We start from the raw sequence: 72,089 nt of genomic DNA, 5'->3' as shown, positions 1-72,089 counted from the left end.
AATTAATTATAAAGAATCTTTCCAATTGGAAAATGTTTTTGCGTTGTTTTTAAAAAAACATTAAAAAGTAAGATTTTAAGCATTAGACACTAGATTTCAATTAAGGGAGAACACATAAACATAACTAAAAACTTACATAATGGCACAAAATATTGTGACACTGGAAATAGTGAAGGATACTTTTGAAAATAGAATCAGAATTTAATATCATCTATGTCATGAGTGATCTTTCCCTTTATGATTAGACTGTGTCTTTAAAAATGTTATGGAAGAGCAGCAGGTTTTACTTCCCGAGACAGAGGTTGAGTTGAAAGTTGAAAATACAAATGACAGGCTACAAGAATTACATGGAAACAAGACATTCTGCTTGATAAAAAAAACCCTGACTGATTTTTAATAATTAAAAGAGACATACAAACAATAAATCAAGAAAAATGACCTGAATATTTCTCCTATATTACACTTACAAAAGAAACTTGATAAAGCTGTGAAGAATCTTCTGAGAAGGGGAAAAGAGGAAAATAAAATAAACCAAGTTCTACAACAGTATTTGAAGAGACTAAAGCTTAAAATTGTTAGAAGCAAATTTTTCCCAACATATTGATCCAAACCTCACATTATGATAAATTCAATATGTTGTTGAAAGAAATGTCCTTCTGGGTTCGGTTCCAAGTGGGGAAAAAGATACTGGAGACATGAAAGATGCTTGGAAAGATGGTTTAATGGTGGGCAGGACCACATGGCTTGAGCCCTGAACAGAAAAGGTGATCATATGCTTCAATGTTGGTGGAGAAGAAGAGAAGAAAGGCTGAGATGCTGAAAGTCCCTGGTTTTATGCCCTCTCTGGCCTTTGATCTTCAGCTTGTCTTCTTATTGGTTTTCAGACTCCCATGGGGCCATGCAACTCTCTAGGGTGTGTTTTGAATCCAGGTTTGGTTGAGTTCTCAGATACCATGTGGGGAGTGGGTAAAGGCTATTCATGCCTTAATCCCATCACCCTGGAGCTGAAGGGGAGAACTCTTTATTACATAAAGAGACTGGCTTGGGCATCTTAATGGCCCATTGACAAAGGGGTGGGCAGGAAGCTGCAGGAAGCTACTCTGTCTTTAAAACACATTTCTCCCTTTTCACATCCAGGGAAATGTAATATTCTGCCTTTTCAATGTTTCCAAGGATATTTCATTTTTTGGGGGAGAGGGCTGAGTGATAACTTCCTACAATGTGATGGCAGTTTCCCCCAAAATAGCCTAGTTAAAAATAGATAGAACCAAGGATGTATAATAGTTAACTTGGGAAGAATTTATTATTTATTTAGCATATGGCAAATATATGGACTTATAGTAGTTCAAATGTTAATGTCCAGTCCACCCAGCCATTCAAGGACAGGGTGGTCTATGTTCCAAAAAATTAGACATTGGGCTGATGTAAGCTCTTGATGGACATTCAGACACAATGTGATGGATATTTTGTTGAGGAATACCACAGTCACACTGAGTGGTAGAGACAAGATCCGACTTAAACAATGACCCCTGGCAGACATCATGTTGGGTACAGATCCTGTTCACAATTGACTAATGCTGGCAAGGAAAGTCGAACCTTGGCACCCTTTGTATGGGATCATCTATGTAACTGCCTGTATCTGGGCATTCAGCAGCCCATTTGGCTTTTCACTGTGTGTTGATGTGAAAGTTGTTAGACAGCTGTTGAGTGAATGCCAGAGAGGGCTTCCTGGATTTAAGCCTGCCAATTGATAGAAGAGGAAGATCAATGTGCACAGGAAGAGGTGGGTTTCTCATAATTTTGTTGTATTCTTTCACTAAGGCTTCCTGCTTTCAAGACAAAAAATGGCCCTTTTTGTTTACCCGTTGCCATGTATTTAGAGAGCCAGGAGTTCTACAAAGATGTCTGACTGCCAATTGTTGCTAGTCATTTGGGTCACACTTCTGTGCTATCCAGGGTGCACCACGAGGAGGTGAACTAGCATCACACCCCTTTGATCATCCTTGGGAGCAATAAACAACAATAAACAACTAGATTTCTTATCACAATTTAGCCTAATCCTCAGGTGTTAAGCAAATTAGAAAGGCAGCCTAGCACTGCAAATATGAAAGATCCCCAAGAGGACAACCTTGCTACATTGAAAATACTTAAAATAGAAAACTAATTCCTTTATTTTACAGATGACAATCAATGAATAATGAAACGGTAGTGGCAGCGGCAGGTGGCTCCGCCCATCCACCAGGATGCTTCTGCGTATGCACAAAAGCATTGTGCACAAGCGAACGAGTAGTAAACCAGTTAGCAACCCATCACTGGCAAGTAAGTATTTTATCACAGCCTAGGACAAAACCATAATGGCTTTCATTAAATTTAATACACATATTACTTCAAGTGTATTTATTAAATTTCCTCATTTGAAAGTAAGTATTTTATCACAGCCTAGGACAAAACCATAATGGCTTTCATTAAATTTAATATACATATTACTTCAAGTGTATTTATTAAATTTCCTCATTTGAAACATTGCAAAATTCTAAATCAACACCTGAAATGACTTGATAAATAGTATAGATGTCAGGTACAAGAAGTATGCTATTTACTTTATTACCCTAAAGAGTAGCATACGTCTTCATACTAAACATTTTAAATTTAACTACTAGTTCAATATGTTACATAATTCCATATGTTTGTTGCAATTTTGTCCTTATTAAGATTAAAATACACAGCTACTTCTACCTTTTCCTTTTCCTCTTCCATCTTCCATTTTAACAGATTATTTAAAAACATGGGCAAGTAAAAAGAAAATGAAAAACAAAAACAACAAAAAGTAATTTACAAGTAGCAACAGCAAAAGCACTTAGACTTATATACCACTTCACAGTACTTCACAGCCTTGTCTAAGCAATTTACAGTGTCAGCATATTACCCACAATAATCTGGGTCCTCATTTTACAGACCTCAGAAGGCTGGACAGCTGAGTCAACCATGAGTCGGTGAGAGTCGAACTGCTGACATTCAACAGAATTAGCCTGCAATACTGCAAGGCTAACCACTGCACCACACTGAAGTAGTTTCATCATATTTTTCATAGCAACAGCGCTTGTCCATTTGCAAATATTTACATATTTATCATTTTTGTTTTCCATAGGACTAGAAGTCAATAGTTAAATAAAATGCCTACAGATTAAAATAGCTATCTCATGTTCCATGAGAACAAAATGAAGGTCTAAACCTCTTTGGGGCAGGGGTGGGTTTCAAAAATGTTTACTACCTATTCTGTGGATGTGGCCTGTTTTGTGGGCATAAATTGGCGGTCATGTGACTTGGTTGGCATGGCCAACTTGTAAAATGTGGTAAAACTCACTTAACAATGCTCTTGCTTAGCAACCAAAATGTTGGCTCAGAAGCTGGCATTTGAAGTATGCAAGTCTTAAAGCTGTCAAGTTACAAGACCCTTGCATCCCAACCTTTTATTAAAAAAAACCCAGGGGTGTTCAAACTTGACAGCTTTAAGACTTATGGACTTCAACTCCCAGAATTCCTCCTCCAGTCATGTTGGCTCAGGAACTCTGGCATTTGAAGTGTGCAAGACTTAAAACGATCAAGTTACAAGACCCTTGCACTCCTAATCCTTTACAACCCCCCCTCCCAAAAAAACCTAAAACTTTGTTTTTTAAAGCATTTTGCACTCGGGGAAAGTTGGAACGGCACACCAGCCACACACCACCTCTACTGACTTTGAAGTCTTTCTCTCGCTCTGCCAAAACCCCTTGCCGCTATTCACCTGCGGTCACCCCTTCAACCTCCACCCATGGAGAATGCACAGTTGTCCTCCTGGAGAGGCAGCTGAGTGGCACTTCCCCCCTCCCCCCAAATAGCGTATAGGCTGAGGAAAGTGAGAGGGGAGAGTGGAGCTGCTTTTCCTCCCCGCTTCTCAGCCAAAAACAAAGTGGCTGCGAGGAAGGAGTCTCTGGTGGCTGCAAAAGCAACAGAAGCAGTGATGGTGGCGGTTGAAATACAGTCCCAGGCTGTCAGTTCTGTCTCTCCCTTCCCTGAGCATGTCCTGTTGCTGCTGCCACCACTTTTAGTAAATCCGGCTTGGTGGTGATGGCAAGAAGTGGCTGCTAGCGATGCTCTCAATGATGGGAAGAGTCCTGCCGCTGAGCTGGACTCACCAAAAGTGGCGCCAGAAGCAATGGGACATGCTCGGGGAAGGGAGAGATGGAACTGACTGCCTGGGACTTTGTTTCAGCCACTGCCACTACTGCTTCTGCTGCTGATGCAGCCACCAGAGACTCCTTCCTCGCAGCCACTTTGTTTCTGGCTGAGAAGTGAAGCCTCTGAGGGGCTTTCCCAGGATGGTGCCTGAGGCCGCCTCGCTGTGGCTCTCAGAGGAAGGAGGCAGGGATGCTGGCCGGCATTTGCCCACTCACCACTTTCCTGGCCAGCTACCCAGCTAAGCAGGGCAGGTGGGGCTGACGCCGGCAGGCCACAGGGGTAGTGATGGTGAGTGGTAAGGGAAGCAAGCGCCCCCATGCTTCGTGTCAAAGAGAATGAAACCCGGGGGCTTCTTCTAACAGCCAAAGCCTCTGCTCCTCTTCCTTCCTTGATTGTTGGAAGAAGCCCCTGCACTTTGTTCTCTTTGACAGCCACCTGGCTTACAGTGGGGTGGTGGGGAGAAATCAGAGATGAGGCCAGGGGACTGTATCAGTATGGGAGCGTGCCAGGCCTCCATCGCCAACAGTATGGAAAGATACAGCCAATTTCTCCTACGGGTAAGCCCGTACTGGTCCGTATCAGGCGGAGCCCACCTCTGCTTTGGGGTACTAAGAAATTGTGAAATTAGAAGAAAAAGAAAAATGCCAGTATTAGTGGTTATGAAAAAAGAGAATATATGGTTGAAAAGAACAAAAATACCCCAGAAGAGTGGTGGGATTTATTAACTTCTCTTAAAGAATATCAGTACATTCCTTAATTGTGAGAACATACTGAACAATTACTGCTCTGAATGAGAACTTCTACAAGAGACTTTGCTAATGGAAGCAATGGAAAATGGCATTTTCATCTTAGCACTCTGTTGCTGCATCTTTATTATATTGATGGAATTTAAGGCATCAAATGCTTGAAGTCAGTCTTAACAACTTCCTGAATATGCAGTTTTCTGGGCAAGATTTTCATAAGTAAAAAATCATTGTCTTCTTTCTTGGATGACAAAGAGTGACCAACCTAAAGTCTCCCAGCTGTCTTTGTACTCCATGGAGCACTAGAATTCATTGTCCTGTCTCAAGCCATGCAACCAAAACATACAGAGAGGTGGTTACACATTTTACTGAGAAATTTGGGAAGAAAATAAGCAAACAGCAAAGGAAATGAGTGAAAATACATGCACATTTGAGAAACCAAGTCCCCCAAAATCCAGCAAGCTTGCCTTGACTGAGTTACACATACAAAACAGCAGGTGGAAGAGTTGTCAGGTGCACCAGATCCAGAGGTTTCAAGTTGAGAGTCAAGGCACAAAGGCCAGTAGATAAATGGTTATTGCCAAAGGAGAGATTGAGCTTACTATTCTTAAATAAAAACAACCTGGTATTGCTGATTTGGAATGATGGGGTTCATTTCTTTTGAAAGGTCTTTGCTCTGCTCTTTCTCGGGGTGCAATTACTTGCAATGGAAGGAGTGGTAACTCATCTTCTGAGGCCAGCAGCAGCTGTGTGTTCTGGTTACCAGCTGGTGATCAGGCAGTGTTTTAGCAACTCTGGAATGGGCTAAACATTGTCAGATTCCTTGTCAAACTGGTCATTACACTCATGCCCTTCAGGGTCTAACCTAATGTCTTTAACCACTACACCAAATTAGTTCTCCATGTTCCTTAAGGAGATGCAAAGTAAACTATTTCAAAGCAACCTGGAATACTTCAACAAGTGTTTGAAGGTAAGAAAATGAAATTAAACAAAGAAAAGTTTCTTCACATAAGATAAACAAAAAATGAAATACAGAGAAGAGGTAACATTATTTCTAAAAATGATCTTGGTAAAAATAGGTAATTATTCATATTATTTTCTTCAAAGTAATTGTTGATATAGGAATAAATGAAAAATATACAAATCAGCTCAAAAATTATAGTGATTGGACCATATTTTTAAAAGACCATTTCAAGTAAAATGGACTATTATAAAACTATAAGATGTTTTACACAAACAGCAACTATTTTGAAAAAAAAAACAATATCAGTTGCCATGGTAATTTTCAAACTATACGACTATTTAATGTAGTTTTATACAAAATGATCCACAGAAATTTTTTGAAATTGTCACTGTTTTATATACAAAAGTGCTTATTTATCTGCCACTCATATACTTATCCTTTTCTAACAAGTATCCATGTCCATACATTTACTTCTCCTGGATATTTTGAAATTGCTAACAAGAGAAAGAGATGGCATTTTTTTTTTTGAGAAGCTGGTGCTATAACAGCATCTGACAACTGTTAGAAAATATGAACAAGCTTACATCAAATATCAGGGACGGACCTAGGACAACCCTACATTATGATTCAATGGGACAAAAAAATAATCTTAAAGGAAATGAACCGCATACCATTCTAGTTAGTGGAGAACTTGGACATCTGTTAGGTATGTTCCCTTGATTCAGCACCTTATATGTTTATACAGACATTGTAGAGCTCCAGATATTAGGTGACTTCTATGTGCCATTATTACACTGAATGCCTGTGTGAGGGCAAGGCAATGATTTCATCACAATGACCTATGACCATCCATATTATGTACTGGTCAGCAAGCATCACATTGATACTGTTACTATAGAAATCAAAACTGACCAGGACAAAAACATGTATTTTTATAATGGGAAGGTGGTTGTCAAACTTCATCTTAGACTTCGGAAAAGTGAAGGATGGTTGTAATCAAGGAGCATGCGAAACTTCAAGACTATGTGGCTTACTACAGGGCACAAGCTGGGGGAGGCCTTCCAGGCTTCCGAGGAGCCCCCATTATGTACGGGATCGGTTTAGGGGCGCTTTTTCGAAAAGCAATGCTTTTTTTGAGGCAAGGGTTAGAAATCATTAAGCCACATGTGAAATCTGCTGCCAAAAACATTGCCAGAAATGTTGGGTGGGCATCTTGTATCCTGTGTTGTTGAGAGTGAGCAGGATGGATCAGGGATGGTCATAGCCAAGAAGAATTATGCATTCGGCCCACCTATTCCATTTAAAAAAGAGAAGACTTGTGAAAAAGCCCCATCATACCAAGAGGAGACATGCATAGAAGAGGAAATCCTGTGACAAGGAAGACATATTCTAATACAATATGTCATTTATTCATTCTGCTTCAGAGGAATGTGTTAAATCTGAACTGGATCTTTTTCAACTGGGGCCTACACAGACCAGTATTGAAAACAGTAGTGAAGACTCTTGAAACAGAGTATTTAAAAAGGAACCTTTAATTAAGAAGGATGGAAACCGCTAAATGCAAAGCAACTTCTGAATCCCCTTAGGCAATGCAAGTAGAATTAAAGCAGTAGTGACACCTCTCATTTGTTAGAATGCAAATTCTAACCAATAGACAAGTGTGAAGATGTTTCCTTTATCAACTGCCCTGAGAGTCGAATAAACATACATTCCTGTTGTGACTCAGCAGAAGCTTGCTGTGAGTTGCGTCAGGATGCAGGAATAATGAGCAACTGTTGCTCATTGGGGTCGTCTTCTGCAGATAAAAGACGGATGGTGCCATGCCTTAGTGGTAGAAGTCAACGTCATTCATCGGTCATGGTTCGTTGATCGTGAGAGGCACTTGGATAAGTGATTTGCTTTCTGTAAACCTGATTCAAAGAAGCACTTGGATAAGTGATTTGCTTTCTGTAAACCTGGTTTGCTGTAAGAGCTTTTTGTTTTTGCTTTTGCTGTGTAACTTTTTGCCAGAGACTTTATCTACATTTATTTTTGGGTTTCCAGCCAGCTTGAGCCAGGACTGATAAAGATATTTCCTTTGAAGTTCTGTCTGACTGTCATTAGTGAACGAGCGAAGAGGGTGGTCAGAACACATTCCCATGGCTATCTTCCATTAGGCATTAAAGTGAAATATCCCACATGGCCATCATAAACATCCTCCCAAGAGGTGATGGGAACTCCGGCCTTTTGGCACCAGGAAACCAGTTGTAAAATATCAGTTGTCACAGGCATTGCCAATAAATTGACTCCAAGGCCCCCCTCCTCCAGATTGAATGGCAGTATCACTTTTAGGGATCTGACATGCTGCCATTCTTTAGAAAAAGGAGAGATCCACCTGTGAAAAGATAGAAACAGAAATTCCATCATAGTATTTTAACAAGGTTTGTCAGGGTATTGGGAGTGAAATTTTTTCAATAGGGTAGGGGCCTTAACATGGTGTTTAGCTACCCATTCAATTTGGGATGAAGATAAAGGCTTCCAAGCAACTAAGTATTGGGTTTTCCCTCTGTGGGTCCTAGAGTCCAGGATTCCCTTAACATCAAAGTGTTGTTTGCCTTCTATCATGATAGGAATAGGTGGTGTAGGTGCAGGTGGTCTGAGTTGTGAGATTACTTCTCGTTTGAATAAACTAATGTGGAAATACTGGGTGGACGTGCCTGAGTGTCTTTCGAAGGAGTAATTCTACTGTTACTGGGTTGATAACTCTAGTGATAGGGAAAGGTCCAATAAAATTTGGCCCTAATTTCTTTGATGGCTGCAATGACTTCAGGAATTTTGTAGATAAGTAAACTCTATCTCCAACATGGAAAGGTTTGGGTTCCACTCTTTTCTTGTCAGCTTGAATTTTAAAAGCTGCTTTAGCTTCCTGTAAGGCTAATCTAACTACTGGTCATGCGTTTTGTAACGTGTCTATCCATTCTTTAAGTGAGGGGATTGTGGGTTCTTCTGTGGGTAGTTCAGGCATGGGGCTGAAATCCTGGTCTGTTGCTACTCTAAAAGGGGTGAAACCAGTGCTTGAGTGCACAACATTATTGAAGGCCACTTCCACAAAAGGTAAAAGATCAGTCCAGTTATCCTGTTGAAAATTAATAAAACATATTAGATATTGTTCTAGTACCCAGTTCAATTTTTCAGTTTGTCCATTAGTCTGGGCATGGTGACTTGAGCTCAACTCTTGAGTGGTGCCAAGTAAAGGTAAAAATGCCCTCCAAAATTTTGAGGTGAATTGGACCCCCTCTATCAGAGATGATTCTCTGTGGGGCACCATGAAGGCGATAAATGTGTATCAGGAATAACTTGGCTAGATTTTTGGCAGTTGGGATCATTTGGCAAAGTGTAAAATGTGCCTGTTTTGAAAACAGGTCTGTTACGACCCAAATGACAGTATTCCCTGCACTTTCTGGTAGTTCAACAATAAAGTCCATAGCAATCGCTTTCCAGCGTGCTGAAGGTTCAACTACCTTCTGTAACAGTCCTGGGATTTTCCTTTGCCGTCTTTCAGGTGCCGCACAAATAGGGCAGCTAACTACATAGCTCTCTATGTCCTTTTTTAGTGATGGCCACCAAAATTGCATTTTAATGAGGTGAAAAGTTTTCACAAAACCAAAGTGTTCAGCTAATTTGGAGTCGCAGCACCTTGCCATGTCTTTGGCTAGCTGGAACATACAACTTCCCTCCCACCCAAGCTAAGTTATCTTTCATCAAGCAGCTGGATTTGTGGCTCAAAAATCATTAATTGGTGACTAAAACGTTTAAAAGTTTGGGTGGTATCATTGTCCATCAAAGTGTCTTGTTTTGCCTGGGATCTGGTGGTTACTTTAGCAGCTAGTTGATTGTTTTGTATCATGGGTTTGATTACATCTGGCTTCATACTATTGTATTGCAGTTTTCTGAATAGTGCATCTGCCAGAAAAATCCCCCCCCCCCCAGAGATATCTGAGCATAAATTCATAAATTCAAACTGTTTAAAGTACTGAGCCCATCGTACTTGTTTTGGGGGGAGTTGCCTTAGGGCTTCTAAATTTTTATGATGTGTCCAGACTTCAACAGGGATCTTACTCCTTTCTAGGAAATGTCCCCAGGTTAAAAAAGAGCCCACTGAACTGCATAAACCTCTTTCTCCCAAATGGTCCACCTTTGCTCAGATTCATTCAATTTTTGGATGTGTAAGTGCATGGTTGTAATTGGTCGTGCTCATTTTTCTGAATTCAGACCGCTCCTATCGCCACATCGCCAGCATCAGCTTGTATGACAAATGGTTTCTCTGTGCCCGGGTTCTTTAGAATTGGCTCTGCTGAAAACAGCCATTTAAGTTTTTCAAATGCAGCTTGGCATTCCATTGTCCAGTTCAGAGGCTGCTTCGGTTTAGGGTTACCTTCCCCCTTCGTTTTTAAAAGCTTGGTGATGGGGAGAGCAATCTGGGCAAAAATGGGGATAAACTGGTGGTAAAAGTTGGTGAATCCCAGGAATCTTTTTAACTGTTTACGTGTTCTGGATGGTTCCCAGTCAAGTACTGCCTGCAGTTTTAAATGATCCATTTCTATGGCCTGGTGTGAAATGCAGTACCCTAATTAATCATTTTTTTCAATTAATTACTTTAAGAGTTCAGCATAAAGTTTGGCAGAGCAAAGTTTGTTAAGAACCATACAGACTAGTTTTACATGTTCTGCCTTGGTCTCAGAATATAGCAAAATATCATCTAAGTATACCAAACAGCCCTTATATAAATGCTCCTGTAACACTTCGTTTATTAATTGCATAAATACTGCATGGGCCCCTTGTAGCCCAAATGGAAGCACTTTGAATTGATAGCATCCAAGAGGGGTGTTAAATGCCATTTTCCATTCATCTCCCTCTTTAATTCTGGTACGGTAGTAAGCCTCCCTTAAATCCAGCTTTGAAAAAAAATTCCTAAGTGTGCTAGCATGTCTTTCATGAGGGGCAGAGGGGATATATTCTCCACAATGACCGAATTCAGGTACCTAAAGTCCACACATAGATGTTTAGAGCCATATTTTTTCTCTCTAAACAACACTGAGGTACATATTAAAAACAAATATAACAAACTTCTAGAATATCCAAAGTTAGGAAAACTATTTACAACATTAGCACAACAAAAAAAGAGGAATTGCAATATATATCAAAGAATGGATAAATGCAAAAAGTATATATGCAGATGAAGAAGGAAGGATTTTAATGATAGAAATAGAAACAGAACAAAGAAAAATTATTCTCACAGCAATATACGCCCCAAATAAAAACCAAAAAGAATTTTACAAGAAGATCCACCAAAAAATAACAGAAATATAATATGAGGATATAATCACAGTGATAGAATTAAAGGAAGCATTGAAGAGACAAAAAAATAATAAAACACTGGGCTCAGACGGTATACCTGTAGAATTTTATAAAGCCATGCAAGAGCAGACAGAAACAGTGATTTTAGACTTATTTAATGAAGCACTTATAGAAGCAAAGTTACCAAAATCATGGAGGGAAGCATATATAACATTGATACCAAAGACAATTCGGACCACCAGCAAATAAAAAATTACAGACCAATTTCTTTACTAAATGCAGATTATAAAATCTTTACATCAACAATGGCAGAGCAAATTAAAAAAATATTAAATGAAATTATCTACACAGATCAAAACGGCTTCTTATCAATTAAAAAACAATATGAGGATAATTATAAATAGACTAGAATATTATGAAGAGAATCTGGGAAAACAAGTTTCACTGGTCTTCTTAGATGCCCAGAGGGCATTTGATAACTTGAATTGGCATTTCATAATCACACAGTTTAAAATGATGAGATTTGGAGAAAAATTTATAAAAATGATAGAATCAATTTATTCGGCCCAGACAGCAAAAATAATAATAAATAGTGACACTACAGAAGAAGTTGAGATATGGAAAGGAGTGAGACAGGATTGTCCATTATCACTCTTATTATTTATACTATCACTGGAAGTTCTACTAACAGAAATTAGAAACAATCAAGAAATAAAGAGATTAACAATTTAAAAAGAGGAATGTATATCACAAGCATTTGCGGACGATATTGTATTCATATTAGAGGATCCATTAAAATCAGGAATTAAATTTATCTAAAAAATAGAGGAATTTGGTGAGGTAGCGGGTCTTAAAATTAATAAGAACAAAACAAAGATCACTACAAAGAATTTTACTAAAAAACAAGAGCAAGAATTAGAGGAAAACATGGGAATGCAAATATAAAAAAAGTAAAGTATCTAGGAATTTGGCTGTCAGGAAAATGCTCAACAATTAAATAAGATAATTATGTTAAAACAATTCAGAAAATTAAGAAAGATCTGGAAAATTGGAGGAAACTACAAATATCCTTAATGAGAAGAATTGTCATCATTAAAATCAATATACTACCAAAAAAATTATTTTTATTTCAAGTGGTGGCGATTAGCCTAGGGAATTTTTTTTTCATAGATTTAAATAAATTAATTGCACAGTTTATTTGGTGAGGGAAAAAACCATGAATTAAATTAAAATTGTTACAAGACAGTAGAGAAAGAGGAGGATTTGGACTTCCCAATTGGGAGCTTTATTACCAAGCAGCAGCTCTCACCTGGATAAAGGACTGGATCAATTTAAAAAACAGAAGATTATTAGCAATAGAAGGTTATAATTTGGAATTGGGTTGGTACGCCTTTATCTGGGATGGGAAAGACAAGATTCATAGCTATTTCCAAAAACATTTAATTAGAAAAGCTCTACTGCAAACATGGTTAAAAGTCAAAACAAAACATTATAATAAAATCCCAACCTGGCTATCCACCATGGAAACTCTGATACACCCGAACGTATTGGACATAAACAAGATAATAAGATACAAAGACATATTAGACAACCAAGAAAGGCTAAAAACAAGGAAAGACTGAAAGACGAGGGAATAGATATTGGTTGGTGGCCCTATTTACAAATACAGGTAAGGTATAACAAAGACAGGGAACAAGACGGAGTCTATAAGGAGCCGCAAGAGCTGGATAAAATTTTACAGGGAAACAAAGAAAAATTGATTAAAAAATATATCACTATCAAAATTTAAAATGGAAGAAGAAACTGTGAAAGAAACGATGATAAGATGGGCGATAAAGTTTGTGTATAGTATAGAATTGGCAGAATGGGAAAAAAATTGGGAAATAAACTACAAATTAACGATGGCAACGGTTTATAGAGAGAACATGTACAAGATGTTTTACAGATGGCACTTTCCATCATCAAGAATTGCAAAAATGTTCCCGGAGTGTTCACCTATCTGCTGGAAATGCAACAAACAACATGGAACATACTACCATATGTGGTGGATGTGCACAGCTGCGAAAAAGTATTGGGAAAAAAATAAAAGATTGGCTAGAGGAGATTACTACACATCAAATTGCACTAAAACTCGAATTATTTTTGTTAGGGATTATAAAAGGAAATTATGAAAAAATATTAGATACTTAATTTTACACATCGTTACAGCAGCAAGAATTATATTTGCACAAAACTGGAAAAATAATTATATACCAGCAGAAGAAAATATAATTAAAAAAATATTGGAATGTGCAGAGATGGATAGGCTCACGAAAGAACTAAAAGAGAAAAATGAATCTGAATACTACCCCATATGGGATTAATTGCACAATTGGCTAGAGGAAAGGAGGGGGAAAGCAGGAAAGCAAAAAAGAAAGGAAGAAAGATCAACAAAACAATAGACAACTACAAAACCGGAAAAGGATTAAAAGACTGAAATATGAGATAGACTATAGCAAATAAATATTACACAAAATGATGAAAATGTAGTGAAAACTGTTACACATGGAATATATAGAATATTACATATAGAATGAAAAATGTATGAAATAATATAAATGCAAAAATATATAAAGTCATAGTTAAAAAAATTAATATATTATATACTTTACAAAATGGCATAAATGTAGTAAAAACTGCTATACATAGAACATATAGAATATTATATATAAAATGAAAAAAAATGTATGAAATAATGTAAATGTACAAATATATGAAGTCAGTTAAAAAAGATTTATTGGTATAGATAAAACAGACACAACAGATAGGTAAAAATGTAGTGTGTTGCAAAGATGTGAAGTTTGTACAAACAAAATAAAATTTATTAAAAATTTAAAAAAAATTGCTCCAGGTGCTGAACTAAAAATATAAAAATAAAAATGAATTGATAGCATTCAAGAGGGGTGTTAAATGCCTTTTTTCATTCATCTCCCTCCTTAATTCTGATAAGGTAATAAGCCTCCCTTAAATTCAGTTTTGAAAAAAAAATTCCCTTCAGCGAGGTGTGCTAGCATGTCTTTCAGGAGGGTGTATAGGAAACATATTCTCCACAATAATCGAATTCAAGAAGCTGAGTCCAATGTAGAGATATTTTAGACTGTGATTGTCAAAAAGTTATACCATGTATGGGCTCTGGGAAGTCAGGGGGGAGGGAAGGGAGGTGGGGATCTAGGGGGAGGGGGGAGGGGGGAAATATAATATGTGTTAAATTTTAAAGCATGATTGCACTTGCATACTGTGGTTTTTTAATGTTAGTGTCAAAACAGAACAAACCGAATATATTGGAAGGTAATAGATACCGAAGGGAGGAGTTGAGTGAAAGAAGAAGGAGAGTAGAGAGGGTGAGAGAGAGGAAGAGGAGAAGGAAGGGAGGGAATGGATTAAGAGAGGGAGTGATAGGGTTAGGGTTAGATAGAGGGGGAGGGGAAGTAGGTGTAGAGGGGTATGAGAGAAGGAAGAATGAAAGTTGGAGGGGGATGAAAGAGGGTGTATGGTGGGCTAAGGCGGTATATTGGGTTTGTATTGTAGGGGGCATTTTCTATAAAAGTGAGGGCTGTGTTTATTACCCAATGTTATATGCCTCGGTTGCACAGTAAACATGTGATTGTATAGAATGAAATGGAAATAAAAAAGACTTGTAGAAAAAAATAATAATAATCAAATTCAAATTCCTAAAATCAACACAGAGACGTTTAGAGCAATCTTTTCTTTCTCTAAATAACACTGAGGCTGCAATTTTTGGCTGGGCTGGTTCAATGAAACCCCTTGCTAGGTTTTTCTCAACAAATGTCCTCAGTTCTTCCAGCTCCCTCGGGGACATGCTATACATCTTGAGTTTAGGGAGTTTGGCCTTGGGTAGAATTTATATCGCACAGTCAGTGGAGCAATGGGGTGGGGGGAGCTTGTCAGAGACTTTTTCACTAAAAACCTCAGCCAAGTTCTTGTATTCTTTGGGTATGCCCTGGGTTGGCATAATGTAAGTGGGCATTGCTGTTTCTTTGTGCTCTGTCCCCTCAGTTTCTTTGTGTGGATTCTCAGCAAAAGTCCCGTGCATCTGCACTCTTATGGTGCCTTTACTTCCAATTAATTTGGGGTTTCCATTTTTTCAGCCATGCAAGGCCCAAAACTAGTGGTTATTTCGGGCCAGGCACCACTATAAAGGTTAAGTATTTCTTCGTGGCTTCCGATGCCTATCTGTAGAGGTTAGTTACCCAGGTAATCTACTGAGGTTTTGTGGAACTCATACTTCGATAACTTTGAATATAGCTTGGCAGCTAGAAGTTTTTCCAGGACTTGCCGTACCAGCTTCATATGTTCTTCCAGGGTTTTAGAGAAGATAAAGATGTCATTTCTTTCATCAAAAGAAATGTGGCAGGCCAAAGATCCTAAAAGGAATCGGCTGCAGGCCTGATATTGCTCACTTCCAATGCCAAATACCCCATTGATAGAGTGGGGATGAAGATTTATAGCATTCCTGCAGGTAGCCTTGGGTGTAATCAGGAAAATCTATTTCTTGAGCAGCTATCTAAACAATTAGTGATTGGTTGGTGGACAATGCATTTTTAGTGGGGATTATAAAAGAAACCTGTTCAATTTTCAACACTGCAATGTCAATTTTTGTGCCCTGCTGGTGAGCAGATCCCTGCAAAGCCTCTTCAGCCTGATTATGAGCATGGTCTTTTTGTGAGAGAGTACATGCAAGCAACAGGCAAAGGCATGAAAAACAGGCTGATGTTAATCAGCCGGGAAGAGTTTAACCGAGGGTATACCATATTCCCCCGAAAATACGACCTGTCCCAAAACTAATGCCTTGCCACATTTTTCGCGAGGGCAAAAATATAAGCCCACCCCCAAAAAGAAACCCCCAGGACAACCCCCCCTCCAGCCAGGCAGAGCACCGCTCACTGACCTAGTAGTATCCCAAAGGTGCCAGGCCATGGGAGCCGGGAGGGAGGGAATGCGCTCACATTGCTTTCTGCCTTTGGGATACCACTAGGTTGGGGAGTGGCGTTCTGCCTGGCCAGAGGGGGGAGTTGCCGGGCAGCTGCTCCCTTGCAAGCAGGCTCCCGAAGAGCCAGGCACAGCCTTAGGGGCGAAGCAACCACTCTTCCAGCCACTGGAAGACTCTCTGTCCAGAAGACTTTCTGTCCAGAAGACTCTCTGTCTGGCAGCCAGCCCACCATAGAGAGCACTTCTAGAGCAGCCGATGCTGGAAGACTCGGCAGCCAAGTTTTGGCGTTTGGAAGTTATTCTCGGAGTGTGGCAGCAGTGGAGGCAGTCAGGCAGCGGCAGGCGGTGGTGGGTGGTGACAGTGCCCTGCGCAAGGGCTTGGTGAGTCTGGGGGCAGAACAGGTGCTCGTGGAAACCTCCTCTCCAGCCGGGCAGAGCTCCATGCACTGACCTAGAGGGTATCCCGAATGTGCCAAGCCACAGGAGCTGGGGGTGAGCAGAGTGCCACGTGGCGTGGTGCCTTAGTAATACCCCCTAGGTCAGTGAATATGCTCTGCCTGGTTGGAGAGAGGATTTGCCAGGCGGCTGCTCCAGAGCGTGGTTACCTCATGGCTGCTTCGCCTGAGGCTGTGCTCGGATCTTCGAGAGTCCACTAGCAAGGGAGCAGCTGCCCAAAACAATAAGCCCTCCCTGATAATAAGCCTAAGGCAAAAGAAAATAAGACCCTGTCGTATTTTCAGAGAAACATGGTACTTTGTATTGTTTTGACTTGAGTCCTGATCAGGGGTGCTTTGAGCACTATTCTTTGATCAGGAACGGTAACCTCAGAGCCGAAATTAGATTTACACAACACCTCCCCAACACTGTCAACATGATTCTCTATGCAATCTTTGAAAACCTTATTGAAATAAGTCACACAAGGAATGTGTTTTTTGATTATATGTGAGTATGGACACACAGCAGCTCTTCCACTTGTTCTCTGCAAATACTGTCTTTCTAGGGGTCTACCCTTGTGACATGCAACCCCAGAGACAAATCTCCAAAAGACCTTTTGGCTTAATTGTAAATACCCACCCTCACATTGGTGAATTCTGGCTAGCTCTCTATTTCCCATCTCCCAGATATGGTGAATATTTTTATTCTTATGGAAGACCTCTGGATAGCCCTGACTTTCCTGGCTCCATAGTGATGTTTTTAGAGCAGCAAGCTGAGAAGTATACATTTCACCAATGGCAACTGCAACACCCCAGTGCTGTGATCTGCGGACTACACTGTGTGTTTTTTCTACTGACCCATACTAAAGGAGCGGACTATGAAAATATTTTAAAGATGTACTCCAATGCCGATATTAAAAATGATCAAATGGTAAAGCTGTTTGTAAAAACTATAAAGGTGGAAAGGGGGCTTGGAACCTGTAACCATCACCAGTGCATCTTTCAACTTTTCTATTTGTTCTTTAACGGCTGTAGACCCTAACACAGAGGTTTGAACATTCACCTCAACCATAGCATTCATAAAGTCATCCCATCCTTTAGGTTTCCACTTTGCAGTAGTTGTTGTGTGGCTCCTTTCACCAAGTCTAAAATATTAGTACCAGGAATAGGGACACCTTTGTATAAAAAGGTACCATGATCATCCCAGTTTGAGACGTCCTGATGCTGTTTCATTTTGTTCAGCAAAAGTTCCGCATTTTTCCTGTAATGGGTGCTCACACCACTTAGGATCTCATCCATCACTGTGTCCTGTGGAGATGGCTGTGGTAGCTGTTCTGGTAATGTTGGAAGTGGCCAAGGTTCTCCTGGTAGATAAATGAGATTCAGTCTGTCCTTTTCAGACTCATTTTGCCTGGTCAGTCTTAGATACCTCTGTAGTGCAGAATTATAGAGTTTAATCTTGTCATCCTCACACAAATCATGTCTCTGAAGAATGGTATACATCTCATCATCCAACTGGTTAGTGGCTGTAGCTCCCACAGTAGGTGTCCTGCCCTGTAGCTGCTCCATCTGATGATGTGACACCAGATACATTTTCTCAACATGGTCCATGGTTTATCCAGCTAACAGGCTAGTCAACAGCAGAATAGCTGTCCCTAGTAAGGGACCTATAAAACCACCTGACTGAACTATGATCTGCTTCTTCTTTTTGAGTGAAACCTTTCTATCACTCAACTTTTTAATGACACCTTTCTTTCTCTTTAGAGACAGGAATTGTGAAGGTTTCAGAGGAAGATTTCCTTTTAGAGCTATTTGCCCACACCAGGTCATTATTAGCATTGCATAAGATGGCTTTTCTCTGTCTTGGTCCAGCCTTTACTAAGATTTTAAAAAGCCCCCAATTTCTACGTACCCTCTCTGACATCTTAAATGAACTAGTGCTAAGGTAACTGGACTACAGTTTTTTACACTTCTTTTTCATTGTGTAAATAGTAGGCCAATCAGGTGGGAAGAGGCCTGTTCTCAACCTATAGGATTTGAGAGTGGTAGCTGCCAAATCTACCAAAAGGTACCCATGTGGTTTGCCAGTGGCACCTTGGAATACTTCTAAAAAATACTTTGTTAGTGGGGTACATCTGCCTGGCCAGTGTGACAATTTGCATCTAATCATGGAAGCTTCTGAATAAAACCAAATATTTGGAATTCAGAGCTATTGTTCTCATTTTCTTACTTTGAAATAAACAGGTTTTCTAGTATGAGAATAATGCTCAGGTTTCTTTGATGAACGTATTGTGTAAAAGCCTTCTCTATTTGGTCACTGTCACCGGCTGATGCCATGAGATCATCTATCATGGCTAGAGTGATTTGATTTGGCGAAAACAAATCATCATCTTCAAAAAAAGATGGAAGACCCTCCATAAATTTAATATAAGGGAATTTATTAAGCAGTTCTTTGTACAGAGGTTGCCAACAACTATAAAACCATAAAATACTTTGAGACATTTGAGACAACGCAACATCACCATGTTCTAACATTTGTTTGATAAAAAAAGATTTGCCAGAATTGGACAGCCCGCTTATAATACAGGAGAAAGGGTGTACAAATTGTGCAATATTTTCCACCATCCTTAATAGCCATAAGGCAGTGTACAGTAATCCTCACTCTTTAATAATCTTTTATTATACACTACTTTTAGAGTTTTTTGGAGGACCCGTATTTCTAGGGTCCACTGTTTCTTAACTCTAACAATCCCCAACTCTTCTACCCTTATCTATTTTTTTCTTTCTGCATCAGACAGACAATAATCATCTACCAAATATTTCAAGCTGTCAAATGTAACCTTATTGCTATTACCACCATTTAACACGATTCTCTTCACCTTTACCATCACTTCACTGTTGGACAAAGCATAAGGATACGTTTTGTTGCTGAATTATTACATTGCCTCCTAGCCAAGAACACAAAATGGTCCTGGGGCAAAGCCGAGACTGCAGTAAAACAACTTCTGTCAGCAGATTCTTTCCTTGTACAATACAGCCAGACCCTGCCATTAGTGTTGACATGTGACACCTCTCCTTTTGGTGTCAGCGCTGTCCTCAGCCACCGCATGCCCAATGGAACCGAAGCCCCATTGCTTTTTATTCCAGGACATTGTCCGCCGCAGAGCGGAACTACAGCCAATTGGACTGCGAGGCTTTGGCTGCAGTGGCTGGAGAGAAAAGGTTCCATGAATACCTCTATGGTGGGGATTTTGAACTGGTTACAGACCATAAGCCTTTGTTGGGGTAACTGACTGGGGATTGCCCTACTCCGGTATCATTATCCCCCCAAATGACCAGGTGGACTATTTTCCTGGCTGCCTATTCCTACCGCCTAATTCACTGACCCGGCTCCACTTTAGGGCACGCAGATGCCTTGAGCCCCTGCCCCTTGCCTGAAGTTCTCGCCGACCCCACCCCCAAAACGATGGTTCTCCTCATTTACTGCCTGGAAAATGGACCCATCTCCTCTAGTGATGTTGCATGCCACTCTGCAAAGGACCCACAAATAAAGCAAATTTTGAACTGGGTGTGGAGGAAGTGGCCCAAGGGGCCTGTCGGGGTTGATTTCAAAATGTATTTTGCCAAATGTGATGAATTGTCAGTTATTAACGGGTGTTTGTTGTGGGGGGAACCAAGTAATTATTCCCAACAAACTGCGCATCGCAGTACTAGAAGCATTACATGTAGGGCATCCTGGAATAGTCAGGATGAAGTCTCTGGCAAGGAGTTATGTATGGTGGCCTAATATGGACAGGGAGATCAAGGAATGGGTAGCTGCATGTACACCCTGTTGGGAATCCAGACCAGCCCCCCCAGAAGCGCCCGCTAAAGAGTGGGAGCGACCATGGTCCAGGGTGCACATTGCTTTTGCTGGACCAGTACATGGCCAAACATTCTTCATAGTTGTGGACGCTTACTCAAAATGGTTAGAAGTAGTCCTAATGACTTCAACTAGAGCGGAAGCAGTAATCAAAATACTACAGAGCCTTTACTCCATGCACGGGTTTCCTGACGTCTTGGTCTCTGACAACAGCCCCCAATTCACGGCCATGCCATTTGAGACCTTATTAGCATCTCTCAGAATCAGAACTACGTCACCAGCTGGGTTCATCTATCCTAGAGGGGAGGGGTGTTAGATACCCCCCCCCCACTGATAGAGGTTTCCACCAAGGTCCTCTGTTCTGGTAGGAACAGAGGTCGAATCCCATTGGTCAAGAGGTCTGACAGATCCCTTTAAAAGGGGATACTGTCCGGCCCATTTTCAGCCAGATGTTTACTTGACTTGCAATAAAGAGCTGTTGTTACTGGAGCCTTTGTGTGCCTTCCTTTACCCAATCTAACAAGATGTGTGTTCATATAACCTGAAAATAACTCATTTGATGTTCTTTCAAAATGTCAGATCTCATAGATTTCAACAATTCTGTAACCTTTTTCTAAGGCTACATTCAATTCAATAGTACACCATGTCCCAGTCAGAGCTCTTTCCTCATCACTGTGTTTACAGGGGGTAGTTTGCAGTTTTTTTATACAGGTTGCAAACAAACTAAACATTAATTTGCCCCCTGATTTGTGGGCTAGAACTGGGAAATAGAGATTCCTTGGCAGGTACATTTTGACTTTGACTAACCCAAAATATTGCTTTATGTCACCAAAGTTTTTATATATGATTCGTGGATGGCCAATTGGGTACTCCTTGGTCTTATTCACAAAAGGGTACAAACTGGTGAAATCGTGGTGTAAGATTTATTCACTAGGTTTTGGTTTGTAGTACAGGCATGTAGCATTTATTCTACCACCAAAAAAAGCATCTCGAGGATTCAAAGGAGTTGGGAGCTTATTCTCAACTAGAAACTGCTTCAAAGAGGTGTCATCCTCCACCATGGCCCTCCATTTGTGTTCCCAGATGCAGCACACAGCATAACCCTGTGCCCTGAGGTACTCTTCTTTAATCCTTTTAATATGATTGTGCAGGCTACCATATGTTGAATCAAGTAATTTCCTGAAGCCTTTTTCAGAGTAGCAGACAGGACAGCCAAGAAAAAAAACAACAACCGTGAAATTCAAAAGCTGTGGGAGTTCCATTTATGATAGCAAAGGCATCCAAAAAATATTTGCCTACTTGCTTTACACACACACACACACACACACACACACACACACACACACACACACACCTTCAGAGCATGCTGAATATTGAGATTCTCAGTGTTCTCTATATGCACACTGAATCGCTGGAGCTGAATACCTTATCTTTGTCTGCCTAGAAATAAATACCTTTTAGAAAAAAAGGGGGGGGGGTGTTAAATGCAGACCCTGGCTGCCTTTTAGGTGCTCCTTTTTTCCCAGCTTTTGAGGCATTGATTTTAAAACTCAACAAAAATTAAAACCATCATTAGGCTAGAATGATTAGAAATAAAAAAAAACATGTTTTTTATTTCACAGCCAGCTTGAATGTCCATAGAATTAGTCTAGTGTTAAGCTATTCATGTACCCAGAGGCTTGACATCTTTCTTGATGGGGGTTAGGTTCAACATGTCTTATCTGAAAAATAGGACTATGACCTTGCACCACACCTTATCTGTTAGGGTTATTCATGCTTATTTGATGGGCTTAGGCCAATACAACATATCCAGTTAGGGTTATGACCTTGTGAGTCCTCCACCATGTGGGGTGGATTATGCACATCACATCCGGGGAGGAGGGCTATGCACATTATATCTGGAGGGTGGGGGCTGTGCATGTCACTTCCACTTAGGGACATGATCTGGTGACATAATCAACATGTGGGTTTGTTTACTTTGATGATGTCACTGATAAAAAGTACTGATACTTTTCATTTTAAAAGATGGCACTCTCAGCTCAATTGGGATAAGCATGGGGCCATTTTGGAACTTACCCAGCGATGAGATTCCTCCCCATCCGATCCGTCAGACGAGCTGGGGCTCACGCCTCCCTCCTCCTCTGGCTGGAAGCGTTGGGAAACATTCTCAGCAGCGAAAGCAGCTTTCCTTCTCTTGCTTGGAGTTTTCACTGATTTCCCCTCCCTCCAGGGGTGGGGGCGGGCTGAGCCAACTTGACGCGGCAATTCACAGCATGATGGCCCTCCTTTCCACAGCAGAAACAAGTGAAAGGCTTGGCTTTGCCTGCAAAACCTCCCCTGCCCTTACTCCTGGGGCGGGGGAGGGGTTTTGGGACTGCTGGGGGAGATTTCTCCACATCTCCCTCTTTCATGCACTGAAGCCTGGCTAAATCCAATTCCACGTCTGCAGCGTTTTCATACCAAACTGTTAAACGACAGGGAAGGCGTCTGTTTATGCATTGTTGGTATACTTTTTCATTCAATCCCTCAGCAAACTGATCCAGCAAAGCCTCTTCCGACCACCCCCTCATATAAGCTAATAATTCTTGAAATTCCTGCACATAATCCAGCACAGTTTTGTTTTCCTGCTTAAGGGCCATAAATTTCAGGCAGCCGCGACGTTCGGTCAAAGGATCATCGAACCTCCTTCTCATGGCTGCCATAAATTCATCAAAATTCCTCAGGAGAGGGGAATTGCATTTATGTAGGCCGACCATCCATTTGGCTGCTTTCTTCTCTAAGGCCATTAACACCATTCTCACTTTAATTTCATCTGTCTCTAAATCAGGTCCATAGATTTCCATATAATTCCAGACCTGAATTATAAACAACCCAAGACTTTTGGGGTCTCCATCATATTTTATGCTTAAGGGAGGGACCTTTGCCATCCGGCGTCGCCTGGGGGGGGGCTGCCCTTTGAATGACTCTAGCCGCAGGGGGGGAGGCTGGTTCTGGGTGTTCTTGTGCGCAATCGCCCTCGGCCCCTTCACTCTCCCTTAAGCTATGCACTGAGTACATTTGTTCCAACTCCTCTGTTGGCTCTCTTTCCACTGCTCTCTCTCAGCTTCGACGTTCAGTCCATGCCTCTTTGAGGAGTCTCATGGCGTGGGAAATCTTGTAATCTTCTTCTCCAGTGCCACTCCAATCAGCTGCTGGTTTTTTCTTTAGTCTCCTTCTCGTAACTCCAGCATCTAATTCCTCAGGGTCCTCTTTCTGTCCCACACCCCAAGTCCATCTGGGACAGACGGCAGGTTCTTCTACTCTCAGTTTGGCCAGTCTTTCCGTTAAAGATGGTCCCGCCGCTGCCCCCTCTTCTTCCTCCTGGTCGCTTACATGCAAAGAAATTTCTTTTCTTCTTGTGAGGGCACCCCCCTTGGTAGTTTTTAGCTCTGGGATGGATGCGAATGAGACTCAGCTTATTGTCAGCATCGACTTCATTTAGTAATCAGGAAAGAAACCACTCAACTCCATTTGAATTGAAATCAAGTGTACTTTTACTAAATATAAATGAACAGTTGCAAAGCTAAGCTGAGTCTGATTAATTAGGCGTGAAAGCGAATAATATCATGTATAATTCAATCCCCTCCCCTTGGCACCCCTGTTCATAGTCCAATTATAATGCACCCAACTGTCAGGTGGGAGATAACTTCAAAAGTCATCATCAGGATGGAATGCTGGACAGTTGGCCTTGGCGGGAAACTCCCTCCTTCCATATGCACAGTAAGGTGGTCAGATAAGCATCTAGAAACTTCCTCCAGAACATCATGATTCCCAGATACCATGCCCCCCTCCCCGTTTCAATGACAGCCAAAGCAGCAGCAAAGCAGAGGCTGACAGGTAAATACTATATCTACTTATGAGTGCTTGGGCTGTGACTCCTAAGTTGGAAGAACGACTCCAGCAGATTCAAGGAATAATATCAGAGCTTTCTGTCAAGAAGAGCGCAGTTAGAAATAACTAAAATAATTGTACAGAAACTTTAGATATTCAGGCATCTGGTAGAGGGTCTAGGAAGTTTAGGCACTGACCTTTGGTTGCGCCCCCTTTTCCCCCTAACCACCCATCTCAGCCTATTTACAGCCAGTTTTCTTCCTCTGCTGGCACTCCCTTGGCCATTCTCCATGGACAATGGGCCCCGACCCTCTTCCCCTTACTTTCATCCCTGCCCATTCGTCCAGACAACATTTTACATGGGCATTTTGCTGCATGGGACAAATAGCCACTAGTAAATTGGGTGGCAGGCAAAAGCAATGGTGCTGCAGGGGCAGCACGGTTGGTGATGGGAGGGATGATTGCAGGGGCTGTGGGCTGGGCAGTATGTGATGCAAGATTTTTTTTAAGTTCCACATTTGCTCTGCAAACTTTTTTTTTAAAGGCTGCACTTTCCAACTAATTGGGTGGCTCCTGAGTTGTGGTTTTGATAGATCATACAGGGGGAATGGGACCTGAGTTATAAAAAGAAGGTGTGAGAGGGGGATGGACAGGCAAGAGTGTGTTGGGGGTGATCAGGAAGGGGGAGAGGGCCACTTCTAGGGGGTTTACAGATACAGTTTGGCTAGCAACTCAGCCAGCTCCAATGAAACAAAAGAGGGGAGGGAAGGTTCTTGAAAAAAAACACAATGGGAATTTCCTGGCCAGTTGGCAATTGGTGGCTCAGCACTACCCCACTCCATATGGGGATGCATCTCATGCCAACAGAGGGATAGGGTCTCACTGTATTGGGAGAGTACAGCTTTGGACACCAACAACTGCTTGGCCGTTCAGAACATGCTGGCCTCTCTCCTTCCCCAAGTCCAAGGTGCCTTCTAATACAGTAGCCAATGCAGGGGCTCGGCTGCTGAAATTTTGTGTGAAAGAAAAATAGCATAGAAGTTCAGCAAACCAGGGAATGCTTGGAACTTGGTCCTGTTGGTTGGCGTTGGTGCATTTAGAATGACTTTGGTTTTGGCGGTGGTAGGGTATAGCCCATCAGCATCAATAAGGAACCCCAGAAACGCCACCTGGGGAACAGCTACTTGGCACTTCTCCTTCTTCACCTAGAGGCCCACTTGCTGGAAACGGTGGAGCAGAGTGGAGACTGGCCATAAGATTCGATCAGTTGATCGCAGAGATGAGGATGTTGTCAAAATAAGGAATGACTGCAAGGATCCACTGTCACAGTCTTTCCATCAAGCTCTGGAATAGCCAGGAGCGATGCTGACTCTAAACTGGAGGTGGCAGCATCTAAATTCCCCTCTGTGTGTGATGATTGTTTGGACCTCTGCCATCTCATCATCTACCAGCAGCTGCTGGTTGGCTTGCGCCAGGTCCAAATTTGCAAAAATGATGCCTGCACCCAACGAGTGCAGCAGATGTTGCACCAAGGGTGCAGCTCAGCATCTACCTTTGCTTTAAGAACAAAAGGGATGTGCCATGGTTTCATGCGAATAGGGGCTACTTTGGGTTCTAGGTTGAAAGAAACTGGTGTCCCTTTGTAAGCACCCAGCTTACTGTCAAAAATGAAGGGGAATTCCTGTTCTAGGATGGCCAGGTCTGCATTTTGGATGAAGCTGATTCTGCTGATCTTGAGGCCAAAAAATTCAAACCAATCGAGACCAAGGAGGTTTGGCAGGTTTCCTTCTACGACGATCAAAGGCAAATGTCCACTGAAACCCTTGTACTTGACCCTAATGACACTTCCAATGATAGGGAATCTCTTAGGGTAAGGTGACCAGATTTTAACATTGGTAAAGCGGGACATCATTGACCGGGGGTGTGTGTGTCTTGATTAAAAATTAAAAAAGGGAATTTTTTAAAACGCCGCAGCACACGGGACAAATTGTTAAAAATTGGGACTGTCCCACCAAAAGCGGGACATCTGGTCACCTTATCTTAGGGTCAAGTTTCAGGCTTGCAACTTTCTTTTGGCCAATTGAAGTATATGTTTTATGGTGCTGCAGGATACGATGGACATGGCCGACCCCATGTCATTTCTATTAGACAATCAGTCCCTTCAAGCTGGACAGTGAGTCATATCTTTTTCTGGAGGGCATTGCTAGTTTGTCATATTATTGCATCAGAACAGGTGGGAGTTCTGAAAATGGTATTGCAGTCATCTTCCATTCGAGGGGTCTTTAATGGAGGCCATCTGTTAAATTGAAGCTTTGCTGGATGGATCAATGAAGGCTGGGCAGTTCTACAAACTTTAGCCATGCGGCCCTTTTGGCTGCACCATCTGCAGATGGCATTCTGAAAATTGCATGCCCACCGGGGGTGGTTTCTACCACATCCCAGACACACCACCTGAGAGGGCTTCTGGTTCCTGGGCCAGCTCTTTTTCTTTGCCTCATTAAGGCTATTTACTTCATCTTCATCTTCTGACACATCTTCGATGTCACCTTTGCTTTGGTGGATAGCGGAGCTTGATGGGTCAGTGGTTTTAGTTGCTTCAAGGGGGATCTGGTGGTTCTTTATTACCACCAAGGATTGAGTGGACACCTCAGCTGCATGGGCTTTTGAATCCCATCACTGTTCTACATGCCCTAGCACTTCTCTAGTTTTTCATACTCCTTCCAGACATTGCTGTCAGTTGGCATTACTAGTTATCAGCACTGCTGTCTTTTGTCCTATCTACTGCCACAATATCTGTAAATCTCTAAAACCTTCTTTTTATAACTTGGGTCCCATCCCCCTCTGCATGATCTGTCAGAACCATGGCTTTGACATTCGTAAACTTCCCTCTCATTTCTACCTCTTGTCTCTATCCATTCATAAAATTTATTCCATGTCCTATAATATTTTGAGACTTCTTTATCTTTAATTTTTAAAATTAATCTGTCCATTTCAGCACAATCCCAAATTTTCCTAATTATATATGTGGGGTGTTCACATTTTTCCAATATTTAGCATTTATGATTCTTGTTGCTGTCAATATATGTAACATTAGGTATATGGTTGCTTTGTCATAACTTTTCGAGAATATACCTAAGAGGCACATTTCTGGTTTGAACTCAATATGTTGCTCATTTCTAACCAATTATGAATTTTCTCCAAGTAATTCCTTGCTTTCTTACATGTCCACCACATGTGGTAGTATGTTCTTGGAATCTGGTTACATTTCCAGCATTTGGCAGAGGAGTTCTTATACATTTTGGCCAATCTTGCAGGTGGCAAATGCCACCTATAAAACATTTTGTAGAGGTTTTCTTTCTAGGCCGCGGCAATTGTCAGTTTGTAGTTTCTCTCCCAAATTTTTAACCATTTTGCTAATTCTATATTATATCTGAAATTCTTTGCTCAGGCAATCATCGTTTCTTTAATTATCTCTTCTTCCATTTTATAGTTCAGTAAATAATTATATATTTTTAATCAATTTTTCATCCATTCCCATTAAATTTTATCCAATGTTGTTTGTTCTTTATTTACACTCTATAATTTAATATCTTTTTCATGTCTTGATTGGATCTGAAAATACAGCCACCAGGGTAAGTCCATCCCCTCACTCTGCAATTGTTGTCTGGATTTAAGATCACCCCTTTCATCATCCCCTTTCATCTAAAATGTATCTGTAACATACAATTTTTCCCCAATGTATAAGATTTGGATATATTATTGCCTCCATTGGAGAGAGCCAGACTAGTACTTCCCTTTAATATAATTTACAACATTAGTTAATGAACAGTTCAGACATTCTCCTTCCTTTAATACTAATAAAAAAAGTACTACATAATTTCAGTAGTATATTCAAAACAATACATTCTAAAGTTTCTGTAAAGTACTGATCATGGCTTTAAATTTAAATGCTGCTCCCTAATATTGCCTAAAATGTAGTATTTTTTCTTAAATACCATGAAAATCAATGTATCATTTTCAAAAGATGAAAAGATAGGAAAACTATGATAAAGAAGGATAAATTATCAAGAGACAAGTTAGCATTTGTAGACTTGTTGAAAGATGATAATAAGTCACATTTCTGTATCTTAAGCACTTTGATTGTAATTGTTCCATGATATATTCAAATGTTACCCTGCTAAAATGTCAACCAGTGATATTTATTAGAATTAAGAGGTATTGGGTTAAAAAAATCAATTTGATGCTGTTTAGTTTCTGGAAGTAGTTAAAACTTTAATGACACCAAGGAAGGGACTCGGAATAGTACATAGGAAATCACCCTGTCTCTGCAGCATCGGCCTGCCTGCACTGCCTCACATTGCTGTGAGTGATGTCGAGTTGGCCACACCCACTCAGTCACATGACCACCTAGCCATGCCCACTCAACCAGTCATTAGGGCAGAGGACCAGTTGTTAAAAAAATTGAATCCCACCACTGCTTCTAGCCCATTCGGGTTTTTTTCAGTGTCTTTAAAAGCTACTCCACAAATAAAGATCTGGACTCCAATTGCCGGTACCAGCCGAGGTACCGGGGGAAGGTCTTGAGCGAATTTTATGGAGCGAGTTTCAACTTGTCGCTCCTGAGGAAGTGGACAAGGCCATGGGAGCGGTGAGTGCCTCCACTTGTATACTGGATCCGTGTCCCTCCTGGCTGGTCTCAACCAGCAGGGAGGTGACACGTGTCTGGATCCAGACGATAGTTAACACCTCTCTCCAGGAGGGGTCCTTCCCACACCTCCCAAAGGATGCGGTGGTGAGACCCCCCTGAAGAAACCTTCTCTGGATCCAGCCATTTTGAATAACTATTGTCCAGTCTCCAACCTCCCCTTTGTAGGGAAGGTTGTTGAGAAAGTGGTGGCCTTTCAACTCCGGCGGTCCTTGGATGAAACCGATTATCTGGATTCCTTTCAGTCCGGTTTCAGGCCTGGTTACAGCATGGAAACTGCTTTGGTCGCGCTGATCGATGATCTCTGGTGAGCCAGGGATAGGGGTCATTCCTCTATCCTAGTGCTTCTTGACCTCTCAGCGGCCTTCGATACCATCCGCCATGGTATCCTTCTGCGATGGTTGCGGGAGGTGGGAGTGGGAGGCACCGTTCTTTGGTGGTTCTCCTCCTACCTCTCGGACAGGTCGCAGTCGGTGTTGGTCGAAGGGCAGAGATCGACCCCTAGGCCCCTCAATTACAGGGTGCCACAGGGTTCGGTCCTGTCCCCCCTCCTATTTAACATCTACATGAAGCCGCTGGGTGAGATCATACACGGGCACAGGATTAAATATCATCAATATGCAGACGATACACAATTGTATCTGTCTGCCCCATGCCAACTAAGTGAAGCGGTAGAAGTGATGTTCCAGTGCCTGGAGGCTGTCAGGGTCTGGATGGGAACGAACAAGCTTGCGCTCAATCCCGACAAGACCGAGTGGCTATTGATGCTCCCTCCCAAGGATGGTCCAGCTATTCCATCTCTCAGCCTGGGGGGTGAAATTATATGCCCCTCAGAGAGGGCTCGCAATTTGGGAGTCCTCCTGGATCCGCAGCTGACTCTAGAACATCATCTGTCGGCTGTGACCAGGGGGGCCTTTGCCCAGGTTCGCCTGGTGCACCAATTGCGACCCTATCTGGACCGGGAGGCCCTTCGGATAGTCACTCACGCCCCCGTCAACTGGATTACTGTAACGTGCTCTACATGGGGCTGCCTTGAAGAGTGTTCGAATACTTCAGCTAGTCCAGAATGCAGCCGCACGAGCGATTGTGGGTGTACCTAGGTACACCCATGTTACACCTATCCTCCGCGAGCTACACTGGCTTCCCATTGGTCTCCGGACATGCTTCAAGGTTCTAGTCATTACTTTTAAAGCCCTACATGGTATCGGAGCTGGTTACCTGAGAGACCGCCTCCTGCCAGTCACCTCCCAAAGACCTATTAGATCCCACAGACTAGGCCTCCTCCGGATTCCATCTGCCGGCCAATGTCGGCTGGCGACCCCCCGGGGGACGGCCTTCTCTGTAGCTGCTCTGGCCCTATGGAACGATCTCCCCATTGAGATCCGGACCCTTACTACCCTTCCGGCCTTCCGCAAAGCAACTAAGACCTGGCTGTTCCGGCAGGCCTGGGGCTGTTGAATTATCCAGCCCCATCCTATGTTATGACTGTTGCTGAATTTTTAATTGTTGTTTTTATTTTTGTATCCCCCTTCCCTTCTTATTGTTAGCCGCCCTGAGTCTTCCGGGAATAGGGCGGCATACAAGCTAAATAAAACTCTAAACTCTAATGCATTAATAAATTTGAAATCCTATAGAATCTGCATCACTCTCATTCAGTCTCATGCAGTGGATAAACTAGCAATTTTTCAGGGATGTTCTAGAAATAATTATTCTTCACAAAAACTTTAGCTAAGAATATTTAAAAACCACATATTAGCTAATGTATAATTGTGTAAGTAAAAGATGATATTGGCTCTATACCAAAAATCACACCACAGAGCTCAGTAAATGTATAATGTATAACGTATAAACATTTTCCATGAAGACTACAGGCAGTAGCAAGTAGCACACATAGATGGAGAACTGCAAAGGAAACTGATTTCTAAAGCTAAAACCAAAAATATATTGTATGAGTACTTTCGTATCTTGTTGATAGAGTCACAAGGTAAACTAAATATATATAGCTTTATGCTCTGACCCCCCTCGACCCACACCAACACACACTCCGAGCCAAAGATAAGTTATGGCATTTAATTAACAGACAGACAGGTCCTTGGCAGCAAACCGGCACAGACAAGCTTGGGCAGCAATCCAGCACAGATAAGCCATGGCAGCAATCCAGCCTGCCAAGCTCACAATAATGTTCTCCGACATTAGTTCCTGCGTTGACTTCTGCAAAAAGGGCATGTGCACAAGCAGTCCTTTTATAGTCTGGAGCCTAATGACCACCAGCTGAGTGCAATTACCTCCTGTACTTGCACAACTGTTCCTGATGCCTATTAGCTCTTCAGTGCCGGGCATCCAGGAACAACTCACTACTGGCATCCGGATCACTCTCCCTTGTCTCCTCCCCACTGGTCCAAGGCTCAGGCACCTCCTGGTAGCCAACCAGCCTTTCTGGACCCTGCTCGGAGTTGGAACCCTGTCCAGGGTCCTCCACATCCTCCAGAGCCGACTCATAGGGCCCCTCGCTGTCGAGTCTGGTGGCAGCTCCAATGGCTCCTGCTGGGCCACAACAGCTTTATGAGTTTTTTTTTAATCTGGAGTTTGAATAAAGCCAAAAAACAGTTAGACAGTTGATTGGACATAGAGAATAAGTTGTGATACATGAGAAATACCTTCAATCTGCAGAGAGAAATATAGGTACCAGTTTATCTTCTCTATGTCACTTTGTAGTTTGCTTTGGGTAATTATAGTGATGATATAAAGATGAAGAATGAATAAATGAGAACCTTCTATCTCTATGGTTATATGATTTCTTACTAGGTTCCCATGTATTTTTTTTATTTGTAATACTCTTATTTTCTTCCCCTTTAATTATTAATTACTATTTTGCAATCAGCCTAGCAAAGGATGGTCTTTCTAAAACAGTTACTTTCAAGAAATTTTGTCCTGCAGAATTAGTAGCTTTCACTATACAACTTATTATTATTTTATTCCCTCTTACAGTATACAGATGAGAAATTAATAGCTACTGTATTTTATTAAATTCTTTTTCCTAATGACAATATGTATGAATACTTGTTCTTATAGGTTTGGGAATAATTTCAATTAATGCTTCATTTTACAGTATTGTGCTGGGAGAAAGAAAGAAAGTGAGAAAGGAGTGTGGGAAGCTCCCTCCTAGAGAATGAACTATTTTAAGAAATATTAAGAGGCAGAATATTATATTTCACCAAAGGAGAAATGGAGAAACATGCTCTTAAAGGCAGAAAGCAGCCCCAATTTCCTGCATAGTAGAGAAACCTCCAACAGATGCCTGAAATCTTTAGATATGGACACATATTGTGTCCATTAAGAAATCCACACCAGCCTATTCACAAAAAAAAAAAAAAATCTTCAGTCACAGCTCCCCCAGTTTGATATTAAAATTTATATCCCTCCCACAAATTTTGAAAATAGGACATGACCTTTAGGACATAATAGGATTAACCCACCATTGAAATAGCAAGAGACACAAAAGCCCCTTCATTGCACAATCCCAAGAACAGTTCAAACTTGAAAGTCACAGAAACCTATAAAGATCTATCCACTCATTCAACCAATTTGTCAGAACTGCATGCTATGGTTGGTTCTGCTCATCAATAAACGGAGTCCTTCTTTCCAATCAGCCTCCATTTTATTTCTAGCGCCTTTCTCCCGGCTTGGAACCATACCAGATTTTTCTTCCAACAGGAGGGAGGGTTAGGGTTAAAGGTGTTTTCCTTTTTAGCATTTGGTTATTGGGCAATATTTGAGGTAATTTCTGCTACATTAACAACATTGAATGTTAAGGGCTATTATATGGGCTGAGGTGGGTTCCAGGGACAGAAGTGACAGTTTATGTAAATAGGCAACTGCTCAATTTCAAAACAAGAAATTTTCATTAAGTTTCCGTCCAAGTATCCATTAATTTGAAAGGCAGGAGGAAGAAGCCATAAGAGGCCATATATCTACAAATTGACACAACATTTCTTATATATTTGCACAATCAGGGAGCAATTAACACTGGTTATTTGGGACTGGTTACTTGAGGAACCACGTGTTTCCCATAGTTTTGCCTCACCAGTTTGACCTGGCAAGATTGGTGTGCTCTGGGTTCTATCAAATAAACAATATCATTTATCAGGATAGCACTTGCCCTCTGGAATGAAGTTCTCATTCAAGATTTGAAACAAACAAACAAATAAATAAAACACCCTGTTAGTTTTTTGAAGATTCCTGAAGATGAGGCTTTTTGCCCAGGTCTTTGGCAAGGATGACTGATACTCCTTTTCTTCCTTTTCATTATTCCCATCTGGTTTGTTTCCTCTGTCATCATTGTTCCTTTGTATTGTGTTGTTAATAAACATTTTCCCAGAATTGCTGGGATCTAGGCAGCATATATATGCAATTAATTAATAAATAGCTTCCAGCAAGAAGAGGAAGAACTCATTAGTAAAGAATTGGGTAAAATGCAGACAAAAGGTAAAAGTCTGAAATCTAGTTCAACTTCCACTTTCCACATTTGAACTACACTAGATTTTTTTTTTTAAAAGTTAGATGTCCTGTCACTGACATAATCCAACTTTAATAATCCATCTTTTAATTAAAATGTTATTTTTCCTCATCAAAATGCGATCAAATTGAAGTTTCTAACAGAGCAGCTACTTTAAAAGTCAAAAAATGAAAAGGTTGTCCATTTTGCTAAGGGATTTTCATTGTTAAATAGTACTGAAAAACAATATTTATAAGTTGCTATTTTTTACAATTTTAAGATATTCTGCCAATTCAAAAGGTTACTAAACAGCAGCAGGAACTTCACTCAATAACACATTCTTTCAAAGTGCCCTCCTCTATTGAATTCAACTGCCTTTTCCTATAAGTGGCTCCAAAGCACTGGTTTAAAGAGTTTTGAAGAGGCAATGAAAATAATGATAACATTAAGAAACACCTTGGAATGACCATTCTAGACCCAATGCAGTTTACAAAAGATTTCTCATGCTTTTGTAAAGACTCTGTGCATGTATAATGTAGCATTCTTGAAAATTGAGATCAGTTATTTCTATTATTGATAACATCAATCATACCAATATTACCTAGTTGATGTTTAGAAAATTGTCAAAGGATATAACCAGGACAGTTTAAGTTTTAAGTGAATATGCTTCAAAATACAGAATTGTATAAGCATATTACACAACAATCTTAACTTCAATTCTGTTTTAAGTCTTAAAATTATTAATTTTGCATAAATACATTATATCCTTGATATTTCAAAACAAACAACAAACAATTATAATTGAATTTTAAACACCTTTTGGAGTGTATTAACATTACACTAAAAAGCACTGATTCAACTGAAACTGCCTAGGTTTTGGCATCTGTCATATTTACTATTTTTTATTTTAAATCTTTAAAAAGCTACATTAAATACTAAGCAGTCAAACTTGCAGAAATATTCTTCATTAATAGCAATTAAGGTGGTTCTGGTTCTCTTGGAACTATCACTTTAAGATTGTTTATGGAATCATCCATATCATGGCTGTACCAAAGTTGTTTTTAAAAAGGCAACTGGACTTTCTTGGTCCTGTTGCCTTTTGAAAAGCACCTTTGGGATACTACTTTAGAAATGTTTAAATATGTACTGTGTAACAAGGAGGATAAATAGGACAGAGAGAAAGAGAGAGAAGGAGGGAGGGAGGGAGAGATATTTCATTACGATTGAATAGTATTCTGTTTTTCTTCTTGATATGTTGACAGACATGTATTCTGCAATTCCTGCATATGATGCATGAAAAGATGATCAGGTGCAGATATGAGTTATCTAATCTTACTGAACTCCTCTTGATTAGAAACCATCTTCTAAAGTATCAGCAACTTGAGTTGCTATCAGATTAAGAATTTATGATGAAAATAATTAAAATATTTAGCAAATTAATGTTACTAATTCTTACAAACAGAGAAGAAGTGATAGAGGGAGTTGAAACCACAGGAACCTTGGGTGAGAGTGACCATGTCATGCTAGAATTCAACATAAGGCAAACACAAGCAATAGAACATAGTAATACCATTGTCTTAGATTTCAAAAGAGCTGATTTTAACAAACTCAAAGTTAACTTGGGAAAGATTCCTTAGATGAAAATCCTAAAGGGGAAAACAATTCAAGAAGAATTTGAATTTAATAAAATTTATATGCCACCCAATCCCGTAGGACTCTGGGCGGCTTACAAATACAAAAATAAAGTCAAAAACTAAAATATAGGGAAAAGAAAAGATAGATTTAAAAACAACACACCATACACTCAGTTCTAGATGGGGCTGGACCTCATTTTGGGGTCAACAGCCCCAGGCCTGCCGGAACAGTCAGATTTTAGTGGCTTTTTGGAAGGCCGAGAGAGTGGGAAGGGTCCGGATCTCCGGGGGCAGATCGTTCCACAGCTACAGAGAAAGCTACAGAGAAAGCCCTCCCTCAAGTGGTCATCAACTGGCATTGCCCGGTCGACGGCACCCGGAGGAGGCCCAGGCTGTGAGATTTTATAGGTCATTGGGAGGTTTGTGGCAGGAGGCGGTCCCGCAGATATCCAGGTCCCAAGCCATGTGGGGCTTTAAAGGTAATAACCAGCACCTTGAAGTGCGTTCAGAGACCGATGGGAAGCCAGTGCAGCTTGCGGAGGATAGGTGTAACATGGTGTATCTAGGTGCACCCGATATCACTTGCGCGGCCGCATTCTGGACCAACTGTAGTCTCCGAACACTCTTCAGGGGCAGCCCCATGTAGAGCGCATTGCAGTAATAAAGCCTAGAGGTGACGAGGGCATGACTGACCATTTGAAGTGCCTCCTGGTCCAGGTAGGGCCACAACTGGTGCACCAGGTGAACCTGGGCAAAAGCCCCCCTGGTGACAGCCGACAGGTGGTGTTCTAATGTCAGCTGCGAGTCCAGGAGGACACCCAAGTTGCGGACCCTCTCTGAGGGGTATAAAGTTTCACCCCCCAGGCTGAGAGATGGAATATCTGGACCGTCCTTGGGAGGCAGCATCAATAGCCACTCGGTCTTGTCTGGATTGAGTGCCAGCTTGTTTACTCCCATCCAGACCCTGACAGCCTCCAGGCACTGGCATATCACTTCTACCGCTATGCTGAGTTGGCACCGGGCGGACAGATATAACTGGGTATCGTCCGCATATTGCTGGTATTTATCCCGTGCCGGCGAATGATCTCACCCAGCAGCTTCATGTAGATGTTAAATAGGAGAGAAGACAGGACCGAGTCCTGTGGCACCCCATACTTTAGGGGCCTAGGGGTCGACCTCTGTCCTCCAACCAACACCGACTGCGACCTATCTGAGAGGTAAGAGGAGAACCACCGTAGAATGGTGCCTCCCACTCCCGCCTCCCCCAGTCGTCGCAGAAGGATACCATGGTCGATGGTATCGAAGGCCGCTGAGAGGTCAAGAAGCACCAGGATAGAGGAATGTCCTCTATCCCTGGCCTGTCAGAGATCATCGGTCAGCGCGACCAAAGCAGTTTTGGTGGAGTAACCAGGCCTGAAACCCGACTGAAAGGGATCTAGATAATCTGCTTCATCCAAGGTCTGTCGGAGTTGAAAGGCCACCACCTTCTCAACAACCTTCCCTACAAAAGGGAGGTTGGAGACTGGACGGTAATTTTTAAGGATAGCTGGTTCCAGAGAAGGCTTCTTAAGGAGGGGTCTTACCACCACGTCCTTTAAAGGCAGTGGGAAAGATCCCTCCTGTAGAGAGGTATTAACAATCCTCTGGAGCCAGCCTCATGTTACCTCCCTGCTGGTCGAAACCAGCCAGGAGGGGCACGGGTCCAGTAAGCAGGTGGAGGCACTCACAGCTCCCATGGCCTTGTCCACTTCCTCAGGAGTGACAAGCTGGAACTCGCTCCAAGAAATCTGATCAAGGCCCACCCTCGGCATCTCTGCAGGTACTGTCCAAGTGGAGTCCAGGTCCATCCGAATCTGAGCGACTTTGTCCGACAGAAACTGAACAAATTCTTCAGCTCTTCCCTGTAAGGGTTCCCCTCATCCCTCCCTTTCAGGAGGAAGCAGGTTATCCTAAACAGGGTGGCCGGGCGAGATTCTGCGGACGCAATAAGAGCGGAAAAATGGGTACATTTTGCCGCCCGTATTGCCACTAAATAAGTCCTAATAAAGGTTCTTAGTTGTGTTCAGTCAGATTCGGAGTTACTGGCCCTCCAGCATTGCTCTAGGCGTCTCTTTTGGCGCTTCATCTCTAGGAGTTCCTCGGTAAACCAAGGGGCCCTCCTGGATCCACTGCCACGGAGAGGCCGCAAAGGTGCAATCCGATCAAGAGCCCCAGCCGCCGCTCTGTTCCAATCAGCGACCAAGGACTCTGTCGGATTGTGGGCAAGGGAGTCAGGTATCTCACCAAGCTCCGTCTGAAATCCCACTGGGTCCATCAGGCGCCTGGGGCGGAACCATTTAATGGCTCCACCTCCCTGCAGTGGGGGAGTAGTTTCCAAAAATCGAGCCTCAGTAGGAAGTGATCTGACCATGACAAGGGCGAGGTCTCTATGCCTTTCAGTTCCAGATCACGTCTCCACTGCCCCGAGAGAAACACAAGGTCGAGCGTATGTCCCGCTGTATGAGTCGGACCCTGAATTACCTGGGTCAAGTCCATGGTTGTCATGGAAGCCATGAACTCCTGCGCCCTATCAGAGCGTTCGCCGAGAGATGGCAGTTTGAAGTCCCCCAGTACTATCAGTCTGGGGAATTCAACCGCCAGCCCGGCTACTGACTCTAGGAGCGCAGGCAGGGCTGTTGTAACGCAGCTGGGAGGTAGTTACGTTAGGAACAAGCCCACTTGACCCCCTAGGTCCAGCTTCACCAGAAGGAACTCACACCCGACAGTCTCCGGAGCAGGGATCCCATGAGGTCCTAATGATTCCCAGATGATAGCTGCCACTCCCCCACCCCTTCACTGGTGTCGTGGTTGGTGGAGCACCTGAAACCCTTCTGGGCACATTTCTGAGAGGGGGACTCCTCCCTCATGGCCCAGCCAGGTTTCAGTAATACATGCCAGATCTGCCCCCTCGTCTAATATTAAGTCCCGGATGAGGGGAGCTTTATGAATCACAGACCTGGCATTTAGCAGCAGCAACCTGAGACCAGGGCCCTGACATCTCTTGCCACCTGGTCCTTGAGTTGAGCTATCAGGGCCGGAACGAAGGATCGCTGTGACATAGCGAACCCTCCTTCCCTGGTAATGGCCAGCCCTGAAACTCCCGTCATACCTGCCTCTCCCAAACGTAACCGGGATGCTCCGGCCCATCCCAATTCCTGTAGACCCCTCCTCCCCTCCCACGGCCCCCACTCTCCTCGGCAGGCCATTCATCCCATGCACTTCGGGACGAGAGGCTTGGGAAACTCTGAAAAATATGAACATAAAAGCCCATGCCAGCACAATACCATTGAAAAAGAAAACCAAGAAATTCAAGAAGAAACCAGCATGGTTGCACAAAGATCTCTCTGACAAATTGAAAGACAAAAAGGAGAAGTACAAAAAATGGAAAGAGGGACACACAACCAAAGCAGAATATGAATCTGCAAATACGAAGTTAGGAAAGCAAAGGCTCAGAATGAACAAAGACTTGCAATAAAATTCAAAGATAATAAAAGAAGTTTCTTCCAATATATAAATAACAAGGAAAAAATCAAGGAAACAGTCAGTCCACTAAAGAAAGATGACAGCAAGGAAGTAACAGGCAGCAGAGAGAAAACAGAGCTGCTTAACTCATTCTTTGCATCGGACTTCACGCAAAAAGAAACTATAGCCCAAAAACATAACTGTAAAAGACACATTAGAAATAAAAGTTAAAATAAGCAAAAGAAAAAAAAAAGCAAGAGAACACCTGTCTGATCTCTCAGCAGGCCATGTTTGTTGTGGGTCACTGGCCTTAGTGGCATTTTCCTCCTAATTTCTGCAATCTTTCCTCTCCTTTTTCTTTCTCCAATCTTTTTTTTCTATGATTTATTTTTCCCCCTCTACTTCTCCTCCTACCGTTTTATCTTAGTTTAATAGCAACTTTTCTCCACACAATGTAACAATACTTCCTCCTTTGCTGCCATCTTGAATCCATATCTTCCTGAGTTAAAGAAAATATTGTCCCTTCTAGTGCCAAAATAATACATACTTGAAGATCCAGGATTGTGGGAGTCCTTGCAACCAAACAACATTTCATGAAACCAAATAACATCTGCATTACTTCAAGCTCTTCTAAATATATTTTATGTTATTTAAAATGAACTATAAAAGATTTCACCTTGCATTTCATAATCCTCATATTTTCCACGCTTAGTAATTGCTCCTGCACTAATCATGAGAGTCTGTATTGATGGAATATCTACTACTTGTCAGTGGTCAATGTGTGCAATTAAATCTCTCACATAAATCTCTCGCATACACACATAATGCACACTCACTCATATACACACACTACGCTTGTCACTAACACATTCACTCACATTCACTTTTTCTGCAAGTATGATTAGTGCTATATAATCATGTGCCAATGTCTAGAGCATTTCATTTTTATATATTTCTATTAATTTTCCAAGAAATAAATCCTAGCTAAAGCCTTCCTAGCTGGCTTTCAGTTAAATATACCATTAAGAAAGAATCATGTTCAAGATAAAATCTTGGCACCACAGGGTTGCGTGTTGAGTCCCTTACTCTATATACTCTTTATGTACATTCCCATTCATGCCAGTAATACTATTATTAAATTTCGGGGGGGGGGGGGGGGTTGAGTCTGCATATTGAGATGAGGTGGACTGGTTGCTTTTGTGGTGTGGAGACAATAACTTGGTCCTTAACACCAATAAGACCAAGGAGCTTGTAGTGGATATAGAAGGAATAGATCAGACATCCAGCCCTTGCTTATCAATGGAGACTGAGTTGAGCAAGTGGCCAGTTTTAAGTTTCTGGGTGTTATCATAAAAGACATCCCAGTGTATTTAATTGGACAAGAAACATAACATATAAAAACATTATGACAGAAAATGGCAACATGAAAACAAAGATGGAATTAGAGCAGCAGGGCAGGAATCTGGAATGGTGGGAATATTTACAGATTAGAAATAGGTTTAAAAGCAATAAGGTACGGTTTGGGATCTACCCAAACCCCCAGGGGCTAGATAAGATTTTGTTTGGTGGAGATAAGAAAATGTTATCGAAGATTTATCAGTTTTTGACCTGTCAAGATGCTAAAGAAGAGATGGATAAAAGCCTTCTAATAACATGGGAGAGAAACTTTGGTTATGAGATTGAAATGGGCAAATGGTGGGATCTATGGAGTAAGACTATTAAACTTCCAATATCTACAGCATTTAAAGAAAACATACAAGATGGCTTATAGATGGCACCTCCTCCCAACGAGGTTAGCCAAAATGTTTCCTGGGTTATCTCCACTATGTTGGAAATGTGGAAGAAGGGATGGCACATTCTACCATATTTGGTGGTCTTGTACTGAGGCCACGAAATACTGGAGGAGGACTCAAAAATGGCTAAAAGAGGTTACTGGGGCAAGCATGGAATGGAAACCCGAGAATTTTTTAGTAAGCATACAACCAGAAAACATGAGTAAATCTATATGGTATTTGAGCCTACATATAATTGTGGTTGCAAGAATAACCTATGCACAATTTTGGAAATCTACCACCATACCGCCGGAAGATGCCATAATTAAAAAGATCTATGAATGTACAGAAATGGACAGAATGACGGGTTGGCTGAGGGACAAAGGAGAAATAGAACATTATCTTAGCTGGAACCTATGGTATATGTGGGTGACAAGGAGAACAGCAGGGACTTAAAACAGGGAAAGTTAAATAGCAGTTGTTAACAATGGGAACTAAAAGTGAACATGGGTATTGTAATAGATCACTGAACTTTGTAACGAGAAGATGTTGCTTAGAGACTAAACAATGAGGAAGGAAAAAAAAAGGTGGGCTGTGAATGCCTGTCACCGCAGGGGGGGGGGGGTTGTATGTTTAAAACTGTATTTGTATTTGTATGTTTTATCCTTAAAAAAAATGTATAACTAATAAAGACTATTTAAAAAAATAAAATAAAAGAGGACCTGACCTGAAGCGCTCACATTGCAGCATTGGTCAAATGGGCCCAGCAGAGATTATACTACCTGGGACTTCTCAGGAAACAACAAATGAATGAAAAATTGTTGGTAACCTTCTACCGCTGCACTGTAGAGATATTTTAACTTACTGCACCTGTGTAGGTTTGCCAATTGCACAGTGGCAGATAGGACAGCACAACAGAAGATTAACATTGTTGCCCAGAGGATCATTGGTTGCCTTTTCCCCTCTTTGGAAGAGCTTTATAGCTTCTGCTGCCTTAAGAAAGTTCAAAATATTCTTAAAGATCCATCTTATCCTGGGCACCCTTGTTTTGAACTATTATCATCTGGAAGACCAGAGGTGGGTTGCCATTTTTTTTACTACCGGTTTGGGTATCCTGTGTACACTCCCCATCCGGGTGGGTCGGCAGAGCTTCCAGCTGTCTCTACTACCGGTTTGGCCGATCCAGGTCGAACCAGCAACAACCCATCTCTCTCTCCAAAATCCAGCTCTGGAAAGCATTATTGATACAAAATAAAGAGCATTTGGTAAAAGTTATAGCTGCTAGTATAGTTACATTATCATTTTAGCTAAAATAATCCTACAGTGAGTTTCAGACTATTTACAATAAAATTGGTTCAGAATACAAATACATGCTCAGCAGCAGCATTGGTTCTCTAAGATCCTTGTTGTACTGTGCTAGATAAATTTTAATTTGAAATGCATAATTCTTCTATTCATTTTTTTCTTCATATTGCAGTGACAGGTCTATAGTGGCAACGTTCCTTCCCTCAAGTCTTTTTATTTGGCAATGTTATAAAACGTTATAAAATTATAAATGAATAATCCTATCAAGGGTATGATACATAATGATGTCATTTTTAGTTTATATCCATGTCTTTTCCTGATTGTCGTGTGTAAATACACAATAATATTTTCATTAATAACAATGTAATAGGTCCATTTTTCACTGATTCCGTTGACCATACTGACTGACGATAATAAAAATCAGAATAGATGGAGACAGATGTAAAGTACTGGTAGTAAATTGGAATAAGTTGCAGTAAACAATTCAAAAATAACCAGAAGGAAGGCTTGGCCTATTCAGTTTTTTTGAAATGGGAGTTTCATCAAATAGCTACCATGCTTAGATCCTCTTTGATCTGAAATACTACTATTCAGAATACCAAAGATAACAGAGCAAAAACTTCACTGCTTTACTTATTATTGCTACTTAGCAACCAGAAGCAGTACTTTCAAGATGAAAGATGTTCAAGGTTTAAATTCTATATTTTAGATAATTCAAAGGAAAAATAAATAAATGATATAAACAGGGCAAAAGAAGAAAAAGAAAAAAAAGTATGGGAGAAGATGCAAAAAGATTAAACAGATAGAGGAGAAGAAAACATTTGGTGGAGAAGCAGTTTCAGGTAACAGCATATCTCAATTATAAATTGATATGTTAAAGGTAATTATCATATGGCAGAATACTTTTTCAAGCTTGACAATATAGTTCTGTATGATAATATTAAATAATTTTCAATTATTATGAGCTGTGGTGCAGTGGTTAGAACGTAGTACTACTGTGAGCTATTTCTGCTGACTGCCAATTGCTAGCACTTTGGCAGTTCAAGTCACACTGGCTCAAGGTTGGCTCAGCCTTCCATCCTTCCGAGGTTGGTAAAACCCAGATTGTTGGGGGCAATATGCCAACTCTGTAAACCGCTTAAGGGCTGTAAAGCACTGTGAAGCAGTATATGTGCTATTACTATTATGGTACATTCACCAATAATTTGAAATTAAAGATGAAAACTGCAACCTAAGCATACATACTTGGAAATAATTTAGGTGGTGAACCTAGTGAATCTAAGTGGATCAGACTGTCATTGAGTTATTCCATAGCCAGTTTAAATACTTATAAAATTGGATGTTTAAATGGCATGCCTTCTAAATTTATTTGCTGGACATTTTATTGCTTTTATTTGTTATGTTTGCTGTTATTTTATTCTATAATTAAAATAGTCATTAAATTGATTTTCATTACTGTTCATAGTACATGGAATGTAAGGACATTTCTTGTAGATTTGTTATTGTTTATAAATATGATGAATAGCGTTACCCTTTAAAAAGAAAAAAATCAACGAAGTTGAACAATTTAATATACAGTGGTACCTCAGTACCCTTCCTCAATTGGTTCCAAGAAATGATGAGTACAAAAATTGCTGAGTACCAAATACATTTTTTCCATAAGGAATAACATAAGAGTCACAAGGCAGCCAACAGTGACAAGTTCTAGCTTATGCATTGAAAACCAAACAAATTATGAATACTGGGTCAAAATTTTCATATTAAAATGTGTCAATGTTTCAAAACAGTTGAGTACCAAGGCACCACTGTATAGCATTCTTTTAAACTACATGAGAAACCAATCAGAAAACAAGTTATGTTCTCATAACTTCCCATTCACAATTCATCTTTTTGGATTCAAAAAGCAAAAATGATAAAATTGAAATGATCACTGTGCATCTTTGCATTTGATGTTGATAGAACTGCAAGTTGTGTCATGTGCCTCTCATCTTAATTTTCAGGAATATGCTAAAAACTAGATATTTTTGATCCATTATCATGAACCCAGGACATTCTCTATGGTCATCCCAGTTTGGGATTGGAGTATGAAAGTCATCAAACAGTACACAAGTGGGATCAATTATCAGGCAGCAATCAAGCTGAATTTAGAGAACAAAAGCTGGTAAATTCTAAATATGTACTGTTACATTCCACCAATAATATTATGTACACAAAAATGTTGAAACTATTTTTAAGTGAAAATAAGGAAATGTATCAGCAAAATTTAGAATTGATTGCATAGAATTATACTGTTATTTTTATGTATACTACACAAAGAATATTGTGAAGAATAAAAATAATAGTTTTCATTTTGTGGAAACCTTGTCTTCTTACAAGTATAATTTAAATTTTAATGGGGCATTTTTTATTCACACAGCTTACTATTCATATTTAATAACTTTTAGTCTGAAACCGAATTAAGTGCTCTAAATGTTTTAATGCTCCTCACGTAATTTGAAACCAATTTCTTAGTTTACAATTTTATACTACAGCAATGCAACCCAATCTATAATTACTTATACAGGATTCCCCACCCCACCCCCTCCCCATGAAGTATTTTTAAGAATGCATAAAATGATTCAGTATGGTCTAGGCAGGGGATTAACAATTTTATGTGAGTGATATTAACAATATTGGAAAATATATAATCTAGCCTTATAAGGCTAAGAAAGATGTGCTTATTAAACTTTTAATAAGGCCATGAATTAAGGATGTACAATTGCCAAATCTTAAGTGTGTCTCTAGCCTTTCACAAGAATATATCATACTTGAGCAGAACAGTGATGTTTGCTGAAGCATTCTTTACTCCCATTCATTTATTCATTCTCAAATGTAACTTAATACTAATTTCATTCTGCAAAGTAGCAAATGGAATTTGAAAGTTAAGAAAATGTGTACTAATTTTGAGCTTTAATATCTAAGGTTTTTTTTTAACCTCAGGAAAAAGTAGTCAGCCATATGAAAGATACAAAAATAAAGGAAAAGTTTTTGGAAAAGGAAAGCAAAACCTTTTTAAATGACAAAATTAGAGATTTATATCAGGTTCCCATTCTAAAGAGTGAGATAATATTTAGGTTAAAATAGTGTATTACAAGAATACGTAATCAGATTTGCTCTGAATCCACATATTCTATTTTACTCAAGATATTATAAAGTGAATTGTTTGTAATTACTGTCAACTCTGTTTACTTTACAAGATTGTGTGTTTCAAATTCAAATATATCTTACTCAATTGTTTGGAACTGATGTTGTAGAATTCAAAAGTTTGTATGTGCATGCATCTTCTGCCTATCAAGAAACTCACTCCAGCACAGGGGTGAAATGTACCAGTTCAGGCTGGTTCACTCTAACCGGTAGTAAAATTGCTACTGGTTTGTAGAATCGGTAGTAAAAAAAACCTAAATAAGGTAAAGAAAAAAGCAAGTTCTGACGATCGCATGTCACACAGCCAAAAACGGGGGGTGGGGGTGCTGAGAAAGAAAGAAGGAAAGAAAGAGACAGACAGACAGACAGAAACAGATAGAAAGAGAAAGAGAAGAAAGGGAGGGAGGGAAAAAGGAGAGGAAGGAAGGACTACAAACCTGGCACTAGACGCAACTTCAGAGGATAATCCAGGGCTGGAAGGAACCTGGAGGTCATCTAGTCCAACCCTGCTCCAGCAGGACATTGTTAAAATGAGTTTCTTCTTTTAATCCTCCAGTTACATGACTACATAGTCACAAGACCCACCAAGGCACGCCCACAGAGCCGGTAGTAAAAATGTTTAGATTTCACCACTGTCCAGCCCTGCTCCAGCTCTTTTATGGTGTTGTTCTCTAGATTAAGAACTTCTGACATAATGAAGTACATTCAAGTAAAGCTTGTTATGAATTTGCTGAATCTAAATTAATGGGCAAACAAGGTATGAAATGTAAGACAAAGTATTACACTCTCCTTGATTAAACAGATACTTTAAATATATAAAATTGTACAGCATTTGACTGAACACTTTCTGTTTTGAATATATATTATGCAGATCAGTCTAGGTTTTAATTTTGTGAATTACATAATACTTTTACTTCTTTGAAAACAAAGAAAAAAATTGCACTCTTGTCCTACAAAGAAGTCACTGAAACCTGCAAACTCCTTTCTGTGTGTGCGTAGAATTATTTTATTTTGCAAGAGAATTTAGATTGATGATGAAATGCTTTAAGATACTTCTAATTAATAAACAGAGTGAACTCAAAGAACATTCCATTGCTGAATGCAAACATATTGCCACTTTAAAGCAATAAGTTAGTTTATTTTACAATATTTTACACTATTTTGTTGTCAAGACTTTTCACACTAAATTGTCATGCCTCACTCACATATGATTTCATAATTTTGCACAAAGCATCTCCAACAACATGTCATCCATATTTACTGTTCCAATAATGGGCCTGAAAAAAAGTTCTGCAATAACACTGGCATTAATTGATCCAAGCATAGAAAGAGCCACATTCAGTTTGGCAAATCTGTCCTGGTCTTCTCTGTGAATCAGTCTGACGTGTTCATTTAGGGCTTGTTGTGCTTCTTGCTGCAGTCCTTGGATGTACTGCACACAGTGCAGCCCTGGCAACTCTAAAAGGAGAGAGACAAGAAGAACAGTACATAAACATTACATTATTATCTCTTTCACTTGTAATATAAACAATTTATATTGGATCATGTTGCTATTACTAAATTAGTGTTCTACATTGAACCTTCTGACTAAGGTTATATATTGAAAGATGTTATCGTGCTGATAGAGTAATATAAAAACTGTTACATGGAAGGTATTCCAATCTACTCGCTTCTAAAGAGATACTAAAACTAATATGAAAGAAATATTTCTGCAAAAATATCTCTTCACACAAATGCACTGACATCCATGTTTAATAAAGTGTTTCACTAAAGTTCCTTCTTATGGATGAAAATGGTCATTGCAACATATTTCTTTCTTTTTTTTTAAAGAGGCATTTCAAACAACCTGTTAACTTCAATACAACCTACTGTATTTTTTGGAGTATAAGACACACCTCAGTTTTTGGGGAGGAAAACAAGAAAAAAAGCTGCCTCTTCCTACCAGCATCCATCGGTATTCATCTAGCTAGTGTCCTTGCAACAAACAGCAAACAGCCTGGTCAGCTTCAGCACATTATTGCAGCCTGATTCAGCACAGGTAGCTAATTGGCAGGTGTACTGACCTCCCAGACTATCCCCAATCAGGCTGTTCCAGGCTGAAAGGATTGCCAGACCAATGCCATCTCTGTGCCTCATGTTTTCAGCCTCCTAATGCTCCATTTCAGATCCGTTCAAAGCTGCAGGGACAGCCACAGCACATTGCTGCTGATCGCCACTTTCGTGCATCATGTTTTCTGCCTCTACATGTTGTGTTTTTGGGCTCTGCACAGCCCATTTTTGGCCTGTGCATGCCCCATTTTCGGGCGGTTCCAGGTGGCAGGGATTGCCGATCCCTGCTGCCTGAAACCGCCCAAAAACACGATGTGTGAAGGCCAATAATGGGGCATGCGGAAGCTGAAAATATAACGCCCGGAGGCCAAAAATGTGACACCCGGAGGCGATGATCGGCAGCAATGTGCTGTGACAATCCCCACAGCATGGAACGGATCTAAAATAGAGTGTTCGGAGGCTGAAAATGTGAGGCACAAAGGCCAAAAACACAAGGCACAGAGGCAGCGATGATCTGTGGCAATCCCCTCAAATGCACCCAAATTTTCACCCTTTTTAGGGGGCAAAGTGCATCTTATACTCCGAAAAATACAAAAATAAGTTAAATATATGCACTGCTGCAAAAGTATTTCTACAGTTGCATGCAGCAAAAAAGGAAGTTCCAAATTAAACTAAGATGTTTACATCTGCATCTCAGCTCAAAACTTTGCAATCTTGCATGATAGGATCTCTCCCTTAATTTTGACACCTACCACTTGCTACAGAGTATATATTACATTTATACCATTTTATAATAGTTCTATTCTATTTTAGAAGACAGCACTACTAGGTTCTGATTATTGAAATACATAGAAAATGCTATCTAACACTTGATAAATTACACAGAAGCTTGATGTTTTTCTCTTGTCATTGTCCCTTAAGAGCAGCATTATTTACATGTTTTAATAATAAATGACTGGCATCTCAATTAACTTGGATGTTTTAAGATTACAAATATTTTTTTCAAATTCTTCAGTCCTGTCTTTATGCTTAATGTATTCCGCATTCCATTCCACACTACGTAATTTAATAAACTTTTAATCACAGTCTTCAACAACACATATCTAAAATGTTATTAATCAAAACAAAATTTTATTTTTTATTAAATCCTTAAATGAGATATGCTGAAGCACAGCTAGCATTTGAGGTAAATTCATTTATTTTTGTTTTCCTCAATATAAACTCACATAGATGTTTTTATTTTTCAAAATCCAAACTTAATATGTATTATAGTTAGCAATATACTAATTATAGTTCCCAAAGGCATGGAGTTTTGACTTACTTTGTGTTGTCTGCATGCAACACTTGTGAAACTGATATTTGCTTCCACACCAAGTATTATCAGAAGACTGTTTTTTCTAACATTTCAATTCACAAAATTCTAATTCTCTATCTGAGCTCTCTATCACCCTGCCTAATACTACTATTAGGCATTTAACTTAGTAAGATTTTAAAAATACAGACAGATACCAGGAATAACGCTCAATTGCTGCATTCCGACAGCTGCCTGTCCGACCTAAATCCTTAAGTGTCCAGTTATTGAACGTTTTTTTAAAAAGATGATTTTGCAAGTTTGGGCAAAGCCAGATCAGTGGAACTTCCTCCCAAGTTACAGAGGAATACTATCAGAAGGACAGGCCCTTTCCGTTAGCAGATGTCTTCCAGATGAGTTGGAGTTCCCGGTGGAAAGTTTAAGGCCAACACATCCGGGGGTCCCTCAACTTCGAGGCCTGTCCCGAGCCATACCCAGTCACTACCAAAAGCAGCTGGCTTACCCGGATTGAAGAGAACCGTCCCCTTGAGGTAGGCATACTCCTTGGTGCTTATATCCAAACTCCAACATTTGGCCAAAAAGCCTTTGATGCTTTGGATCTCTGCCGCCGACGGTAGCTCGGCGTTGCCGCCGCCGCCGCTACTTCCATCCCCATTCCCGCAGCTCTGGCCCAACTCCCCCTGCGTCTCGCGCAGCAACTGGAGCTGCCTCCGCCGCCGCTGCTCTTCATCGCAGCGCTTGTTGGTCAGTATCCTGTGGAGCATGCTGAGCTCCGTCGTCTCTACCGTCTCGAAGTGCACTCGATCCTGGGCCAGCCCCAGCACGAGCAGGGGAGCCCAACAGCTGCGCACAAGCACCAGCTGCTCGTCCAGAGGCAGCTCCTGAAAGCAGGGCACGTTCTTTACGAAGCGCAGCGTTTTCACCAACACGGCCGAAGCCGCCTTGCACGCGACCTGCTGGTTCTTGAGGGCCACGCGCCTCTGCCTACCGCACGAGCAGCCGAGAGCCGGCACGTAGGGCCCCTGGCCCGGTTGAGGCGGGGGCTGCTGCCGGCTGGTCTCTTCTTGCTGCTGCAGCTCCTCGCTCTTCAGTATGTTGTAGAGAATACTGCTCTGCCCCCGTGAGTCCGTGCAGCACCGATATCTGTCCATGCACGCCATATCTCCAAGGGGAGGCAGCAGCGGACTCTGAGGGAGGAAGAGCGGGAAAACGACGTCCCTTCGCCCCAGATCAAAGACGCTGCCTGGTCGTCCTCTGCGTGGCCCTTAACTTTTATTTATAGCGCGAGGGTAACCACGCTTTGCGGCGCTGGACTTTAAAGGCGCAGACGTTTGTTACTGGCTGGGAGGAAAGACAGGGCGGAAAACAAGACGAAAAGCAACCCTTAAAAACTCCACCTTTTCCCCTCCCCTCTTACCGGCTATAGAGAAAGAGAGAGCCTATATTTGTCTTTGTGCTGGGTTTGTAATCTTCTGCTCGCCTTGCTTGGGAAAAGATTTCCTGATTTGTGTCTCCTTCCAGCGCCCCTCCCCATTAAAAAATAGCTTCTTGAACAAAGCGAAACGGGCAAGAAATGCAAATCTTTTTACTCATCCATCTCCCTCTACCTATTCCTCAGTGGAGAATTCAAGCTTAGGAAAGCTAAAATAAAAGATGAACAAATTTCAGGGCATTAAATTGGCACTAAATAGACTGTTCGTAGAATTAGCCAAGTGCTTTGAACTTTGTAGAAAGCCGTCGTGAATATTTTTTTCTGGGTTTGCAGAAGATGGTTTTTCAGGCACAGCAATTTAATAAACTATATTTTTAAAGATATGCCGTAATTGATTTAAATGTATTTGTATCTCCTCCCACCCCTCCAAGCCTGGAATAAAAGCATTGTTCATTAATGAACAATATACCTCATTTTATTTATATTTTAGTAATTTTAATGGATTTTTATAAAAATACTTTTGCTCAAATGCAGTTAAATCTATTTGCAGAATATTGCTTTATTATATGCTGGATTCTCTTTCAGCTGATTAACTGAATTTGAACTCAAGGCTGTAATATAAATATTTAGATTGAAGTCAGTGATTTACAAGTATTTCATGATGGTGGAGCTCCTAACAAAATTAAAAAATTGTAATATCTATCCAACAACCATTTTTTGTTAGTGTTAAAAAATATTTTTCTCTTCCTACAAATATTGAGTATCATGTCATTTTCCCCCCTGTATTCATTCTGTCCATAAACCACATTATCAAGTTCAGATGTCTGTTTCTATTCATTATTTTCAGGATCCATGTCTTCATTTTTTCTCATTTCCTACTCTTCTTCATTATCATATTAATTTGAGTAATTGGATCTGGTTGGTCCTTTATTATGAATACCCAGGCAAGTTATTAGAGAAACAGAAACATCTTAAGTTTGTGGAGATACCACAATATCAATATATGAGATATACAGAGAGATAGATACTTGGTTCCTCCTTGTCTGGAAACATTAACACACACACAAACACACACACACACACACACACACATTTTATTTTGTTTGCCTATAACAAAAGTATCATCCAGTTTTGACATTTTAACTATTTTAATGGAAAGATAAGTTTTATTATTTTTTGTACTTATTTATATATGTCATTCCTTCCTGTCCAATGTTTTGTAGAACAAAAGCTATAGCTAGCAAATCTATTATGAGTATTATTGTGCCTTTATGGTTAACATTCTACATGTGGCCCTATATTTTCTAATATTTCATTCATTTTGTTTCTTTGGTCCTGGAGCAAGTTCTATTGTTATTATTCATTTATTGTTAACCTTATTTGTTTATTTTTGTTAAAACACTTGTATGCTGCCTGCTTGTGCAACTCTACAGTATACATACTGTAAAAAAAAGTATGTATACTGTAGAGTTGCAGAGTACTGTAACAAATCTATTGCAAATCAATTCGATATAAAAACTATCTATTGCTATAGCTGATTAAAATATTCTTCAATAAATGCTCTAGGTGAGAGGTTCCCAAACTTTCTTAATTCACATCACCCTCATTGTCTCAGTAATTCTTCATAGCACCCCTAATGGTTCCCAAACTTGCACCATTGTGCATCACACTTACTAACAATTCCAGGTCTAGGTACAGATGTGTTACAACACTTTGTAATAGCTTTTCTTTCATTGCTACCCTATCAAATGATAGTCTGCTGCATATTTCTTGACTGCCTGTTAATTCTATAAGGCAGCAGCTGTCCTCCACTTTGATATCTTCATTGGCATTTTAAGACTAGTTATTATAGATGTTGTCATATGGTCTTCTGTATATGTAATCTTATCCCAGTTTTTTTTTTCATTTTGCTGCTTTATTTCCATTACTAGAGTACACAGTTCATTTGCTTTTTCAGTTAGCTGAGTAGTATCATCAGTATAGTACAAGGTGGTTTGCAAGTTTATTCTACATTCATCTTTGGATCTGTTCTCTTAATCTATTCAGCATATAAATTGAATGAATGAATGAAATCAGTCTGTTTCATCATGTTCTATCCATACTGTAGCTTCCTGACCTATGTATAGGCTTTACATGAAGGCAATTATTTATTATTTATTTATTTATTTATTTATTTATTTATTTATTTATTTATTTATTTATTTATTTATTTATTATTTAGCTCCAATTCCAATAGATTCTGAGCAGCATCCATTAAAACAATTAACACATAAAACCTCATGGACAACCCAAAACTAAAACAATCTTATAAACAACACATTTTTTTTTTTAAAAAAAACTTATTTTTCCATGAAACATGAAAAAATGCACATAATTTGTGATTTTGATGAGAAAGAAAATTGGATAATGGAAAAAACTTAAGGTCTTCTTTAGTAATAGAGTTCTTTTTCAATGATATTTGCTTCAAAGGAAAAGGGAAGTTTCCCTCTATTTTTTGTTGTTTTTTATTTTTTCTGCATTTTTTTGCTTTGCCTTCTAAAATAAATTTAATTTGTTAATTTGTTTAGTTTTATGTATATTGTAAAACGTTAATAAATACATTAAAAATAAAACAAGAGAGCCAGAAATACAATGATTAATACATCAACATTGGGCCTGGGACCAAAACCAAGCTTTAAGAGCTTTCCATAACCCTCGGAGACGGGTTGCAATCCTTATATCTAGGGAGATGTTCTGGAATTCCCAATTTACAAAGTACATATGACAGTTTGATAATACTGATCCAAACTAAGACATTTCTATGGTCAAGGATTGCATTTCTATAATTATTAACTTTTTGGGGGTATTCTTTGATTTTTCAATTATTCAGTGAGCATCAATGTCATTTTTTATTCCTCAGTCTTTTGTTTAATGCCAGTTTGAACATCTGAATCCCTTTCGCTGTAAGGTTCTAATGATCCTAAGCATTAGTTTGCTAATATGCGTCAGTTAAACAAAAGGAGTTGAGAGTGGGTGGGTTTTTATACATTTTTGGGCTTTCTATTTTGAGTGTCCTGTTCCTGTGCAAGAACATATCCTTTAATTGGTTGTTGTCAGATTCCTATATGGTCATGTAGGGGTTATGTAGGGGTCATAGCTGGCTCTATGGGCAAAAGAGGAAATACAAATCCTCTTTTTTGTCTGAACTAATTTTGTTAACCTTTTGTTTGTTGTTTATCTGGGCTCCCAGGTTTCTGAAGTTTGGATCTGCTCTGGGGATGGTACAATGAAGGGATTTGTGTTCTGAAAGGGTGTTGGGCAATTCCTATTGTGGCTAATGGCTTTCATCCTGTGTTGGACCTTGGGTGAGGGACTGCTTCTAATCCTATTATTCTGCTTTTGTTAGTTGTGCTGCAACGGGTTTCAAAATATCCTGTCTTGAATGGATTACCAAATCTGCATTTCTAAAAGCTGGTCTCCTCAGTTTCTGCTTGGGGGCAGGGAGACTGGGGCTGCTTTCTGTCTTTAAGAGTATGTTTCACCATTTCTTCTTTAGGGAAATATACTGTATTTTTCGGAGTATAACACGCACCAAGGTTTTGAAGAGGCAAATTAAAAAAAAGTTTTTGCACACTGCAGACCCCCCCCCTCAAATGGCCTGTTTTTTGCAAAAATGGGCCCTTTTTTAAAAAAGGGGCATGAATAGCCTTTAGGAGGCTTGTGGAGTGCTCCAGGGGGGGCAAAATGAGCAAAAATTGGCCCACTTTTCTCAAAAACTGGCCCATTTTTGTCAAAATACATAGGCTTTAGGAGGCTTATAGAGTGCTTCTGGGGGCTGGGGGAGCAAAATTGCGCGAAAACCGCCCCATGTTTCTCTCATTTCTGCCCTCCCCAGCAGCACTCTGCAAGGCTCCTAAAGGCTATGCACGGCCATTTTGGTGAAGAGGACAGGGTTTTGGGAGGCAAAAAATGCTGTATTCAGTGTATAAGATGCACCCAGATTTTCAGCCTCTTTTTTGAGGGAAAAAGGTTTGTCTTATACTCCGAAAAATATGGTAATATTCTACCTTTTTAATATTTCCCAAAGTATTTCATTCTTCTGGATTGGGGCGTCCCACAATAGCTTGCAAAGTTTGTTAACACTCCTATACTTGGTGTTAAAATGTAGACTGACCTTGAACTATAGATTTGCTGGCCACTGTGTGATTCTTCAGTTTTGTCTGCATAGTTTGGTTAGAATCTTTCCAGATTATTTCTCCATTCCTTGGAATATTTCTAAAGAGACATTTTCATGTAGACTTCCAGCACAGTAATGACATTCTCATCTAATGTCAACTAACTTTTTTTGTAAATAGGAAATATCTTCTAAATTATCTTGGATTTTGACTCCTCTACATAATTTCAATATACTTCCATCTTTGTTTGGTTTTCTTAGTTACTTCTGTCTACCGGCATCCTAGCGTACCAATTTAAAAATGCGAAAAAAGGTTACATATCTGTCACTTCACTCTCAAAATTGCAACATGCCTTCCTATTGATTTAAATAGAGTAATTAGGTGAATTGCTTTCCTGAAATCCAGGAAACAATGGGTATGCAATATCCCCATAATACATTCCAAAGCATTGGGTCAGTGCTCTGAGGTCCTATCAGATAAGGTTCTCAGGTTAACAAGACCTGGATGATATTGATTATATTTGGGATGGACAGGCCGATAAATACAGACTAAGGGAGTTTCACAGAAGGTTATCAGTGAAAGTCTGGAACTGTAAATTGCTTTAAAAGTCACAATCAGCACTTTGATTCATACCCTAAAGCAAACTGGCAGCCAAAGTAGTTCCCATAGTAGCATCAACTGAATATGACAATATATGCACATAATATTAAACTTTCCAGAAACCTTTCTGCCTACAGCTCCATCTGCTTTTTAAGCAAAAACTGTGAATCCGGGAATAGCCCCAAATTGCAGATTTATCACAATGGATTAGTAAATTTCTTTCTGAGTCAAAAATAATGGTATTCTGAAATGATTTGGCCCACAAACTCCCCATCTGAGAATTTACCTACCGTATTTTTAGGAGTATAAGATGCTCTGTAGTATAAGATGCACCTAGCTTTTGGGGAGGAAAACAGGGGGGGGGGGGAATCTGCCTCTGCCTCCCAGCAATTTGCCTCCTTACAGCAAACACCAAACAGTATAGAAAATATACACTGTTTATGGGTGCTACATTTCAGACTATACTTGTATAGATGCTGTTAAAATTGATGTAGCTTTCTGGAAGTATACATTATTCTCTGCTATTTAAAAGAAGATGCAATAGCACTGGGCCTCTTCAGATCAAGCATTTATTTTAAAAAGCTTCTTCATTTTGTTAAGTTGTCTAGAACAATAATAAAGCAGTCTTTAAAAAATAAGTCTAATAATTTGAACATTCTATAGGCATTTATATTTATTGACTTACCTCCTTGCAGCAAACACCAAACAGCCTGTTTCAGTTTCAGATGAAACAATCTGCCTCTGCCTCCCAGCAATTTGCCTCTGCAGCAAACAGCAAGTTTCATTTTCAGTTTAAACACGGACCTCCTGATGATCAGCTGTTTCAGGCTGTAGGGATTGCCATAGCCTATTGCCACCTCAGCAAGCCCCATTTTCTCTGTTTGCTGCAAGGAGGTAAATTGCTGGGAGGCAGAGGCCAAAGGGTGGGAGATGGTGGGTGGGCGAGGCTATATTCGGTGTATAAGTGGCATCCAAATGTTCACCTCTTTTACGGGGGGGGGGGAAGTGTGTCTTATACTCTGAAAAATATGGTAACTCTATTCCTACATAACCAGACACTAACAGCATCAGACACTTGATCAGTAGTTCTACTGTATTCCTGTTTAGAGGACAGCAAAGCTATATAACTGGGTATCTTAGGACCATGATGGTGAACCTATGGTATGCATGCCACAGGTGGCACACAGAGTTCTCTCTGCAGGCACACCAGACCAGGTCCACCACGCATGTGCGCGTGTCTCCCGCTGGCCAGCTAGTTTTGGGGTCTCTGCTGCATATGCGTGGGGGGTGGGGTGCATACTGGGGATGCACGTTTGCATGCCCAGGGGAGCGGGTACATGCACGGGGAGCGATCACATTGTATTTTGGGGATTTGCCTTTGTTTATTAATATATATATATTTTTGGTTACATAAACAACACATGCCCACAACAGTGGGGGGGAAAAATCAAAACAAAAAAGAACAAAAAACAAGACAGAGAAAAAAAAACAACCACAACAAGTATATGTTATAAAAAAGTATATCAGCTGGTTACAACAAGTTTTTGTGCATCTCTTCCATTAATTCATATTAATTCAAATATCTTAACTCAAATATTTACCATATTAACATCATCATACCTCCACTTTTAGTTGACTACAGTTGTTTAAACATCCTTCATCCTTAACTATGCCAAAGATTTAATCCATAACCACATGCTAGCATTTCATTTACTTGTTTATAAAATCCTCCATTAATTTGCCTTTGTTGATGCAGCTAGGCATGACTTCGCCCTGAGACACTGGCTTGCCACTGCTGCTGCCTCTTTGCTGGCATGAATGGCCTACACCCGCCACCTCTTTGCCAGCGTGAATAGCCTACAACCACAGCCTTTTTGCTGGCGCGAACTGCCTCTCCTTGCATCGTGTTTTGGCTTCCAGGTTGGTGCAGGAGGCTTTCCCAAAATGGGGATGCGGGGAGGGCCTCACACTGGCAAAGAGGCTGCTGTGGCAGGTTGTTCACACCAGCAAAGAGTCAGCGGTAGCAGGGCATTCGCATCGGCAAAGAGGTGGCGGGTGCAGGCCATTTGCGCTAGCAAAGAGGTGGCGGCGGTGGCAGGTCAGTGTCTCATGACAGATTCGTGCCCAGCTGCATCAACAAAGGTGAACCCCCAAAATGCAATACCTCCTGTGCATACATGTGTGTGTTCCCTACATATGCCTCGTTTTGGCTTCCAGGTTGGTACAAGAGGCTTTCCAGGACCAAAACGGGGCATGGGGGACCTCACACAGTGCCCTGGACCCCATTTTGGGCCTGGAAAGCCTCCTGCACCAACCTGGAAGCCAAAATGGGCTGCATGGGGAGACTGTTTGTGCCAATTTCCCTTTTGTGGGGAAAGTTGGGAGCACTAAGATACTCCACAAAGTAGAAATTTCCAGACACTTCTTATCTCCCACCCAGTTCTACTGAAACCCCCACCAGTTTCAGAGTAACATGGTGAATGAGATTGAAAGCTACTGAGGTTAACAATTACACCCCACCCCCCTAATTCTGCTCTCTTCAGAGGTCATAAATAAATGCAACCAATCATGTTTCCATGATGAACCTTACCTAACACCCAGTTTCCAAGGGTTCAAATAATTATTTGCTTCTTGAAGGGTCCTCTGAATTTGTAATACATTTTCTTTACAACATTTCCTAAAAATGGAAGGCTGGAAACTAATCTAAAGTTGTCAAAAATAGTTGTATCTATTGGGCAGATGATGGCTTTAGATGATAGAGAATGCTAGATGCCAGTTCTTTTTCATTGGTTGCTTTAGACTATTGATTTCCCCACAAATCACTTTCAGCAAGGAAATGACATCCTCCCTGTTTAACTTATGCAGAGAGGAAATACTAGGACTATTAGTAGCCTCACAGTTTATCCACTTCATTTCAGACATTTGACTCAGTTGAATTGGACTTAATGCTGCACCTTTGCAGGTTATGTAAAATTTTGCTTCATCTGTGCTAGCGGTTCTGAATGAGGGCACCAGAACACCAGGAAAGAAATGTTTTAGTTTACTCTTTTGTGTCCAGCACAAAACACATTTTCTGTATTTATGACCAAAAAGTATAGGCCAAGGAATTTGTTTAACTGAATCCAAGAACTGCCATAAAGCCTGGAAAATGGTGCAGAGCTATAAACAATACCACCAAAGATTGAATGAAAGTTTTCTGATCAATTATGAATCCATAGACCAGACTTTTCCTGGACACAACTTATAGGTTCTTTCTTCATTTCTATCTTTTTTAGAATCTATATAATCAAAATTAAATGGAATATTAGTTCTATTGAACAACAGACTAATTACAAGTCAGAATGTAGTTCCCAGATAGGTTCCATCTAGTGTAAGGTGACCAGACGTCCCGATTTCAGCGGGACAGTCACAATTTATAACAATTTGTCCCCTGTCCTGGGGCGTTTTTAAAAAGTCCCGATTTTCTGGCTTCATGTTGAAAGCCCAGTAGATTTGCTTAAGAAATCCTAACCAGGGCAAGACAAAACATACTGTCTCAGTACTTTAATTGAAGATATTAAAATGTTAAAGCAAGAAAACGGACCCCCCGTGCCCCTTTTACTTCATTTTCTAAGAAAAGAAGACCCAATACCATAGAGCTGCAGGAAATACTTGGCTAGAGAAGTCGCGAGTGTTCCTTCCTGGATTTTCCAGAGGGGAGGGGCACGGAGGTTGGAGGTCGGCTCGTGTGGAAAAAATGGTGGCAAAGTTTCTTTGAAAAATATTTCCCTGACTTGTATTAACATCTACATCATTCTGGATTGACTTGGAGTTCCTGCCTGCTGGTAAGTGAGCTGGGTTTTTTCTTTTATTTTTTTAATGTATTTTAAAATAATATTTTATTTATTGTGCATAGGATTTTTTAAAATAGTTTTATTCTGTGTGGATTCTTTTTAAATTGTCTTAGACTATTTAAAAAAATATTCTATCGAAAATAAATTGAAATAAACCATTTTTAAAAATTCTATGCACAATACTTTGAAATGTATTGTGAATAGAATTTTTTAAAATAGTTTTACTTCAATTTATTCTGTGTGGATTCTTTTTTTAAATTGTCTTAGACTATTTAAAAAAAGATTCTATCCAAAATACAAAATACCAGCTGCAGTTATTCACTTAAGAACTGTGGCAAGAAAGGTGGTATAGTGACCAAAGTTACAATGGCATTGAAAAAAGTGACTGATGACCATTTTTCACACTTAGTGACTATTTTCACACTTAGCGACCGTTGCAACATCCTCATGGTCACGTGATCAAAATTTTGATGTTTGGCAACAGATTCGTATTTATGATGGTTTCAGTGTCCTGGGGTGATATAATCACCTTTTGACAAAGTCAAATGGGGAAACCAGATTCACTTATGTTACTAACTTATCAGCTGCAGTTATTCACTTAAGAACTATGGCAAGAAAGGTGGTATAGTGACCAAAGTTACAATGTCATTGAAAAAAGTGACTGATGACCATTTTTCACACTTAGTGACCATTTTCACACTTAGTGACCGTTCAGCATCCTCATGGTCACGTGATCAAAATTTTGATGTTTGGCAACAGTTACAATTTATATTTGTAAATTGTAGTTATGTTGAAATAAAAAAAAAATTACAATACTATTTTTGGGTTGTATGAAAATTTTTGTTGTTCCGTATAAAAATTTTAATCAAGCCCCCCCTCCTCACCCCCCCAGTCAAAGGTGTCCCTCTTTACCAATCTGAAAATCTGGTCACCTTAATCTAGTGGTGGGTTTCAATTTATTTTACTAACACTTCGCTTGTGCGTGCTCGTGCAGATAGACAGAGCCTCTCACCACCGCTACTACCGGTTCGCCCAATTCGGGACAAACCATCAGAAACCCACCTCTGGTTCCATCATCGAAAGAATACAATGCAACAATGAACTAAAAACAATAAGTTGTTTAGAAAGTCAACACTAAATAATTCCAATCCAGGATGTGACAATAATGAACACAAAAGCCTACTATCTTCATTAGATATGCATCAATATTTTATTCATTAGAATTATGTTCTACATTTTTTGAACAAGACTAATGTAAATACTTAAGGTTCTTTTATAACTGCTAGACTTCAAAAGTTTGTATATTTGGGATAATTTAGATTCCCAATATGGAAATATATTGACTTTCATGTAGAAAATTATTTCATGTAGAAATTATTCTCACTTTCTAAGGAAATATGCATGCAATAAATACAATTGTATTAATATCACCATTATATTCATTATCAAGTTTTTGCTTTTTATATTACACAGAGCTATTTTTATGAAGTAAAGAGTTACCATGTCTTGACTCTCAATTTCCTTTTATAAATTGTATGCAATATATTTCATTTATAGTCATCAATTGTGTGCCCATAATTCAACCCCAAATGGGAGTTTCTATAATAAACTGTTTTGTTGGCTTATTCAGTAAACTGGTAGAGGCCTGCTCCAATTTTATGAGATTTATTACCTTTGTTGTTGGATGACCTTCACATCTTGTTCTCTTTCTCCTGGTGATGAGAATTAAGAGTTATTACCAAGTGCAATGGAGACTTCTGATGCTTCACATAGTTTAATGCTGAGACATAGAAGGCATTTACCCTGTTGGGAAGAGAAAAACTTTTTTAAAATTTTTAAATAGGCATTTGAAAGAGATTAACATTCTTTTAAATCTTGCAATCATTTCCCCTTTTCTTATTTTTTTTTTAAATTATCAGTTGGCTCTTTTTTATTACTAACTGCACAGCCACATAATACAAGAAGCTGGAACATTTTACTATGTGTGCAAAGAGCTGTTTAACTGTATAAAGACTCTTTATTAGTACAGTTTACCTAAAAAAACCAAGTTTGCTCTGTACTCTGTTTATTAATTAATTGATCCAGCAATCTATCCATCTGAACCCCAAGGAAGCCTAAATGTACACATTAGAAAGCAACTTTAAAATCTGGTTTCAATATGAATATCTGCCAAATCATTTAGAAAAAAATTAAAAAGGTTGAAAGCTTATTACTCTCTTTTTATAGTATATTTGTAAATAAAATCAGAACACATTGTAGAACATGAACTACAATTTCCAACAGCACAGAATGTAAATACAGCAGTAATTATGAGTTAGACATAAAGTCATAGTTGTGATGTCGGATCTGCCCAGGCTATAAATAAGTATAATATTTATTGTTATTGTACTTAAATACAACTAAATTGATTTAACCTCACTGGTGCAAAATTATAGCAGAAACGAAAAAAGAAAGAAAAAGAAAAAAAATCAGATCAAGTAGGCAGAATATCTTCAAGGAAGCTTTGTAGGCAAGCTGTAAATTTGAATGCTACTGTCTATCAGGATTGGACACAAGGTTTTTATTTGGCAAACATATTTGCTTAGCTTATATATCACAAATGTAACTTTGAGGTATGCTTTTATCCATGAAACAAAAGGGTGAACTTCTACTTTCTACTTTCTTCAATTAAGAGCATAATTTCAGATATAAATGGATATTTTTCATGAGAAAAGTTGCACCATATATTATTTATGCGTATATGATTCTTTTAAGTTTCAATGCTATTTAAGTATAGATATGTCATATGTCATGGGTGTCAAACTTGTGGCCCACGGGCCAGATATGTCGTGCACTGGGCATACCCACCCCTGGTTTAGCAAAGGGAAAATTGTGATATGTCACATGATGACAACATGACAACATGAGTTTCACATCCCTGTCATATGTGAACTGAATTCATAGAGATCATATATGTTAGAGAGATTAAAAACGCTCTGTGATAATCAAAAGTAAATTTAGAAATAATAAAATAGGAGACTAGGATGATTCATAGTTTAAAGCTAAACTTCTAAAGTTAAATCATATAACTACCTTATGTTGTATATGTGTCCTAAGTATTCTTCGGTGCATTTTGTTTTGCAAGACAAATAAAATTTATGAGTAATTTTTTCATGTAAATGCTCTTTGAAAAGAATCTAGGATCTAAATTTGAAATCTCATTATAATACTGGTAAAATAAAATTATCTCTTTCATTTCTATGATTTAGAAATAAATGAATGAAGTCACCTTCATGCTTTATGATTTATAAACAATACCTCTTTCTGTTGTTGACCTTCCCATGAACTTTTTGAATTATGTGCAGTAGAAACAAGGCCATATAACCTTAATCTCATGAGATTTTTGGTCTTGTCTGCACATTTAGTAGTCTATTAAAACAATAAGGTAAAATAATAAGCAGCCCATGCAATTCTAAAGCCTTAGCAGTTTAGATTTTCTAGACTGTGAAGGATATGATTTATTTATTTAATATCCATCACAATCAAAATTAACTCTTGACAATGTTAAGTTGTTAAGAAGCTTTGGACATTACAGTGTAAAGGGTAAGGACAGAAACAATAGACACATACCTACTAACTCCTTAATTACACCTCTTAAAAGGAAGCTGGAATTACTATAAATAGTAAGTATTCCCAGAATAACTTGAAAGAAATCTCAGCCAGTTCAGTATTCCACATATTGTTTTATTAAAAAAAAAATAAGGAATTTAAATAAGAGGTTTGAGAAAAGATAAGCAATGTAATAATAATAGCTGGAAAAACTAAGAATAGTAGTAACAAAAATGAATATAAAAATATGAACAGGAGAATTTTTGACAGTTTTCAACATAAATAATCCTTTTCATAAAACTAAAAGAATTTAAAAAACAAAATAAATTGCAAAATTATCTCAGGTATTGTGCATAACAATCACTTGTGTCAGCAAATGCAATACATAGGGCTATGATGGCGAACCTATGGCACATGTGCCAGAGGTGGCATAGAAAGCCCTCTCTGTGGGCGCAACGGAACCTGGAAGAGCAGCTGGCCACTGTGCACATGTGCTCCAACCAGATGCTCTCTTCTGGGTTCTGGTGCTCTGGCTCCAGTGCACTCATGTGCACATGCTCCAGTTTCAGCACTTGATGCCAAAAAGGTTAGCCATCACTGATATAAGGCATAATAACTAAAAAGATACATTTCATATTTTTAACCTTTTTGGAAAACCCAACTTCAGGAATATTGCATGTCATAGGTCTGATCCTTCAACTCCTATAGTTTAAGTCAGTGGTTCCCAAAGTGGGCAGTACTGCCCCCTGGGGGGCAGTGGGATGACTTGGGGGGGGGCGCTAAGCCTAAGAGGCAAGGGGGGGGCGGTAGGGAGGGCGCTAAGACGGCAAAGAAAAAAGATCGTGTATTGTGTTGGCTGCACAGGACATCGCCCCTAGGTTGGTAGCTTCCCCTTAGCTAATTCTGAGATGGAAAGGAGAAACTTGCCGAGCAGAAGATGGACTGTTTAAAGCCCATCAGCGTGGGCAGAAGGACGAAATTACCCAAACAAACCTGGAAATAGCTGCGGGTTTCCCTTTTAGCAATGTCACCACCTCCCCTCCAATCACCACCTTCCTCCCAGGAGAGGGGCGTGTGCTACTTCAATCGCCTATCCCCCCAACACCACTGGCATCTTAACCGACCTGTTTGACTTGTGAAAAGGTTTTTTTAAAACGGTCGGTGGGTGGGGAGATCGTGCATGGTGTTGTTAGGGGGGAAAAACTCCACCAATCGAATTCTAGTTGAGCTTGTGAGAAAGCTCTTTGCCACTGGTTTAAAAAACCATCCTTTTTCTTTGCATGGAGACGCTGCTGGGTAAAAGTAATTAGGGGGAGGGGGTGGTGAGTGGAAGTGCGGTCGCTCCCTTTTGGTGGTGTGGATTTTGGTTAGGGAGATTTTGATTACTAGCAGGAGGCAGCTCGCATTGCAATCTTCGGTTTCTAGCCTTGGAAATATGGGTGTTGTTAAACTCACGGGAGCTTTCTTTGATATAGGTATAGTATAATATATGTATGTACTACTATAGTATAGGTCAGGAGTCCCCAAACCTGGCGACTTTAAGACTTGTGGACTTCAACTCCCACAATTCTCCAGCCAGCATAGCTGGGAGTTGAAGTCCCTAGCTGTCTGGAGAATTCTGGGAGCTGAAGTCCACAAGTCTTTAAGTTGCCAAGTTTGAAGACCTCTGGTATAGGTTCTCCTGCTTGAGCAGGGAGCTGCTTGAGCAGGAAGCTGGACCAGAAGACCTCCAAGGTCCCTTCCAGCTCATTTATTCTAAAGCTTATAAAAGCTCCACTCAATGCTGGTCGTGGGTTGATTTTCTTTTAGGATATGTGTTTAGTTTTTGAAATCCCCCATTCCCATTCTCTCTCCTTGCAGAATTACTGGTTTTGAATAGTTGGTTCGGCGAGCAGAAGTTTAGCCATTGAAAGCATGTAAGCATTTAAAGGCAGAATGTCTGCATCTTGCAAAATAATTGGCAATCTGAAGGAGATAAGATTATTACCTTTGTATGTGTGGATATGTGCACACATAAATTTTGCAGCAGGGTTAACAATGACTAGAGCACCACATGGTTAGTATAGCCAATAAGAAACTTGGCCAATAATATTAAGGCAAGTATGAGCAATTATCTGTCCATGGTTGCTTTAAAAAAATGACACCAGAGTTTCTTGCCATTTTTGGATGGGAACTGGATGAAAACAGTAATACAAATCTTAAAATTGAGATTTTTTTAAAAAAAAGGAAAAATAGATTGTACTTTAGTTTTGCTTAGATGTGAGGTGTGAGTCAACAGTTTTTGATATTTAGACCATCAAATCTTAAAGATTATGCAGATGGTTTGGAAGGGGTTAGTAGCAAAGCTAGTGTTGATATTGTGGAAATTAATGAAACTGAAAATTACAGTGATGTTATTGCAGGAATGTGACTATCCAGCTAAAGTTGTTTCTCTGACATTCTAAGACTTAGATGTCTGAGTGATATCAGGATCTTTTTTTGATGGAAATTCCAGATTGGGTGATAAATCCATTTTCAGATACTGAGGAAGATGGGGTAGTGGAGGAACAACTCATAGAGCTGCAAAATGACATTGAGCTGAAGCCAAAGTTTAAGAAATCGTACCAAGAGTTTTGGTTACAGAAAGAAATTTCTGATCGCTATCCTGCACTATGGACAGTGGTAAAGAAGCTCCTTGTTGCATTTCCAACATCATATTTGGTGGAACATGGCTTCAGTGTGGTCATCCAACTTTTCTCCAAGCAAAGAAATTGACTCCAGATTACTGAACATGGTGATTTAAGATTCCTGCTAAGTGACTTAAAACCAGACTTTGGGAAATTGGTATCACTTCATCAAGCCCATCCATCACATTAAGAATTTACTGAACAGTGAAGAAGTTACTAAATTTTACTGTGTTTACTAAGTTACTAGTTACTAAGGTTCTTGATAAATGACTATCAGACTTTGAAAACCTGGTATCACTGGATCATGTTCAACAATTTTGTTGAATTAACATTAACTAAAAAGGTCTTTTAAATTGGATTTTGAATAAATGTGCAATTAATTGTTACAGTTTTGAATTTTACTGTTACTATCTTACTTCCATTGTGCAAACTGCCCAGTCACATGACCCACCAAGCCACGCCCACCAAGCCATGCTCACAGAACCGGTAGTAAAAAAATTGAATTCCACCACTGGGTATGGGGCACTGAGGATCAGTTTGTAGCACCAAGGGGGCAGTGGACTGAAAAGGTTTGGGAACCACTGGTTTAAGTGTTTAAGTCGCTTCCTGGAGCACCAGGCCCACTAAACCCGAAGAAGGCAAAGGCTGCAAGCTAGAAACCCCAAGTAGATGTGGTAGAGCATGCCCAGGCCCAGAAGAAAAAAGGCAGCCACCGCAAACGGGAAAAGCTGGATCCCCATCAGCGCCATGCTTGCCCAGGTCCAATTGGGATCATGTTCCTCCCCCACTGTCTCTGCTGTTCTGCTGCCTTTTGCTGCTGGATTTGGGCATGCTCTACCACCTGTACTCGGCCTTTCTAGCTGACCACTTCACCTCCTTCTGGCTTGGCAGGTGTGTAAAGCAGCAGCAGCAGCCCGCAGTGGGGATGAGGTGCATTGGGTGCATGAGGGGAACAAAGTCCATGCATTGGCCAAGGGCAAGACCCACGAGGGGGCTGAGGAGAAGATGACCAGCAGCGACCTGCTCTCTAACCACAAGCCCAAACAGACAGTGGGATGGAGTAAGCGTGTCCAGTTGTCTGCATCATGTGGCTCCCTCATGCGTTCACCTGCTGCTGCCGCGCCAGCTTCTTGAACGACCAGCCCAGTGGTGGCAGCAGGCTCTGGAGCTGCAGAGTGCACCCGCTGAAGGGCTACAGCCTGCCAGAAACCATCGCCCCCTATGCACAAATTGCAACTGTGTGGTGGCCGACGGTTTCCGGCAACAACTGCCCTGCCCCCTGCCTCACTTCACCTCATCCTGCGGGATGAGCGTCTCACCCACCACCAGAGACTAGATGAATAAAAGTCTATGGAATTAAGACATCTTGAAAAACATATCATCTTTAAATCCTGTGGACACCAAAATGTCTGTAATGTTCTGCTTAATTCCCTACTTGTTCTTCAGGGTCTGATTAGAGTGACAGAAAAAAACCTATTGAAATTTAGTATTCATTAATGTTAATGTATAATTTAATTTTCTAAGAGTTACAGGCAAAAGAATGCTGTCTGTCTGTCTGTCTGTCTGTCTGTCTGTCTGTAAAAATTCATGAGATTCATAATTAATTTTGCAAGGCTGTAGATATTTAAGCGTGGGTAATGTGCTGAAGTTAATACTGAGATAATATAAACCTTTCTTTATTACTCTTATATAAGAACAACCCTAGAAAATGTGGTCGCTCACTAATGGCGATAGTTTAGTTTCATTTAGTTTAGTTTATTAGTTTTGTATGCCGCCCACTCCCGAAGGACTCCGGGTGGCTTACAATAAAAAGGGAAGGGGGATAAATAAGACAATGCAAAATTTAAAATACAACAACATTCACAATTAAAATGGGGCTGGATACTTCAACAGCCCCAGGCCTGCCGGAACAGCCAGGACTTAGTAGCTTTACGGAAGGCCGGGAGGGTAGTAAGCGTCCGGATCTCAATGGGGAGGTCGTTCCAGAGGGCCAGAGCTGCAACAGAGAAGGCCCTCCCCCAGGGCCTTCATCCTCATTACCAATATCATTGAGGCTTGTTACAGATGTTGGAAGCATCTTATAAAAAGTGTATATTTATTTGCAGGCAAAATACACATGAAGGAAAAATGAAATTTGATCCATGGAAAAAGCTCATTACTTTATAAATCAAGTCATATTTCTATAAATAAATAAATAAATAAATAAATAAATAAATAAATAAATAAATAAATAAATAAATAAATAAATAAATAAATAAATAAATAAATAAATATTGCTTTTTCTTTTCTTTCAAGAAAAAGTGAATATTATTTAAATAATATTTATTAAATACTAGATAGTATTTACTTCAATTTAAGATATGGATAAAGCATGGCTTTGAGCAGAACAGAATGTGTGACATGAATTGAAAGAAGTTGATTATAAGAAAATAAAATCTTGTGTAAAACAGAATTGCCCATAAGGTTCAGATTACTAATAATATCTGTAATAGTTGTAAATATATAAAGAAACTCCTTTATACTGGGATACAGGTCATACTTAGGAAAAAAAATGTCCGTGCAGATTAGTCTAGCAATTGTCCAACCCCTGTAGGAGATGACTTCTTATCATTGGGATCTTAAATCTACTTTATCCATAAGAACCGTTTTCTTGTGAAATTGTATGCTTATGAAATTGGTTTTGAGATTTGAGGCATGCTATATTCCATTTCAGTATATTGCTCATTCTCAATATAATGAGTCTGCAGCATTCTCAATATAAGCAAATATTTATTTTGTCCTTCATGTCATGGGGAGAAAAATGCTGTTGCTCAAATGTAACAGACCATCACAAAGTTGCCTTTTAAAATAGCACTTCTCTGTTTAATGTGTGAGAAAAGACTGAATTGTTTGGTGACAATTTTATAGTACACAGAAGGCCTATACAACTTGACATATAACAGCTGACCACTGTCACAGTAGTATTTGTTATCTTTACTATGCAGGCCATAATTTATTAGGGTTTTTTCCCTCCTTCCCAAAAACCTTCATTAAAATGATCAAGGTCATTTCAAAACTGTCTACAGTAGACTAGACATTCTTAACTAAAAATAATTCACATTTCTTGCCACTACTTTCATGGCATACGTTAAGAAACCATATAATAAAGTTGAAGAGTCAACTGGACCAAATGACTACATATCATTCTTGTATTATAGAGCATTAAGATCTCTAAAAAGATCTACAGAAGAAATCTCATTTATACTTTTATAAACAACTATATTAAAGCTGAGCCTATAAGCTTAGAGCAAAATCTTACCTGTTTTGCTAACATTATGAAAATATGCAACTAAAAGAATGCTGGAAGAAATGTCCTTCTGGGTTCGGCTCCAAGTGGTGAAAAAGACTGTAATGGCTCCTCTCCTAACTTAAGAAAGTAAAGACTCTTGAAATGGATTATTTCAAAAGGAACCTTTAATCAAGCAGGATGGAAACCATTAGAAGCAAAGCAGCATCTGAAAACCTTTAGACCATGCAAATGGGATTAAGCTGATAATGACCCCTCCCCTTTGTCTGAATGCAGATTCTGACCAATACACAAGTGTGAAGATGCTTCCTTAACTCTTCTGCTCTGGGAGTCAATAAAGCACACATTCCCATGGCTATCTCTAGTTAGACATCAAAGTTATATATCCTACATGGCTACCATAAACATCCCTCCAGAGATTTTGGGCCCTCCAGTCCCCCGGTGACAGGAAACCAGTTATAAAGTTGTAAAACTCAGTTGTTTCAGATGTAGCTAATGATTTAACTCTGAGGCTCCCCTCCTCTCATTTGAATGACAGTATCACTTTTAGGGATCTGACAAAGACACTGGAGACATGGAAGCTGCTTGGAAAGATGGTTTAATGGTGGACAGGATCACATGGCTTGAGTCCTGAACAGAAAAGGTGATCACATGCTTCAAAGTTGGTGGAGAAAAAGAGAAGGAAGGGTGAGATGCTGAGTCCCTGGTCTTATGCCCCCTCTGGCCTTTGATCTTGATCTTGTATTCTGATTGGTTGTCAGACTCCCGTGGGGCCATGCAGGGGCAACTCTGTTTTGAATCCAGGTTTGGTTGAGTTCGCAGAGGCCATGTGGTCAGTTGGGTAAAGGGCCAATATTATCATGTCTTAATCCCATCCCCCTATCTTTATTATGTAAAGATGGCTTGGCCATCTTAATGGCCCATTGACAAAGTAGGTGGGGGCAGGAAGCTGCAGGGAGCTATTCTCTCTTTAAAACATGTTTCTACCTTTTCACATCCAGGGAAATATAATATTCTACCATTTCAATATTTCCTAGGATATTTCATTTTTCTGGGAGAGGGCTGGGTGATAACTTTCCACAAGAAAAATGGCATTGTTTGTTTATATTTATTTAATGCATATAACTGACTTTGTTGGTCTAAACACATACTGTTCATTTGTTGACAACATTTAGTTATTGTCATTGCCCAGTATAAATTCCTTTACATTACTTTCAAATCCATGCCTTATACAATCCTGACCTATTTGTAATTATTTTCAGGACATCATTTATCCTTGAAGACAGAAATATTCCTAAACTGGAGACACTTAAAGAAGAAAAGAAATATTTGTAAACATGTCTGCAGTGTTTCTTGCTTTCAAGTCATATAAATAAGCAAAGGAAAAGAATTAGGTTATGATTTTGTGTTTACTTGTCTTTAAACTAGCCAAAAAGTTACATCTTGGTAGTTTTAAATCCAAAAAAGATAAAATTGCAGACAGGGGAGAGTCAACGCTTCTTCTTGATTTTTCCTCTTGTTATTTTCCACCTCTAGTTAATTAGGGTTGCTTAAGATGGGTAAATTAGAACAAAGCAAGTCTCCTTAGTATCGGTATTTTAGCCTCCGTTCCCCCTTCCTTCTTTTCCGGGAGGTTCCCAATTGTCAATTAATCTCTTTTTAAAGACACAGTTTTTTCAAATCCAGATTCAAAGCTTTGTATTTCAATGGGTTAGCCAATTCTTATTTCTGCCTCCAAGTTATTTAAAGCAAACAGTTCCCTTTGGGCTTAATGATTTAAACCACAATTTTTTCCCTTCTCTTTCTTTCCTTTCCACCAAATTCCCAATCAGTCTGTTAATAATATTTTCTACTCACACGGTTCTTTCCTGTTTTCAAATTCTGATTTGTATCAGTTGGTTATTTAAATCTTCTCACCAGATCTCAACATTCCTTCCAATTACTGCTCCTGCTCAATGCTTAGTCCAGATGCCTCAGCTTTGTAGTGGCCATTTTACAATGCTGCCTCCCCCACTGACGATTCAGAGAGCTAATCTCTGACCTGCTGTCAGGTTTCTAAAAGTGATACTGCCATCCATTTGGGAGGAGGGGGGCCTTGGAGTCAATTTATTAGCAATGCCTGTGACAACTGATATTTTCCCCTTACCTTTTGGGGGAATGTTTATGATGGCCATGTGGGACGTTTCACTTTAATGTCTAATGGAAGATAGCCATGGGAATGTATGTTTATTTGGCTCTCAGGGTAGTTGATAAAGGAAACATCTTCACACTTGTGTATTGGCTAAAATCTGCATTCTAACTAATGGGAGGGGTCTCTACTGGTTTAATTCTACTTGCATTGCCTAAGGGGATTCAGATGTTGCTTTGAATTTAATGGTTTCCATTCTTCTTAATAAAAGGTTCCTTTTGAAATACTCCATTTCAAGAATCGTCACTTTCTTAAGTTAGGAGAGGAACCCTTACACCTGCAAGGAACCAGTTACTTTCCTCTTGGTCTATTGAGATGCCTCCAGGAAAGTTCTGATACGAAGATCCCTGGCAACGGTTTGTCAGCCAGAATTTATGTGAAACTGTTCAGAGCCCATGGATTTTCTAACTGTCTCACTGAGGCACTTCCAGTCTTCCCGGGATGCCTAACTTTTAATTGTATGGAAAAGTGGGAAGTAGTCAGAGCTGTCTTTAAGTTTCATTAATGCCGAATTGATGTACTCAATAAACCAATACTTTTGAAGATAATGAAGTCTCAGAGTGCTGAATTGCTTGAGTTCATCTGTCAGAACCTTGACAGAATAGATAAATCCAGAAGAGAGTCATCATCTGTTGTCTTTCAACCAAGTTTTGAAGCTGCTTGCATTCAAGCAAGCATAATAAATACCATATGCCAAAAAAGTCCACTTGTTCTCTTTGTAGTTCAGTTCTACGTATAGCTCACTATGTGATCATTAGATGGATCTAACAACTGATTTGCTTTGCATTTCTTTTCATTTCTGTCTTGTGTTTCCAAAGACATACCATATTTTTCAGAGTATAAGATGCACCAGAGTATAAGACGAACTAAGGTTTTGAAGAAGCAATTTAAAAAAAAAAACAGGTAGGGAGATAAAGGGATAGACAAGGAGAGAAAGAGAGAGAAATACAGTAGGTAGGTAGGGGGAGAGAGAGAGAGTAGGTAGGTAGGTAGGTAGGTAGAGGGATAGAGAGAAATAGAGAGAAATACAGTAGATAGGTAGAGAGAGAGTAGTTAGGTAGGTAGATAAAGGGAGAGAGAGAAATACAGTAGGTAGGTAGGGAGAGAGAGTGTGTATAGATAGGTAGGTAGGTAGGTAGATAGGTAGGTAGAGGGATAGAGAGAGAGAAATAGAGAGAGAGAAATACAGTAGGTAGGTAGGGAGAGAGTAGTTAGGTAGGTAGGTAGATAAAGGATAGAGAGAGAGAAATAGAAGTAGAGAGAGTGTGTAGGTAGGTTGGTTGGTAGGTAGGTAGGTAGGTAGGTAGGGGAATAGAGAGAGAAATAGAAAGAGATACAGAGAGAGAAATACAGTAGATAGGTAGGGAGAGAGAGAGTACTGTACTTCTTAATTTCTTTGATTACTGATTTTCCTACCTTATCATTAAGGACTAAATTATTATTTGTTTCTAATTTATTCCACCCCACATGTTCTATAAATTTAGCACTAGCGCTACAGTAAATCTTAGCTGTGCCCTTCTCCCAAAACCTAAATGATCTATGGTTAGCCTCATATCCTACAAAAAATAACTGTCAAGCTCTTTTCTGCCCTTTCAATCTCACTTGTGATGGTATATGCACCGATGCTGCAGCTCCGAATGTATGTATGTATCTTATTAAATAATTCTCTAAGAGGTTCTACCATTTCCAACTGTAAGTTTTTATAGTAAGCCGCTGTCAAGCCATCTGTGCCTGGTGACTTCCCTGACTTTAACTGTTTAATTACCTGTAAAATTTCCCCCGAGGTTATTGGTTGATTCAATTTTTGCCTGTGTTCTTCTTTAACTAAGGGTATTTTTTCTTTATCTAAGTATTTGTCTATATCTAAACCATTAATTTTATCCCCCTTATACAACTCTATAAAAAATTCCCGAAATGCCTTTTGAATCTCATCCTGTTGAAATACCTCCTTCCCTTTGTAGGTCAATTT

General features: G+C 39.9%; 1 protein-coding gene across 1 annotated transcript; it reads right to left on the bottom strand.

Annotated features, from left to right (window-relative positions):
• Window positions 1–45,991: 45,991 nt before the first annotated feature.
• Window positions 45,992–49,599, bottom strand: NR0B1 (nuclear receptor subfamily 0 group B member 1). Its single transcript, XM_014073895.2, has 2 exons — window positions 48,876–49,599; window positions 45,992–46,470 (listed from the first exon to the last, which is right to left on the bottom strand). Exons 1-2 carry the CDS (start codon window positions 49,531–49,533, stop codon window positions 46,226–46,228), a joined length of 903 nt encoding a protein of 300 aa, XP_013929370.1. The 5' UTR covers window positions 49,534–49,599; the 3' UTR covers window positions 45,992–46,225.
• Between the last annotated feature and the right edge of the window lie 22,490 nt (window positions 49,600–72,089).

The sequence above is a fragment of the Thamnophis sirtalis genome, unplaced genomic scaffold (genome assembly GCF_051295495.1).
Source record: "Thamnophis sirtalis isolate CommonGarterSnake01/CBP01778 unplaced genomic scaffold, rThaSir2_p1.2 scaffold_8, whole genome shotgun sequence".
Taxonomy (NCBI): domain Eukaryota; kingdom Metazoa; phylum Chordata; class Lepidosauria; order Squamata; family Natricidae; genus Thamnophis; species Thamnophis sirtalis.
The sequence above is the reverse complement of the archived record's forward strand: the minus strand, read 5'-3'. Positions and strand labels throughout refer to the sequence as shown.

Bases quoted from the DNA above. Each gene is read 5' to 3' on its own strand.
- NR0B1 (XM_014073895.2), bottom strand. From the start codon at position 49,533: ATGGCGTGCATGGACAGATATCGGTGCTGCACGGACTCACGGGGGCAG. The intron at 46,471-48,875 runs GTAAGCCAGCTG...CTCTCCTTTTAG, and splicing joins GACGGTTCTCTTCAATCCGG to AGTTGCCAGGGCTGCACTGT.